The sequence below is a fragment of the Vipera ursinii genome (genome assembly GCF_947247035.1).
Source record: "Vipera ursinii genome assembly, chromosome: 9".
Taxonomy (NCBI): Eukaryota; Metazoa; Chordata; class Lepidosauria; order Squamata; family Viperidae; genus Vipera; species Vipera ursinii.
This window is the reverse complement of record NC_139523.1, coordinates 20,241,145-20,312,097: the sequence shown is the minus strand read 5'-3', so window position 1 is coordinate 20,312,097 and position 70,953 is coordinate 20,241,145. Positions and strand designations below refer to the sequence as shown.

General features: G+C 45.0%; 3 protein-coding genes across 3 annotated transcripts; 2 read left to right on the top strand and 1 right to left on the bottom strand.

Annotated features, from left to right (window-relative positions):
• Positions 1-16,743: 16,743 nt before the first annotated feature.
• LOC310644543 (heat shock cognate 71 kDa protein-like) lies at positions 16,744-31,185 on the bottom strand. The gene is made up of 9 exons (XM_083369645.1): positions 31,097-31,185; positions 25,786-25,995; positions 23,502-23,707; positions 22,554-22,706; positions 21,398-21,953; positions 20,545-20,747; positions 18,621-18,819; positions 18,276-18,508; positions 16,744-17,252 (listed from the first exon to the last, which is right to left on the bottom strand). Exons 2-9 carry the CDS (start codon positions 25,988-25,990, stop codon positions 17,061-17,063), a joined length of 1,947 nt encoding a protein of 648 aa, XP_083225771.1. The 5' UTR covers positions 25,991-25,995; positions 31,097-31,185; the 3' UTR covers positions 16,744-17,060.
• Positions 31,186-34,972: 3,787 nt separating this feature from the next.
• LOC310644327 (interferon-inducible GTPase 5-like) lies at positions 34,973-41,477 on the top strand. Its single transcript, XM_083369200.1, has 2 exons — positions 34,973-35,287; positions 39,829-41,477. Exon 2 carries the CDS (start codon positions 39,842-39,844, stop codon positions 41,060-41,062), a length of 1,221 nt encoding a protein of 406 aa, XP_083225326.1. The 5' UTR covers positions 34,973-35,287; positions 39,829-39,841; the 3' UTR covers positions 41,063-41,477.
• A 7,859-nt stretch (positions 41,478-49,336) lies between these two features.
• LOC310644820 (phospholipase A2 inhibitor and Ly6/PLAUR domain-containing protein-like) lies at positions 49,337-53,804 on the top strand (the record flags this gene model as incomplete). Its single annotated transcript, XM_083370133.1, has 5 exons — positions 49,337-49,406; positions 50,214-50,324; positions 50,829-50,987; positions 52,374-52,514; positions 53,564-53,804. 5 exons carry the CDS (start codon positions 49,337-49,339, stop codon positions 53,773-53,775), a joined length of 693 nt encoding a protein of 230 aa, XP_083226259.1. The 3' UTR covers positions 53,776-53,804.
• Between the last annotated feature and the right edge of the window lie 17,149 nt (positions 53,805-70,953).

Below are 70,953 nucleotides of genomic sequence, written 5' to 3'. Positions count from 1 at the left end.
TGTAGGTGGTTTATATTGGGAAATTAGTTATATAAAAGCAAATGTTTCACGCTTTAGGTACGGGTGATTGCTTACATGTAAAGAGCACGGTAAGGGGAAAGGGAGTTACGGATGGAGCCTGGGTTGCTGTGTACAAGTCATCATTCTGGAATTATTTTTTTGTGCTATCTTATGCCTGGTACCAACACCTGATCTTTTTTGTTCTGGAAAGGCATAAAAGGTGGAAGACATCTTTCCTGGTTGTTGCCTTCATCTCTTTACCAGCCATGAAGAGAGATGGGGTCACCCAACTCTATTTTGATCAAAATAAAAGTTGTTTGCTTTCTTAAACCTCAGCTCAGGAGTTTCTTTGGCTCTTTTAAATTCCCGAGTAACGCTGGGACAATTGTGAGGCTAAGTAGAAAAACTTACACTGTCTTCTGACTGAAATTTGCTGTACAAATAGGGGCATCTGCTGGTCAAGTCAGCTGTAGCAGTATGATCGAAGCTCTGCCTTTTTTGAAAACCAGGCAGAGCTTCGATTGTGCCATCACGGCTACTGTCTTAATTTTTTGGACCGTACCCTGCAGACAACGCTAAGGAGGAATGACACTTACAGACATGTGCCTTTCGGACTGATGTTGTGCAGCTGGCCGAGGAGCCTTTGCAGGTCATGTTCTCTCCAACACAATTGTATTCTCCGTGGCATGTATTACATTGCAGGCAAAAGGCTAGGAAGAAAAGAAGAAAAATTAGTTACTGCCCCTTTAAGACTGTAGTACTTTATTCCCTTAAGAGCTGTGGACTTCAGCTCCTAGAATTCCGCAGCCAGCCATGCTGACTGGAGAATTCTGGAACTTGAAGTCCACAAGTCTTGAGGTTGCCAAAGTTGGACACCCCTGCCTTAAAGTTTTTATAGCCCACCCAACTCACAGGATGTCCACATCCTTCACCGAAGGGAGAGGGAAGTTAGAAGCCTCTGTTATGCACTTATTTAAAACTATAAAGAAAGAATTAACATGGATTGGATAAGAAAGAACACAGTAAATGCTGGGTATATTAGAATCATTCCATATATTTTTAAATTTGTGCCCTGTGAACTGCGAGTCGCTTGACAGGGGGGGGCACATAAATTTAATAAATAAATGAAAAAAGAAATAGATTTTCTATGCCTAAAGGGGCCAGGGACGCGGTGGCTCAGTGGGTTAGGACGCTGAGCTTGTCGATCAGAAGGTCGGCAGTTTGGCGAGTCGAATCCTGAGTGCCGTGTAGCAGAGTGAGCGCCTGTTACTCGTCCCAGCTTCTGCCAACCTAGCAGTTCGAAAGCACGTAAAAATGCAAGTAGAAAAATAGGGACCACTACGGTGGGAAGGTAACAGCGTTCCGTGCTAGTCATGCCGGCCACATGACCACGGAGACGTCCTCGGACAAGCACTGGCTCTTCGGCTTTGAAACGGAGATGAGCACTGGTCCCTAGAGTCGGAAACGACTAGCACGCATGTGCGGGGGAACCTTTACCTTTACGTTTATGCCTAAAGGGACTAGTTTTGCTTGCAGTATAAACCATGCAATGAAAGGATGTTAGAAGACCCAGTTGCTATTAAAAGAACTTTAACCCCCAGTTTCAGGAGCCAGAAATGTGAAGCTGAGTTCATCTTTACTTTTGATCTCTTCCGTATTCATCACCGGATCTAATCATCCTGCCTCTGCAATTACATGGCAGACACTATGGACTGAGGACACTGAGGACTAGAAACTTCTTGTTGAGAAAGGTGCTTTTAAACTGAAAGCCAGGGTTTTAAGAGTTTGGGGGGGGGAGATGGTATGTGGAACCAAGAAAGTCTGGTTTTGTTTGTAATTATTCTGTTTTCTTGTAAATTCCATGAGCTTGAAAGAGGAGGAAGGGAAGAAACTAAGTGATGTTTACATGAGACATCATGTAAACCTTTTGAAGGGTGGAGTTGTGTTGTGTTATTATCTACTTTAGGCAAGGAAACATGTCTCCTCAGCTTCGCTATTAGGCTATTTTATTATTGCCAATTAACCTATCCCTGTTCAGCTAGTCCCGGAAATGTACGAGACTGAATTGCATCTTGCAATAAACTGTTTATTGAATCATTTATTGAATAGCTCACGATCGGCAGGGTGTAAGTAGCTAGCTAAGCTATCAACCAGTTTCTGCAATCTTGGGTTTCTATAATGCATTAGCCCAAACTAATAAAGCCAGGTTACTGCAAGATGTTAGTCTAATCCTTTTATTAAATGCAGAGAGGAGGTGACAAGGAAACCTCATAGAACTTGCTAACTCGCGAGCAGGTAAAACATCGGAAGACTCAGCCTGAAGTGCAACTTAGCCGGGACAGATAGTCCTCAGCTTACGACAGTTGGGCCCCAAATTTCTATTGCTAAGTGAGTTTTGCCCCATTTTACAACCTTCTTTGCCACAGTTGTTAAGTGGATCACGGCAGTTCTTAAGTTAGTAGCATGGTGGTTAAGGGAATCTGGCTTTCCCCATGGACTTTGCTTGACAGGAGATTGCAGAAGACGATCACGTGACCCCGGGACACTGCAACAGTCGTAAGTACATGCCAGTTTCCAAGCGTCCCAATTTTGATCATGTGACCACGGGGATGCTGCAACTGTGGTAAAAGTGAACAAGTCACTTTTCTGTATTTGTTAATTTCCTGATGCTGACCTGAACGTAACTGTCCCCATATGGATTCAGTTTTCCTCTTCAATTGCCAGTGCTGACCACTAGCATGCAAATACAGGAAAACACTTCCATAAACAAAGCACATTTCCATTATAAGTAAGGCATGCGTTCTCATAGTATGTCCCACTGAATTCACTGAGGAGTAATCACAAACTAGGTTGAAACCTGATATACAATTGTGCAGCAATAACCTCTGTTGAACATTGATGTCTGAACAACCAGCAATGTAGCCTATTATTTTGAGTAGCAGCAAAATGTTCTGTCTTTAGTCAAGCTGCAATAAGTATTCTGAGACTCAACCAAATCTAGAAGCTGTTTAACTTTTTAAAAATCAGTTATTGGCTTTTGAAAAAGATTTTTACACATCAAGGTATTTAAACATTACAATTACCCTGAACTAAAACACATTGAAACGGTTTATAAGGGAATATAATAACTGTCTCTTCTCTCAATCACTTTCCAGGTGACTTGTTAATTTTGCAATATAGATGGGAAGAAGCCACTAAATTTATTTATTTATTTACTGTTAAAAGATAAAGATAGGTTTTGTTTATTTTCAGGCTGGACGTGGGTCTGCCCACTGTTAGGCAGGACAAAGTTTAATATTCATGTTAGTACTGTATATTCATATTATTATAACATAATCTGTTTTCTTTCAAACCTGTCAGACTTGTTGCAGATATTCTTGCCTGATTATTACAGTTTGTATGTGCTCAGTAATTGCCTGTTATTGAAACTGGAGGCAAGCAATGCATTGAGGTTTATCGTGCATCCTCTAGGTTTCCATAGATCATGGGTTGGCCATCATCAAGATGCAAAGATCCATTAAACTTGTTGATTTTGCTTTGCACAATAAACTCTTACCAGGTTATATTTTCTGGTAAACTGAATTGGGTTGCAATCTACACTAGGTGTTGTCAACTGAAATGTTCTCCAACAGTGGACTTCAGCCCTCAATATTCTGGAGCCAACTCAGCTACCACTGTGAATTGAAATCTACATATGGAGGTTGGGGGAAAAAAGGCCTATATCCATATCTATGGAGATTCTCACTCATCCAGATCGTGTTTGTCCCAAAGGTGCTTTTTCAAAATGTAATTGGACTTTGTTTTCCTTGAAGATGTTTCGCTTCAGCAGTTCCAAGAAGGATCCATGCTCATTTGCACTATTCAGATGACTCTGAGGGCATAGATAAAGCTCCAAGTGGCCTCAATGACTCTCAGAAAGAGCGCTAACGACCAGATGACTGCGAAGGAATATAAATCCTTCCATTCTCCACCATTTGGTCAGAACTGAAGAAGCTTCTTGGATGAGAAGCAAAACATCTTCAGGGTTGCCTTTTGAAAAAGCACCTTGGGGACCTATACCAACAATCTTACACTGTTGAAGATAGTCCCTTCTAACACTCTGAATGTGTTAGGAAAATAGAGCGGATGGGCAAGTTAGAGACGCTAAGATAATTTCACGTAAAACCCGTTCTAAGGCTCCTACAGCATAGAACAGTTAAACATAATCTAAGGAAGACCTGAAGAGTTTTGATGAAGAGAAAGCTCTCCAGAAGAAAGTGGCGTACCATTTTCGCCCCCCTAAGGCACAAATCCATAACAAAAATAAAGATTCTTCCATAAGGAAAAGAGCTAAAGAATTTCCAGGGAAAGTAGAATAATTCCGATAAGCTGAACAAAAGTAGAGTATTATAAGTTGTGATGCCTCCTTGAATATCAACAAGTACCTCCATAAAAGGAGTCTAAGAGGCACCCATCTTGCTTTACCTTGGCCGACAAGGGTGAGTAGCAATACCATTAACAGGTTCTTAGCCATCCTGAGATGCCGCTAACTTCCCTCTTTGTATCCTGTTCCCGGGATGTGGCCAGCTGTCTGTCGCTGCTTCTCATGTGCTTCTAAATATTCCTGGCTGAACATTCCCTTCTATATGAACCTGCCCAAAACCAAAAACCAGTTTGGGTTTTTATTGGTCTCGGGCTAAGATCCTCCTCTGTCCTAACGGGTGGGAAAAGGCAGTTTCATGAAGGCCGTCTGTCACGTGAGCTGCCATTCCAGAGGATGCTCTGGAGGAGACCCACCCGGTATCAGGATGAGTCACAGCTGGAGCTCCTGAACGCATCCCGAAGGATAAACGGGAAGGTGAGCACATCAGGAATCCAACCCAGCGGGTTGGAATGAGAAGGAGGGGAAGAGAGAGGGAGGGAGAACAATCCGGCAGGGAATGGGAGAAGCAGAAAGAAGAGAAAGGAATGACAAGCAAGGCTGGAAAGAATGCTGCACAAAGTACAGGCAGCCCTTGATTTGTGAACACAACTGAGGTCAGAATTTCCACTGCCAAGGGGGACTTATTAGGCAGGACCAGCTGCTAAAGGAGAGGGAAAAATGTATTCCAGCATGGAGACCCTTGCTATTTTCCATCAATCAGAATATTGCTGGAAGGGACCTTGGAGGTCTTCTAGTCCAACCCCCTGCTCAAGCAGGAGACCCTTATCCCATTCCAGACCAGTGGCTGTCCAGTCTTTTTTTAAAAACCTCCAATTTTTATTTATTTATTTATTTTTAATTCCATTTATATCCCGCCCTTCTCCGAAGACTCAGGGCGGCTTACAAGCTTAGCAAGTAGCCTTCATTCTATGTGTATGCCTGCTTATTAGGGCTTTCACACACACAAACCCCAAGCGGCATTATTACAAAGTCAGCTTAATTGCCCCCAACAATCTGGGTCCTCATTTTACCTACCTGGGAAGGATGGAAGGCTGAGTCAACCTTGAGCCTGGTGGGACGCGAACCTGCACTAATTGCAGGCAGCTGGTGTTACTTAAGGAGGCCTTAGCCCACTGCTCCACCAAGGCTCTAAAATGATGAAGGACCCACAATTTCTTTGTGGCAAGCTGTTCCACTGGTTAATTGTTCTCGCTGTTAGGAAGTTTCTCCTCCTTAATTCCAGGTTGCTTCTCTCCTTGGTTAGTTTCCATCCGTTGTTTCTTGTCTGGCCTTCTGGTGCTTTGGAAAATAAGCTGGCCCCCTCTTCTTTGTGGCATGCCAATTGCCAAGATGCCAGATTTTGATCATGTGACCACGGGAACATTGCAGTGGTTGTAAGTCTGAGGACCGGTCATTTTTTCCCAGTGTTGTTGTAACATTGAATGGTGGCTAAACGAACGGTTGTAAATTAAGGACTACCTGAATGTTTAGGTGGGTCCATTGCAAGCTAGCGACCTTATTCCCATAATAGGCAAAGCTAGCTTAGTTTTAATCTGGGGTTTGGGTTGACTTGGCATCTTATGTAAACACGGGGTTAGTTTCTGCTTCAACGTGTTGAGCAAACCCCGAAAAAGGATAGCAGTGTTGTATGTTGCAATGCAATACTCTTTCCTCTCATCCTTTTCCCAAGTTCTCTGGAACAGCTAATCCTGGACAACATCCCAACAACCTGGCTCTTACATCACCCTAGTTCTTTTTTTTTTTTTTTTTTTATTGAAAAGTTTTATAAAATACAATTTTCCTTTAAAAAAACCCACCTTCCCCCTCCCTCCTCCCCTCCCTACCTCCCCCCTATCTCCCCCCCTCCCCCTCCCCCTCCTCCCTCCCCTACCTCCCCCCCTCCACTTCCCCTCCTCCCCCCTCCCCCCCCCCGACTTCCCAGAGCAAAATACAAGGTATATATCTAAAAGGCAATCATAAACAATCATATACTAACAATTATAAACTCTAAAATCCATCACTCTCTAGCTTGTATATAGTAAACCAATCCTTAATAATACTAAATATATATAAAAAACTAAAATAAAAGAAAACTAGCATCATTCCCATCTATATTCTTCCACAATTCACTATTACCTTAACATATTCTCATTTGCACATTAATAAATAGTTCTTACACAAATTAACCCACATTAACCCACAAAACTTTCTTCCTCTTCCTCTGTAGTAAGTTGTCCATTAATTCCAAATTAAAAAAAAAAATCTATTACCATACATAGCATCCCAAAACTTTTTTTTTTTTAAAAAAAAAAACACAACTACCACTTAACTATAAATATTTTGTGGAAGTTCCATAGATTTCTACTGATCTTATTTTTTTTCCTTTTTTGAGCGTTTTAAGGCAGCACGCGTCACCCTCTGTTCTCTAAGATCATCCAAAAGAGTTGCAGCTTGAACTCCTCCTGTACCCTTCTCGTCTATCTGTGCATCTTCATCCTCTTGATGTTCTCCTTCTCCAGATCCCTCTGCAGCTTCCAGAAGTGTTGATGGGGTTACTTTCAAGACATTATTATAAAAATCATGCGCTTGCTTCACATTACTCAAACAGTACCTTTTGCCATCATACATGAAGCTCAACCCAGCTGGGATCTCCCATCTGAACCTTATATCTCTTTGCTTGAGCTCTTGCACAAGAAATATAAAATCCTTCCTTCTCTTTAAAATCTTTGGAGGAATTTCTTTTAGAACCAAAACTTGTTGACCAGCAATCACAACTTTGGTATCGTAGGCAGCTTGTATAACTTCATCTCTAATTTCCCTTTTTACAAAATAAACCACCACATCTCTAGGCAACTTTCTCTGTTTAGCAATCCACGAATTCACACGAAACACTTTGTCCATACCTTGTTTTAATTCAGATGCTGGATGGTTCAATACTCCCTCAAAAGCCTCAGAAACCAGCTGCTTTAAATCTTCCTTAATATTCTCTTTTAGGCCTCTAATTCTCACAGCAAACTGCATCTGGTAAAATTGAGCCAAGCTCTGTTCACTGTCGATTTTGTCTTTTAAATCTTCAATTTCCAATACTTTTGCTTCTAATAAAGCATTCTTTTGAATCAAATCTTGCACTTGATCATCCAGCACCTCCACACATTTAGCAACTTTTTGCACTGAGGACAAAATGTCTACCTTCATTTCTCTAAGTTTCTGTTCCATCCTTTCTTCCATTCTCTGCTCCAATTTCTCCAATTTCTCCTCCATCTGTAGAAATTTAACACCCATTGACTCCAAAATTAACTGGGTATGTTTTTCAAGATCCTTCGATGTCAATACATCAGGAGAATGCAACGCCTGCAGCAATGATTGTTGTTGCACCGGAGAATTTCCAGCACTCCGAAAAGTTCTAGGGGGAGGTTTAGCCGCCATCTTTTACTTACAATTGTGACGCACTTTCACTTTAAGTTTTAAGCAAAGTCCATCAAGCTTGAGAGTAAAATAAAATCTTCTTCATCTCTTCATCTTTCCCTCTTGTACTGCTCTGCCTGCTCTTTCCCTTTCATAGTCTCTCCTTCAAGCAGGGATGGTCGCAGACGCCTGGCTCTGCTCCATGAAGTCCGGAGCAGAGACGCTAGCCAGCTGGGAGCAGCCCAGGCTACGGGGGAGTTCAATCCTTCAGCCGCCCAAGCTCCAAGCTCAGGCGGCCCCGGAGAACTCAACCCCCACCTGGGGGCTCACCTCCTCCTCTTCTCCCGAGGAGGGGGCTTCAGATTCGCCCGAACAGCTGATCGGCGCTGTTTCGGGCGAAAAAACACCAGCTGAGCCGCGGGCAGCCCGGGAAGGCTCCCTCCGTCGCCGCGGAGCCACCGGAAGTCACCCTAGTTCTTAAACCAGGCTGTGTAGCACTATGAATTCAAACGTTTTAAGGAAAGTGTGTTGAAACACATGGAGTGCTCACAGGGGATCAAACTCTGTCTACCTTTTGTAAGCTGCTTAGAGTTGGTTTCACTGAGAGTCCCTGATCCAAACGGACTCCTAAAACCAAACACAGCCATTTCCAGGATGTTGTTGTAGCACAGCCAGGTTTTGCAATCCGAGAAAAGATGTAGTTGCTTTTAAGGAACTGCAGATCAGTGTGATTATGAGCACCCCTGGGCACACCAAAGCACTTTTTGCCTCTAGCTGGACAGTGCTGCATACCCTGTTGTGTGTTTACTACACATAAAGACTACTTTAAAGGTTTTGTTTGTGCAATTGCTTCTGTGAGCAGGGGTCATCCCTAAATTAGGAGGCACCAGGAAATCTCTGGTGGCTTATATGATGATTCAATTTCCACTTCTTTAATTAATGCCTCTGTTCAGGTGATGGACAGATAAAAAAACCATCTTGGTAGATAGGGTTCCACAAGGACAGATGGGTTAGTGGTCAGTTGCAGAAATAAAGTTTGATATCATCTTAAATCAGACCCGGAGTTTAAAGTTAGAGTGGCTCACATTTGCATCCATTCGAAAGCACGTAAAAAATGCAAGTAGAAAAATAGGGACCACTACGGTGGGAAGGTAACAGCACTCCGTGCGCCTTTGATGTCCAGTCATGCCAGCCACATGACCATGGAGACATCCTCGGACAGGCGCTGGCTCTTCGGCTTCTAAACGGAGATGAACACCGCCCCCTAGAGTCGGAAACGACTAGCACGCATGTGCGGGGGAACCTTTACCTTTACTTTTATCATATCTGAGTTGCAAAAATCCAGGTAAGCAATAGGTGGCAGCAAAGGTCCCTTTGTCCTAAAAGTGCTTTTTCAAGAGGCAACTGGACTTTCTTGTCTTTCTTTGAAGACGTTTCATTTCTCATCCGAGAAGCTTCTTCAGCTCTGAATTCATGTCACGTGTAAAATGGGACAAAACTGTTGCTAAGCAACAGAAAGCTTGACTCAATTATGGTTATACATTGAGGACTGCCTATAATTCAGTGAAGGCAGCCGGTGTTGAACTAAGAACTAAGATCCCTTCCAAGTTCTTGGGAGGTTGTGTGTGTGTGTGGTCCAACCACTGGAACCCGTAGGCAAGTAGACAACCGGTCACCTGGAGTTGGGTGGGCCCTTCTCATTAACACCAGGATGGGAGTTAAGTTACATCTCTCTATCCACTAAAGAGAGATGTTTTCTCGTCCCAAGATGAGTTCAGATTGGGTCCACCCTGTCTTCTTCCTCTTTTTGGAGACAAATAACCCCCTCGTTGAATCCAGCCCCACGAAAAGAACGCGCACACCTTCCACAATTCACCTGAGGACAGACAAGGAACATTCCACAATGGACAAGAAGGATCATAAATGTTTTAGCTATGCACAGGAAATGCTCCTTCCATCTTGCTTGTTCCGTTCCTTGCTATATCGTTAATACAGGTAGTCGCCAGGTTACGACCACAATGGAGCCCGAATATTTACATTGCTAGATGAAACATGTGTTAAGTGAGTTTTGCTCTCTTTTTACGACTTTTCTTGCCACTATTCTTAAGCGAATCCCTGCCGTCGTTAAGTTAGTAACACGGTTGTTAAGCGAATCTGGCTTCCCTATGGACTTTGCTTGGCAGCAGGTCACAAAAGCCGATCAGATGACCCTGGGACACTGCAACCATCGTAAATGTGAACCGGTTGCTGAGCATCTAAATTTTACGTGACCCTGAGGATGCTGCAACGGTTGTAAGTGTGAAAAAATGGCCGTAAGCCACTTTTTCCCCCAGTGTTGTTGTAATTTTGAACAGTCGCTAAATGGATTGTGGTAAGTCGAGGTCTGTGGTGACCCAAATTCAGCACACTCGGCTCTGCTCCAAAGGGCAGCATGTTACGTCCTCTGCAAGTCTACAAGGGCTTTCCTCGCCAAATCGTGGCCATGGAGGAGTTGGCCTTTGCCCAAAGTGGGTATCAGGATGGATGGAGTCAATCTGGAAACAACGCTAAGAGCCACCTGGAATCCCATATTGTCTCTTACGTGTCCAGGAAGGAGAAAAGTCAATGCAGGAAGACGCGTCAATGTAGGTGTCCAGGAAATGGATCAGACCTTTATTTGTTTTTATTAGCCTCCTGCCATTAAATCAAGATGACATCCTAAATACCTAATCATCTTCTGCCAAATACATTGTGCTGAGCATAATGACGGGAAGAAATGCAGCCGGTCAAGCTGGAAGGCTTCTGGTCGTGAACAGTGAGGTCTTCTAGTCCAGCCCCCTGCTCAAGGAGGGGGAAGTTTACACAGGTAGTCCTTGACTTATGACCTCAACTGAGCCCCAAATTTTCTCTTGCTAAGTGAGGCACTGGTTATGTGAACGTTGTCCCCTTTTGCAACCTTTCTTGCCCCCGTTGTTAAGGTGCATCCCTGCAGTTGTTGAATTGGTAACACGGCTGTTAAATGAATCTGCTTTCCCCATTGACTTTGGCTTGTCGGAATGTCACAAAAGCCACGACTCCAGGACGCCGCAGCTGTCAGAGATATGAGTCAGTTGCCAGGGTTCTTGAGTGCATCACTGCAGTTGTCAAGTTAGTAACAAGGCGGTTAAGTGAATCTCACTTCCCCATTGACTGTGCTTGCCAGAAGGTCACAATGTTCAACGTTCGTTACTCCAGCCCAACTGTGGTTTCTTCAACCTATCACGGTTAATCAAATTGACGCAACAGAGTGGAGAATTTATGCCACTGTCTTTTCCTGCCCAGACATCAACCTTATCCTTGCTGAGAGGCAAGCGATATAGACTTAAATTGCTTTTATTTCCAAGTAAAAATGCACAGACATGCTGCTTTCTCTACTGGCCCTTCATTGGGGTGGGGTGGGAGATTCCCCCTTCTGACAGACTTCAGCAACTTCCCAACTTCCCAGAGTGAAAAAAAAAGGCAGCATTTAGTTGTTTGGCAGGCTCCTTTAATTTGACTCCTGTGGGCCTGTAAAGATTCTAGGAAACTCTTTGAATAAAAACCATTAAAAAAAAGAGGACACTATCAGGCCTCTCAGCAAACGATCAACAACAACACTTATTACAAAGAGATATTACACGCAGGGTTCCTGAGGCTGGAATGCCAGGCTATTATTTTATTAAGAAATTACCTGCAAGAGATGATTAAAAGAACACCATTCCAATGAGATATTTTGATTTAGCGGTGCTGATTGGCTGTTTCCACCTCACACCCCTTTGGGAAATATTTGTGGGAACGCTACGTGGGAAGGGAATGTGCTATCTCATCCCTGTAGGCTGGATAAACCAGGTTTTAAGTGCAAAGTAGGATATCAGGAGATGTGGCTGAAAGGGAGACTAATCCTCAGTTTTACCCCTCGAGTACAGCTCCTGACGCCAACTTTCCATTGCAAGAACAGCTCCCTTTAAGGGAGCTTTTTATTTCCTCAATGGAGGCGAGTTCAGGAGCCACGTGCTAATTCAGAGCATGCATTTTTTTAAAAAATCCCATTTATATCCCGCCTTTCTCCGAAGACTCAGGGCGGCTTACAGTCTAAGCACAAATCAATGTGCTTAGCAACAGCCTTCATTCTATGTATATGCCTGCTTATTAGGGCTTTCGCCACCCCCCAAGCGGCATTATTACAAAGTCAGCTTATTGTCCCCAACAATCTGGGTCCTCATTTTACCTACCTCGGAAGGATGGAAGGCTGAGTCAACCTTGAGCCTGGTGGGACTCGAACCCAGTAGCGTAGCGTGGGGGGTGCAGGGGGGCCGGCCGCACCGGGCGCAACATCTGGGGGGGGCGCGCTCGCACTGAGCTGCTCAGGGAGCCCCAAGGGCTGCACAGAGTTGGCTTGGCTCCGCTCTCGAGCTGCTCTTTCTTGCAAAGCGAAATGAGTCCGGCAGGTGAGATGGGCGGCCACATAAACTGAATAAAATAAATAGAAGCGGCCAACTCTCCGCCCAGGCTCAGGCCAACCGCAAGCGCCCCGCAGGCGCCCTGGCAGGTTTGGCCGAGCGAAGACGGACCCGCTGGCCGGCCGGCCTAGCTTCGTGCGCATGCGTGGCTTTATTTAGCGGGGCTCACGTGCGAGCTTGAATGCAGCGGCTCTTGCAGGTCGGAGCCCCGCCCAGCCGCCCTCGAGAGGGACCCGGAAGCATCCTGCATGCGCGCAACTCTTCTTGGAAAGTCTACGCCGCTGCGGGGCGCGTCTTTTCAGCAGTGCCGTGACATCACCGCCCGCCCGCCCCTCTATTTCCGCTTCCGGTTGCCTTGCCCCGGGTGCTGACAACCCACGCTACACCACTGCTCGAACCTGCACTAATTGCAGGCAGCTGGTGTTACTTAAGGAGGGATTAGCCCACTGCTCCACCAAGGCTTTATTTGCCTTCCAGAAGCTGCCTTCCAATCTTTGACTCAATATAGGCTCGATTTACTACTGTTCATTTAGTGACCAGTCAAAGTTATAAGGATATTTAGAAGGCCAGATCCTGAAGCTAAAACTCAAATACTTTGGCCACCTAAAGAGAAGGAAGGACTCACTGGAGAAGAGCCTAATGCTGGGAAAGGTTGAGGGCAAGAGAAGAAGGGGACAACAGAGAATGAGGTGGCTGGATGGAGTCACTGAAGCAGGAGGCGTGAACTTAAATGGACTCCAGAAGATGGTAGAGGACAGGAAGGCCTGGAGGAAGGTTGTCCATGGGGTCGCGATGGGTCGGACACGACTTCGCAGCTAACAGCAAAGTTATAACAGCACTGAAAGAAAAAAAAATGACCATTTTTTTCACTGTTGTGACAGTTGCAGCATCCCCCACGGTCACGTGATCGAAATCCAGGTGCTTGGCAACTGGCTCATATTTATGATGGTCGCAATGTCATGGGATCGATCCCCTTTTGAGACCATCTGACAAGCAAAGTCATTGGGGAAGCCAGATTCGGTCAGATTACTAACTTAACAACTCCAGCAATTCACTTAATGAAGGTGGCCAGAAAGGTTGTAAGACTTAGGCTGAAGTCACTAAAATGTCATGAGGTCTAGTGACCTCATAAGGTTTGAAATAGGTTGGGTGTGGGAACGTGAATTTGCAAAGGTTGCAAAACGGCACTTATTTCAGTGCCGTTGTAACTTTGAGCTTGCAAAGACCTTATCTGAGTAGGTTTCTTGCTTAAGAAGGCATTGCAATATTGCACCTCTAATTTACACATGTTATCTTTTGTTCACAGACTTTGCCTTGTTAGTAAGAGGTCTTTTATTGGCCTTGATTGCATAACGGTTGCCTTCTAGAACCTTTCCCCCCCATAAATTCCAGTTTGTCAATATTCCCCTTAGACTTAATTATCAAGGATGATTTAACTTGATTGCTGAATTGTCTTCTTCTCTGCATTCACCAAACGCGGGCAAACACATTCAGAAGACTCTTGCAGTTTGATAAGGAACTAGACTAACAAATTATCCTACATACTAACATTTTAAAAATATAAATGAAGGTTACTGGATTAAATAGAAGATCCCACCTCTACTCCATTTTACACTCTTCCCCATCTTAGCCTATTCCTAAATTTACTGTTTTCTAGATAGTCCTCAACGTACAATCACAAGTGACCCCAAAATTTCTTGCTAAGCGAGACTGTTGAGTTTTGCCCCATTTTACGACATTTCTTGCCACAGTTGTTAAGTGAATCACTGCAGTTGTTGCGTAACATGGTTGTTAAATGAATCTGCTTCCCCCATTGACTTTGTCAGGTCACAAAAGCCACAACTCCAGGACAATGGAAGGGTCAGAGATATGAGTAAGTTGCCAAATGTCTGAATTATGATCACGTGATCATGAGGATGCTGCAACGGTCGCTAAGTGTGAAAAAATGGCAATAGGTCACTTTTTTCATTCCTGTTGTAATTTTGAATGGCCACTAAATAAAGTGTTGTTAAGGATTTACGTGTACTTATTGTTTTGCTGTTTTAATTTTTTAATAATGCTATTTTGATGACGTCATAAACCTCACAAAGCCACATGGCTACGAGATTGGTAGCGTATAAATTTAATAAATAAATAAAGATAACTATCCAGTGATAATTCAGAACATTATTTCAACACTTCCTCTCTGGTATTCCTCTGACCAGTGGCTCCAGTAAAGCTAGTTTAGTTCCATTTATTAAAATATATTAACCTAGACCAAACGTATCCATTTAAAAATAGTGAAGGATGTTGGGTAGGGGCACGTGTGACGTCAAGAAATCAAGATGGCAGCCAGAATTATGAAATCAAAGACCTGCTCCCAGACAATGCACTTGGAAAAGGGGCGGGGCATAGATCAGCCCGCCAGGCTGGCTCCTGATGCTAGGAATTATAATTTAGCAACATCTGGAAGGCAAACTCCCACCAAACACCAACATCAGCAACCTACTCAAAAGCAAATTCTTGAACTTATCACGTGTTTAAAAAAACAGACATGCGTTTCAGAAAGCTATTTCCAAATGCTCCGTGGTGGCTGCCGCCGTTTCATCTTTATTTATGTAGGAGTTTGTGATGCTATTTTAAACCGCCACCTATGAGAAAGTGATCAGGTTTGGCTGGATGGTTAAGTGCACATAGTCATTTGGTGATGTTGCCAAATATCTTGGCCCATTGTTGGATAACAATGAAGAACTAGGTAAAGGTTCCCCTGCACATGCGTGCTAGTAGTTTCCAACTCTAGGGGCCGGTGCTCATCTCCGTTTCAAAGCCGAAGAGCCAACACTTGTCCGAGGACGTCTCTGTGGTCATGTGGCCGGCATGACTAGACGCCAAAGGCGCACGGAATGCCATTACCTTCCCACCATAGTGGTCCCTATTTTTCTACTTGCATTTTTACGTGGTTTCGAACTGCTAGGTTGGCAGAAGCTGGGATGAGTAACAGGCGCTCACTCTGCTACACGGCACTCGGGATTCGACCCGCCAAACTGCCGACCTTCTGATCGAGAAGCTCAGCGTCCTAACCCACTGAGCCACCACGTCCCTATTAAAGAACTAAGCAGATGTCAAATGACAAGGGATTCCACGGGACACGTTTCATGGAATATAAAGCCCTCTTTAGCAGCTTTCCACAGCAAGGGAAAACTAATGGGTCTATTTTAAGCTCCGTTACCAAGATCTCTGGTAACAACATTGCCAAGGAATTTGCCAAGGGCTGTTTGCAAAACCAACATTGCTTCAGATTTTGCAGTGTTCTGCCCGAGCCAACTTCTCTGGTTTCTCCAGGCCAACACACCCATTGTTAAGAGAAAACTCTTGCACTAAGCCAGACATGTCAAACACAAGGCCCGGGGGCCGGATGTGGCCCGCGAAGTGGTTTCATGTGGCCTGCGAAGCCATCCTGGAAACAGTGAGGGAACGGCCCCCTCTGCCTTGGCCCTGAGACCCTCCTTCTGCCAGAGACCCTCAGATCTGTCCCACTCCTGCCCAGGCCCCCATAGGCACCTTTGATGTGAACGATGTAGAGCTGGCCACGCCCACCCAGGAGGCCATACGCACTCTAGCCACGCCCACCCAGTAGGCCACGCCCACCCAGACCATACCCACCCGGCCCCCTGAGGGCAACCGCAATGCTGATGTGGCCCTCAATGAAATTGAGTTTGACACCCCTGCACTAAGCTGTCACCTTCACTCCTTGGTCTCCTTTTCACTCACTTCATCCTTAGCATGGGTGAACAAGAAGAAAGTGCACCAATTTTGTTTTACACAGCGAGGGCAGAGAAATGAAAAATTATGGACATCCTATCTTGTAAACTGCAGTTTGTGTCAGATCCAATCTGGGTTGGTCACCAGGACCAGAGGCTTAGTCTTCCGAGTTTTGGACTAGCTACCTTCAGGGAATGTCTCTCAGCCCATGAGGAATAAAACCACTGGTCCCAGTGACCGACCCAAATTGGTTCCTGCAACATTATCCTGAGAGACATATATTTGCCTTCATTACTGCGGTTTTTGCTTTTAAAGGGCACCCAAAGGTGCTTTTTCAAGAGGCAGTTGGACTTGGTTTTTTTAAAAAATGTTTCGCTTCTCATCCAAGAAGCTTCTTTAGCTCTGACTGGATGGTGGGGAACGGAAGGGTTTATATATTCCTTGCCCCCAACAATCTGGGCCCTCATTTGATCGACCTTGTAAGGATGTATCAACCTTGAGCCAGTCAGAATCGAACTGCTGGCAGTCGGCAGAATTAGCCTGCAATATCGCATTCTAATCACTGCACCACTTGGGGTGTCGGGCGTTCTCCCTTCTGACTTAAGACAACATTCAACTCTCCAGTGCAATTGTTTCACACCTCCTCCATTTAACGGCCATTAGCGCTCTCTCTCTCTCTCTGTGTACGACACCCGTAATTTTCCAAGGACAGAACAAACCACAGCGCCACAAAAGGGGTAGGTTGACAGAAGTGCAATAATTTATTCACATGAACGTCATTTGGAAATCTCTTTTGGCAGTTGGGAGAAATGTGTGGCTCCGTTAAGGGAGCAAGAAGGCGGGAAGGGGAAGAGAAAGAGAAAAGCAAAATAAGGAAGCTGTGTGAAGGTAGAAAGAGACGGAGGCACGGAGACACAAAGACATCCCGAGCAGGCAGGAGGCCAACAGCTGAAATCAGAACCAAACAATGGTTCTCCTTTGAAAGATGTGTTGCGTTTCTTCTTAAGTCTTCACCCACCCATCCCTCTTGGCAGGGCTTCAGCAGAGGCAGGAGCTTAATCCACCTCCTCAATGGTGGGACCAGAAGACCCGCCTCCAGCTCCTCCAGCTCCAGGGAAGCCCCCGGGCATTCCTCCCGGCATCCCACCGGGCATCCCACCAGCTCCTTGGTATAGCTTGGTGATGATGGGGTTGCAAACATTCTGCAGCTCTTTCTGCTGATGCTCATATTCATCTTTTTCTGCCATCTGGGAAAGGCAAAAATAAAAATAAAAAAAAAATGGGAGGGCCCCAATGAGAACAGCCGAATGCAAGCGAGCAAGCAGAAAATGACTTGTCGTCACTTCTAACAAGAAATCCAGGTGGGGCCTTCAGGGCTCATAAAAAACGGCCAAAGCAGAGTAGGATGCCAACTGCCTTTAGGCTTCGTTTACTTATATTTTGTTTTTATTCTACCTTCAATATTTTTTATAAATAAGGCGGCAAACACACCTACCTCCCTCTTATTTGCTGCACAACAACCCTGTGAGGTGGGCTGGACTGGAGAGGGGGACCTGCCCAGAATCACCCAGCCGGCTTTCATGCTGAAGGCGGGATTAGAATTTACAGTCTCCTTGTGATTGACCCAGAATCACCCAGTTGGCTTTCATGCCTAAGGCGGGACTGTCTCCTTGTGATTGGCCCAAAATCACCCAGCTGCCTTTCATGGCTAAGGTGGACTAAAACTGGCTCAGGAGGAAGTCTGGGAGTTGAAGTCCACAAGTCATAAGAGAGCCAAGGTTGCCTACCCCTGATCTAGACCAATTAAGATACGTGAACTTCAATGTTGGCTGAGGAATTCTGGGAGTTGAGGTCCAAGGTTGAAAAAACATTGATCTGGATGCTATGGAGACAACCCTCCTCCGTTGTCAGGAGACAAATGGTCTTTTAATCAAAAATACCACTGGGTGATTCACATACAATTTTGACCCTAACACCAAGACCCAAGATAATCTGGGGAAAAAAGCCAGTATAAATTTGTGTTTGCAAGCGATCTAGGATCAGTTCATAGAAAAGCCAAATACCTACAGCACCTGTAGGCTGCTCCACTCTGCTAATATTGGCTGGGAACGTGGGCAGTTGCGATTCAGTAACCTGACAAAGTCTCTATAAAAGTCATGATTATAAAGCCTGAGATCCTACAGCTTTGTAAAGAACTGCCATGGATACAACTGAGCGGGAAGGAACAGGATTTAACCAACACCACCAGCCTTCCCTGCCCCTTCACTCACCTGGTTCCTGTCCAGCCAGGAAATGACCTCATTGCATTTATCCAGGATCTTCTGCTTGTCCTCTGGAGACAACTTGTCCTTCAGCTTCTCGTCTTCTGCGGTGCTCTTCATGTTGAAGGCCAGAGACTCTAAGGAGTTCTTTGCAGCTATCTTCTCCCGCTGGACCTCGTCCTCAGCCTTGTACTGTTCTGCTTCTTGGACCATGCGTTCAATCTCCTCTTTGCTAAGACGGCCTAAGGGGGGGGGGGGAGAAAGGAAAAGAGGAGTTAGCACGAGATAAAAATATGATTCGCTGGAAATCAAACCCTTTTCCTGAAGCCAGTACCTTCTGATTGGGCACCTCACCTTTATCATTGGTAATGGTGATCTTGTTCTCCTTGCCCGTGCTCTTGTCAACGGCAGATACGTTGAGGATCCCATTGGCATCGATGTCAAAGGTCACTTCAATTTGGGGAACGCCCCGAGGAGCAGGCGGGATGCCCGTCAGTTCAAACTTGCCCAGCAAATTATTGTCTTTGGTCATGGCACGCTCACCCTCGTACACCTGTCATCACAAAACAAGCAGGGCAGAAAGTCAAGCTTGAGACCCTTATTACCAACCAAGAGTCTGATAAAAGAAAACCCCTCTAGAATCTGGAGTTTGGTTTTAGAGGGTGGCATGAATTTACTGTCAAGAATGAAATTTTGGCAGCCACACGCCTCTTCCGTTTCTTCTTGCCATTAGAGTTGGGGTGGGGTGGAGGTGTTGCTTTAAAAGTTTTGAGATGGAGAAATGAAACGTCGTTGGTTTTTGCTGAATGAGAGCCTGAGCCATTTCCAAGGACACTGAAGCAGGTGCGGAAGAAAAGCAGACGGTTCCCATAACAAAGGGAAACTGTTTACAGTGGCTATGTGGAAAAGGGTGGGGTAGGGGTGGCAGAGGCGGCTTGGACGATGAGACCGTTGTTTAATTCTTTGATCTGGTGTGTCTGGGAACCTCAGAGTGAAATTTGCCTTCGACAGTACTATGCTGTGTATTCAATATACAGTAAGAATTCCAGAACCGGATTGAACCTGTTGATTTATTTGGATTCTTGAGTGGGATGTTGACATTTACCCTTCAACCTAGCACCGATTTTATGGGTTCCTTTACCAAGTTGACAATATAGCTCCCGCTGGAGAAGACTCCAGTGCTGGGAAACGTGGCAAAAAAAAAAAAAAGGACAACTGGCAGGCCAAGTGGATAGATTTAGTTAAGGTAGGGATGAAGGCACTGCTGGAAGAGCTCAAGAACTAACTTGTCATGGAGAGGGGTTAAATGGCTGCTAACAGTCAACAATGATCTGATGGCATGTAATCATCACCACCACCAGATGCCATCTGAAACCCTTTTGGGACTGGTACCAATAAGCAGATGGGGACTGTAGCCAAGAAATTAAAAGACGCTTGCTCCTGGGGAGGAAAGCCATGGCAAATCTAGACAGCACACTAAAAAGCAGAGACATCACCCTGTCAACAAAATTGCGTATGGTCAAGGCTATGGTCTTCCCAGTTGCAATGTATGGCAGTGAAAGCTGGACCATAAGAAAGGCTGAGCGCCAAAGAATTGAAGCCTTTGAGCTCTGGTGCTCGAGAAGACTCCTGCGAGTCCCTTGGACTGCAAGGCGATCAAACCGGTCAGTCTTAGAGATCAACCCTGACTGCTCTTTAGAAGGCCAGATCCTGAAGCTAAAACTCAAATACTTTGGCCACCTAATGAGAAGGAAGGACTCACTGGAGAAGAGCCTAATGCTGGGAAAGGTTGAGGGCAAGAGAAGAAGGGGACGACAGAGGAGGAGGTGGCTGGATGGAGTCACTGTAGGCGTGAGCTTAAATGGACTCCAGAAGATGGTAGAGGACAGGAAGGCCTGGAGGAAAGTTGTCTATAGGGTCGCGATGGGTCGGACATGACTTTGCAGCTAACAACAACCAATAAGCTAGGGGAAAAGATCCACACAAGTGTTTTGTCCCTTCTCCCAAAGCTATGTCACTTTGCACATAGGGAACCAGGCCAAAGGTTGTATAATTTCTTTCTGAAGTTTGGTTTTACAAGGGGATTTCCCTGCTCACCGGAAAACTACCATTCTTTGCATGCTCAAGGGTCATTTTTTTAAAAAGAAAAACAAAACAAAAACTAAACCATCTTCCTTTTCCATCTATGTCTTCTGCGGTCCTTGGCTTCTTAGCAATCAATCCTTACGTTCCTTCTACCATTCCCAGCTCCATCCTGCCACGATGCAACGTTGCTTACCTGAATAAGCACTCCAGGCTGGTTGTCAGAGTAAGTGGTGAAGGTCTGTGTTTGTTTGGTGGGGATGGTGGTGTTTCGCTTGATGAGGGCCGTCATCACCCCACCTGCAGTCTCAATACCCAGGGAAAGAGGGGTGACGTCCAAGAGGAGGAGGTCTTGCACGTTTTCAGACTTGTCCCCACACAAGATGGCAGCCTGGACAGCTGGATAGAGCAAAGCAGGAAAGTTGGTCAAGTTTGGTCAAGATCTAACCCTGTACCCACCCTAGAATAGCCAATTGGATCTTTCTAGGAAGCAACAAATGCACTCTCCCAACGGGGCTTTTTCAAAAGGCAACTGGATTTTCTTTTTCCTTTAAGATGTTTCACCTTCTCATCTCCAAGAAGCTTCTTCAGTTCTGGAGAAGCTCCTTGGATGAGAAGTGAATTACTTTCAGGGAAAAACAAAATCGAGGTTGCCTTTTGGAAAAACACCTTTGGGACAACCATGACCTGGATGACTGAGAACCTCCAGAGATGTTCAACAAATGCACTGGGCTTCCTTTCCATTTACACTAGGGGTGTCCAGCCTTGACAAAATTAAAGACCTGTGGACTTCAACTCCCCAATCAGCTATGCTGGCTGGGCAATTCTGGGAGTTGGAAGTCCACAGGTCTTCAAGTTGCCAAGTTTGGACACACCTCTGGTTTATGCCATACAACAGGTTGACCTATAAACAATAAGGCATGGCTTATTAACCAACCAGGTCTTCGCATATCATGAACAAGGTCATGTCCTAAACTGGACGCAAAAGGTTCCCGCTTCTCTGTTTCTTACTCCATCACAATACGCTGCCCCTTTTTATGACTCCTTACCTGCTCCGTAAGCCACGGCTTCATCCGGATTGATGCTCTTGTTGAGCTCCCTGCCGTTGAAGAAGTCCTGCAAAAGCTTCTGGATCTTGGGAATGCGGGTTGAGCCCCCCACCAGCACTATGTCGTGGACCTGGGCCTTGTCCAACTTGGCATCCCGCAAAGCCTTCTCCACCGGCTCCAGGGTACCCCGGAAGAGGTCAGCATTCAGCTCCTCAAAGCGAGCCCGGGTGATGGAGGTGTAAAAGTCAATGCCCTCATAGAGGGAGTCAATTTCAATGGAAGCCTGGGTGGAGGAGCTGAGGGTGCGCTTGGCCCGCTCGCAAGCTGTGCGCAGCCGCCGGACGGCCCGCTTGTTGTCTGTGATGTCCTTCTTATGCTTGCGCTTGAACTCTGAGACAAAGTGGTTCACCATGCGATTGTCAAAATCCTCACCACCCAGGTGAGTGTCTCCAGCCGTCGATTTCACTTCAAAGATGCCGTCCTCAATCGTCAGAATGGACACGTCAAAGGTGCCACCACCCAGGTCAAAAATGAGGACATTTCGCTCACCACCCACCTGAAAATGAGAGAACCCAGTTAGTTGAACAGGGGAAACTTACTTTGCATGGATATCCATATCCTAGGACAGGGGTAGGCAACCTTGGCTCTTTTATGACTCGTGGACTTCAACTCCCAGAATTCCTGAGCCAACCGTGCTGAGGGGAAAGGGAGAAGTTTCCATGCTGAGTCATGCTGGCTCAGGAATTCTGGGAGTTGAAGTCCATGAGCCATAAAAGAGCCAAGGTTGCCTACCTCTGGCCTAGGCCTAGGCCGCTTTATGACTCGTGGACTTCAACTCCCAGAATTCCTGAGCCAACCGTGCTGAGGGGAAAGGGAGAAGTTTCCATACTGAGCCATGCTGGCTCAGGAATTCTGGGAGTTGAAGTCCACGAGTCATAAAAGAGCCAAGGTTGCCTACCCCTGTCCTAGGACAAAGACCACCAAATACAAAGTGAATATAGGCCAGCTTAAATACCAGAGATTATTCTCCATGTTAGTGTTCTCCTGGTATCGTAGTCTACATCTTCCAATTTAAACTGGACAGGATCTGGTAAGTGCCAATAAACTCATTTCGCCATTAAAAACCCAAACACAGGTAGGAATGTTGCATCCATACCTTTTTATCCAGACCGTACGCAATGGCTGCCGCTGTGGGTTCATTGATGATGCGAAGAACATTCAGGCCAGCAATGGTGCCGGCATCTTTGGTGGCTTGCCGCTGGGAGTCGTTAAAATAAGCTGGGACGGTGATTACTGCATTAGTAATTGTCTGTGACGGAGGGAAGGAAAGATCAGGTCAGTGAAAAGTAATACGGTCCCTTTCCGTGTTACTTCGGAGAAGAAAATGAACGGAAATCTCACTATTAATGCCTTCATCTTGTCAGCGGTTCCTACTTGCAAGCATTAACCTTCCCATTGCAACCTCCTTTCTTTGAGCTAAAAATAAGATCTGAAGTTCAACACGAGGCATCTTTAGCCTCCAAATACCTCTGCTTCTTTCCATCCCTTTCTAGGATAATTCTTGGGACAGAATATCATTGCCCCATGCCAGAGGCCAGTTCTTGTTTTTGAACTGACATTTTATCACGAGGGGCAGAGTACAGTGGTAGTCCTCGACTTACAACCGCAACTGAGCCCCAAATCACCGTTGCTAAGCAAGACAGCTGTTCAGTAAATTTTTTGCCCCATTTTCTTGCCACAGTTGCTAAGTGAATCCTGGATTCCCCAGTGACTGCTTGTCAGAAGATTGAAAAAAAAAAAGAAAAAAAAAGTGATCACGTGATCCCGGGACACTGCAACTGTCGTAGATATGAGCCAGTTGCCCAAGTGTCCAACTTTTGATCACATGGAGACGCTGCAACGGTCTTGGAAGTATGAAAAAAATGGTCTTAAGTCACTTTTTTGCAGTGCCGTTGTAACTTGGAATGGCCACCAGATGAACTGTTGTAAGTCGAGGACTACCTGTATACAGCGTTAATGTCTCCTCTGCTTCGTTTCTCCTGCATGCAAGGTACACACAGGTACACACACACACGTTGGGAAGGCTTCCTTTGTGGTCACTCACCTTGCCCAGGTAAGCCTCTGCAATTTCCTTCATCTTGGTGAGCACCATAGAGGAGATCTCTTCAGCGTAGAAAGACTTCTCATCACCCTTATATTCTACTTGCACTTTGGGTCGCCCCCCGTCGTTGATCACTTGGAAAGGCCAGTGTTTCATGTCGGAGTGCACTATGGGATCGTCGTAACGTCGGCCAATCAGGCGCTTGGCATCTATGAAGGGGGAGGATTCAAAGCACTGAAGGCTTCCCCAGCAAGACACAGCCTCCCCCCCAAAAGGAAAAAAAGTCTTGAACAGGGTGCTTCGAACTTGGCCCTTTTATGACTTGTGGACTTCAACTCCCAGAATTCCTCAGCCAGCCATGTCATAAAAGAGCCAAGTCTGAAGACGCCTGGTCTTGAATGTTATCAGGCCCACGGTCAACCTTTTCTAGCAGGGGGCGGGCAAGTTCCAAATTGGTGTTTTAAGTCTGATTTTTATGGCTAAGCCTTCCCAGATTTATTAAACAGTGAAAAGCAACAAGATACTTGGGACCAAACAGCTCTCTCTTCATCCCAGTGGTGGTGACAATGTGGAAGACATTGTATTTCATGGAGTTAAGTGACGGATTTGATTTCTTCTTAAGCTAAAAAGTTCTGAGCTCTTTCTGAGCTCACCTGCTTGCTGAATAAAAGAAAAGGGGAGAACTAAGCTTTTCTCGCTGTAAAGCTTTTCTTATCAGTGAAAGTCTCAGACTTTCGGTCCCTATCCCAGTCATGTGCCTGCCACATATCCAAAGGTCAGGTCTTGTGACCATAGGGGCAGGGGTAGGCAACCTTGGGTCTTTTATGACTCGTGGACTTCAACTCCCAGAATTCCTGAGCCAGCATGCAAACCTCTCCCTTTCCCCTCAGCATGGCTGGCTCAGGAATTCTGGGAGTTGAAGTCCACCAGTCATAAAGCGGCCTAGGCCAGGCAAGCTTGGCTCTTTTATGACTCGTGGACTTCAACTCCCAGAATTCCTGAGCCAGCATGGCTCAGCATGGAAACCTCTCCCTTTCTCCTCAGCATGGCTGGCTCAGGAATTCTGGGAGTTGAAGTCCACGAGTCATCAAAGAGGCAAGGTTGCCTACCCCTGCCCCTATGGCACGAAGTCCTGGTGCCAGGTTTTAATAAAAACCTTGATACTTGGCCTTTAAAAACTGGGAATGCTGCACAGAATTTAACACTGAGCACTTTGGAAATTAGCTGTCCTTGTGGCCTCTGTGTTGCTGTTTATTAAGGAACTCCTGAGAGTTTATAAGATAATATTTGTAGCTCAGGGTTGAACTGTGGGGGTCCTTGGTGCTCTCGGAGCTGGGTGGTTTTCTTGCAGACATTCCATTGCCCAACTAGGTAACATCATCAGTGCTAAAAGGGGGTGGAGTTTACTCTTTAGCGGCATGTCCTGTCAGCGTTGGTGGGAGTGGATGTTGGTTCCCAACAAGCCTCAGTCAAGGAACCAGTAAGTACACTCCCAGCAATACTGACAGGACAAGCCATTAGCATTTAAAACAGTAGCAAATCCCACTTCCTTTCTAGCACTGATAACGTTACCAAGTTTGGTAAGGAAACGTCTGCAAGAAAACAACCAAGGCCCCCAAGTTTATGAGAGATTCGGGAATCATCTTGTTTTGGTATGTGGTGGCGGCAAAGTGGTGAGAATGCAGTATTGCGGGCAAACTCTACCCACGGCTAGGGGTTCGATCCTGACCTGCTCAAGGCTGACTCAGCCTTCCATTCTTCCGAGGTCGGGAAAATGAGGAGCCAGATTATTATGTGGTGGCGGCAAAGTGGTGAGAATGCAGTATTGCGGGCAAACTCTACCCACGGCTAGGGGTTCGATCCTGACCTGCTCCAAGGCTGACTCAGCCTTCCATTCTTCCGAGGTCGGGAAAATGAGGAGCCAGATTATTGGGGACAATATGCCAAGTCTGTGAACCGCTTAGAGAATGCTGTAAAGCACTACAAAGCAGTATATAAGTGCTATTGCTAGGTATGCTTTTTATGTTATACTTTTAATTCCGTTTGCTTGAGTTAATAATAAAGCTTAAAATCTCTGGGTCCAAAAGAATCAATTTCCCGGACACCCAATCACTGCCTTGACCCTTGACAAAATCACGCCTGGACCCTACCGAGAACTTCTCGTTATTTCTGCAGCCTTTCCCCAACTAAGTGGCCTACAGATGTTTTCGATTTTTCATCTCCCCATAATTCCTTAGACCTCTGGCCTCAATCCCTGGCAGATGCAGGACAAATTTCCCCCTCTTACCGAAGACAGTGTTGGTGGGATTCATGGCCACTTGATTCTTGGCAGCGTCACCAATGAGGCGCTCTGTGTCTGTGAAAGCCACATAGCTGGGTGTGGTGCGGTTGCCCTGGTCGTTGGCGATGATCTCCACCTTGCCATGCTGGAAAACGCCTACGCAGGAGTAGGTGGTCCCCAAATCAATGCCGACAGCTGGACCCTTGGACATGTTGCCTACAAAAAGAGGCACCATCATAGGTTAATACAGAACTCTCAAGAAAGCATCTCTATCTGCAATTGGGAACAAACCACATTGGCCTGACTGTAGTTGGAAGGCTTAATAATACTAATAAAGTGGGAAGGGACCTTGGAGGTCATCTAGTCCAACCCCCTGCTCGGGCAGGAATCTTCAAACTTGGCCCTTTTCTGACTTGTGGACTTCAACTCCCAGAATTCCTCTGCCAGGCACATGTGTCCCCAAGTTATAAAAAGGGCCAAGTTTGAAGACCCCTGCTGTTAGGGCATGCTTTTGACATGCTCTCTGCAAAGCCCTGGTTTTGCAACTGGCTTTCTTGGAAGAAAGAAAAAAAGCTTGAGCATTTGAACGGCGTTTGCTAGATAGAAAATAATCTTCACTTAGCGTCACCTTGGCAAGCCATCTTTTTCTTCTAGAAACAGGAATGGCTAGGGAAACCCCCCCTCTTTATCTCAAGGTTTGCTCTCTGCACCCCCTTTGCTAACTAGCAAGATTTTCCGGATTATCACAAAGATTTGGAGAGAACAGGAAGTGTACATTTATGTAGATTTCCTTTTAAGCAAGACAAAATAATCCTTTTTTTTGTAATTCATTTATATGGGGGAAAAACAGCTCCCATTTAGGTCTAAGAAGCTCTCATTTCAGGATAAACCTCTTATGAATCCATGTTTTGTTATGGTGCCGCAAATGTTTTGCATGCACTAAGTATTTTTAATTGGCTGGGGCCCCCTGCAGGAAATATTCAGAACTGCACAAAAATTGGAAATCCTAAATAACTGGGGGGGAAAAACACCCCAGGAAAGCCACTGAAGCTTTGCATTTTAACCGTGCAAGAGTTTAAAGTAGTCAAAGAATTCTGCACATGCTCGCAATTCGGTGTTTTCCGAATTTGCTGGATTTGGGGGGGGGGGGGGAGGGAGGAAGAGAGAGCTCATTTAAAGAAGTGAATTGTAGACACACACATACCTAGCTGTCTTAAAACTATTCCTGCGTGCCAAGATTTAAAACAGCGAATTAAGAAAATGCTTTTAAAAATGCAATTTAAGAAAAAAAAAAAAGAAAAAGAAAGAAAAAGCAATTGCCAATTTGTTAGGCAGATGCCAGTTGGAAAGCTCAGCCTTGCCTTTCAAAACCCAGCTGTCAAGCTGGAAAATAATAAAAGGAAGACATTTTTAGCAACTGCAATCCCAAGATCTAACTCACAGCTTCCAATGTTTTCTCAGCAGGAAGCAGGTTTTTTAAAAATGCTGCTGGGCTACCCAAGATAAGATATGGGGGGTGGGAGGAAACCTCACAGTGACAGCCCCACCCTGCTCACTCATGCCAGGGACTACACTTAAAAAAAAAAAAAAAAGACTTGCGCCACTGACTTGCGCTGCAGGCTGCCCTCCCCCCCCACCAAACTTGCTTCCAGAATAGGAAAGATTTTTCTAGAACTCCACCAGTGGGCTGGCTTGGAGACTGCAGCTGCAAGCAATCAGCTGTCAACTACACAGCCCCAAACCACACACAAGCCCCAGCAAGATTAGGCAGACAATTCTGCAACTTTAGCTAAAGTACCCCTGCTTTAAAACAAGGGGAAAAAAGATTAATTCTGAAAACTAGACCCAAAGGTGCCTTTTTTTTTTAAAGGCGACTGGATTTTTTCTTTTGAAAAATGTTTGGCTTCTCAATTTTTTTCCCAGTTTTTGGATAAGAAGCAAAAGGTTTCCAAAAGAAAAAAGTCCCACCTGGGTTTTTTTTTGGGGGGGGGGAAGCACCTTTGGGATAACCATGACCTGGATGGTTGAGACTTCTCCATAGAGATTCAACCTCACTAGATTTTCTTGTACTGCTGGCAAGAGACCTGTAGATCTCAGAGGATTGGTAGATCTTTCATAAACAGCCCAAAGCCCCAATAGAAGAAATAAGAAAGGAAAGAAGGAAAAAGAAATAAGCAACAGGGCCAAATTTCCAGACCATTTTAAAGACTTGGGACTTATCTTGGCCCTTTTATGACTTGTGGACTTCAACTCCCAGAATTCCTCAGCCAGCTTGCCGGGCTGAGGAATTCTGGGAGTTGAAGTCCACAAGTCACAAAAGGGCCAAGTTTGAAGACCCCCTGCCCTATTTCATCTGTCAGAGCCATATAAGACTCTCTGGGATTTGTGCGACTAAAAATTGGGGCAAAAATCTCCGAATCCAGGAGAGTGGGAAAAACAAGGTTAATGCTTAGAAAGAACTAAGTCCTAACTATCCCTTGATAAAAGTTAGTTTTAACCACATCAAAGGGTCAGGCTGAACAATCTATTTTCATAAGACCACAGAAATAGAATTGCTGCTCAGGATTTTGTTTTGTTTTTTTAATCCATCAATGCTGCTCAAAATCAACAAATTTGCTTCCAAAATAAAACCTTACAATTAGTTTCTCAAACTATTTATTCTGGTCGGTAGACCATAATCCAGTCTTCACTTCAGCCCAAATCTTGTATTGTGTCCAAAAAAAAAAATAATCCAAAAAATAGGCAGAGGCTTTCTTTTCCATTGATTTATTAACTTTTCCCAGTGGAAAAATTTTTTCTGGCTGAAGTGCGTCATAAAAATAACCTTTTAAGTAATACAGAAGGAATGAAGACAATTGCCTGCTGTTAAGGCAATGAACTTTTTTTTTAAATTACAAGAGAACTTTCCCCCCCCCCCCCATAAATTACAAGAAAAGCCGCAATGGGAGGATAAGCAAGTTATTAAAAAATACCAAAACAAATCCGATTATTATTATTTTTTTTTGAAGACAAATGGCACAATCTAATCCCTCTGCCTATTTACTTACGAATTAAAATAAGTTATTTAAAGCGGCCTCCCAGGCAAGTTTCATTTTATTCCGACCCGGGATTGATCATTCTGAACGAATCCGTATTAATAATATGGGAGTTCCGGGTTTTACTAGGAATGCGATCCACTTCCTAACTCTCTCCATTTGCCCGTGCGCAACGAGACGCTTTTCTGCGCTCAACGCCAGCACGAAACCCTCCCGAAACTGTGATTAGATGGCTCAAAGTCAAAGTGACTTAAAATAAAGAGAAAAAAAATAAGAGAAAGGGATTGTGGTTCTGGTTTTATCCAATGTCTATGGCCAGGGGTAAGCAACCTTGGCTCTTTTATAACTCCTGGACTACAACTCCCAGAATTCCTGAGCCAGCATGGCTGGCTCAGGAATTCTGGGAGTTGAAGTCCAGGAGCCATAAAAGAGCCAAGGTTGCCTACCCCTGGCCTATGGGATACCAGCTTTTGTTTTTTTGGACCAGAGGGGTAGGCAACCTTGGCTCTTTTATGACTCGTGGACTTCAACTCCCAGAACTCCTGAGCCAGCCTGGCTAAGCATGGAAACCTCTCCCTTTCCCCTCAGCATGGCTGGCTCAGGAATTCTGGGAGTTGAAGTCCAGGAGTCATAAAAGAGCCAAGGTTGCCTACCCCTGGTCTATGGGATACCAGCTTTTTTTTTTTTTTTTACCAGAGGCGTAGGCAACCTCGGCTCTTTTATGACTCCTGGACTTCAACTCCCAGAACTCCTGAGCCAGCCTGGCTCAGCCTGGAAACCTCTCCCTTTTCCCTCAGGGTGGCTGGCTCAGGAATTCTGGGAGTTGAAGTCCAGGAGTCATAAAAGAGCCAAGGTTGCCTTCTCCTGGTCTATGGGATACCAGCTTTTTTTTTTTTTTTACCAGAGGCGTAGGCAACCTCGGCTCTTTTATGACTCCTGGACTTCAACTCCCAGAACTCCTGAGCCAGCCTGGCTCAGCCTGGAAACCTCTCCCTTTTCCCTCAGGGTGGCTGGCTCAGGAATTCTGGGAGTTGAAGTCCAGGAGTCATAAAAGAGCCAAGGTTGCCTTCTCCTGGTCTATGGGATACCAGCTTTTTTTTTTTTTTTTTACCAGAGGCGTAGGCAACCTCGGCTCTTTTATGACTCCTGGACTTCAACTCCCAGAATTCCTGAGTCAGCTATGCTGACTCAGGAATTCTGGGAGTTGAAGTCCAGGAGTCATAAGAGAGCCGAGGTTGCCTCCCTCTGGACCAAGACCTTCTCGATGCTTCCTCTGCATTCTTCAACAACAGGATAGCGAAGGGTTAAAGACTGCAAAGCAAAAACCGAACTGCGTGCAAAATGGGGGGGGGAGGAAAACCCACTTTGCAATAAACCGTCTTTTCCCCGAGGCTGCTAGCAAAAAGAACCCCCCCCCCACTTTTTCCGCTGGGCGCAGGGTGGGGGAAAAAGATCTAGGGGGAACTAGCTTATGCCACCCCTCCCCCACGCTTTCCCAAGTCTCTTTTAAGAACCAAAACAGGATGTAGTGGGATTCCGACGTGTCCCGACAGCAAATCGGGCTTGTTTTCAACCAAGGCGATCGTTATCACACGCGTCTTGAGGTCTCTCTCCCGCACCCTTCCCACGTTCGCTCCCCCTCCCCACAACCCTTAGCCCAGCCTAATCGGTAGACTCAACCGTGCCTTCCTTCCCCACCCCACCCCAACACAACAGCCCCTTCGATTCTCAAGACCACGCGAAACACGGGCGCCCCTTCCTAACCTCGTCCTCGCCAGCATTCACACCGACACGCTTCTTCTCCCGCCAACAGAACCAGCCCCGCTTTCTAAAACCGTTACGGCAGATCCCGAGTTACAAAAAAAACGGGCGGGCTTCGTTCACCGCGGACGCCTAACTCTGCAAAAAAATAAATAAAGGGAGCCGCCGCAAAAGCCCGACTTGAACGCAACTTTCGACAACTTTGACTCCAAGGCAGCGGCCGGAACGGCGCGTCGTGCGAACGAGACCGGCGGGCCGGTAGTTAACCCCCACCCACCACCCACCCACCCTTGCGGGTCGCGCGAGGAGGAGGAGGAGGAGGAGGAGGAGGCGAACCAGTCCTCCGCATCGCGCTTGCACGGGCAGGAAAAGCAGCCGAGACCTTGCAAAAAAAAAGTCCATTTAAAAAAAAAAAGCCCCCAACCTAAACAACCCTCCCGCCGAAACAGGGCTCTTGCACGAGTCGTGGGGATGCGACGCCTCTGCAATTCCTCCTCCTAGCAACTTGCGCTCCCAGGTACCTTTTTTTTTTTTTTTGCTCGTTTGCAAAATCGCTTCTCGTGGAATCTCCCAAAGCGCTTCGCGGTGGCTTTGCTTGTCCCTTGATTTATTTAATCCGCCGTTGCAAACCGCCGCCCGCTTTCTTGCACGCGTTTCTTATAACGCCCCGCTTTATAGGCAAGAGTCCCGCTCCCACCCCGCCCCTTCTAGTACATTCGCCCCCTCCTCCTCCTCCTCCTCCTCCCCCCCCCGCTTCCCCCGCCGGGCTCTGACACTTCACAGAAGCTTCTCGACTTGGCTGCTGCTTTCGGCCAATCCGGAGTCGCCTCGGCTCGTCAGTCGGCGAGCCGGGAGGCGGAGCCTGTGTCTTTGTGCGCGCGCGCGCGCGCGTGCGTGCGTGTGGAAATAAATAAATAAATTATCAAATCAAATCAAATAAATAAAAGCGCGCTCACGCGGCCGCTGCTTCCCCCGGGCCGAACGTTCAAGAAAGCTTTGGAAAGCGCGCGCTCCCGCCTTTCCAGTGCACGTGCACGTGAGTGGGTGGCGGGGAGACCCGCTCGTCGTCTCCAAATAAAGCTCCCCGCTGGAAACCTTTCGCCCCCCCCCCCCAATGCCAGCTTCCCCGGGAGCCCCTGAGGTCACTTTCTAATTTTATACGGGTGCGGAAAAAGACGGGGGTGGGTGGGAGAGGGGGTTGCAAAAGGAGGCTATGCTGGCTGAGGAATTCTGGGAGTTGAAGTCCACAAGTTGTCAAGGTTGCAGAGCCCTGGGTTAGGCAGCCTAGCGGCCCTAGAGGCTGTTATTTGAATATAGATCTTTTTAACCTTTATATTTGAATGAAATGTCAATGTTGTTGTTAGCTGCGAAGTCGTGTGCGACCCATCGCGACCCCATGGATAATGTTCCTCCAGGCCTTTCCGTCCTCTTCCATCTTCTGGAGTCCATTTAGGCTCACGCCTACTGCTTCAGTGACTCCATCCAGCCACCTCATTCTCTGTCGTCCCCTTCTTCTCTTGCCCTCAACCTTTCCCAGCATGAGGCTCTTCTCCAGTGAGTCCTTCCTTCTCATTAGGTGGCCAAAGTATTTGAGTTTTAGCTTCAGGATCTGGCCTTCTAAAGAGCAGTCAGGGTTGATCTCCTTCTAGGACTGACCGGTTTGATCGCCTTGCAGTCCAACCATAGTTCAAAGGCCTCCATTCTTTGTCGCTCAGCCTTTCTTATGGTCCAGCTTTCACTGCCATACATTGCAACTGGGAAGACCATAGCCTTGACTATACGCACTTTTGTTGACAGGGTGATGTCTCTGCTTTTTAGTGTGCTGTCTAGATTTGCCATGGCTTTCCTCCTGAGGAGCAAGCGTCTTTTAATTTCTTGGCTATAGTCTCCATCTGCAGTGATCTTGGAGCCCAGGAAAATAAAATCTGTCACTACCTCCATTTCTTCCCCATCTATTTGCCAGGAATTGAGAGGGCCGGAAATGTCAATATATATATGTATACAGCTAATCCATGTACGGTGTGCCCTGCGCTAAATAACCATATTTATTCATGGTTTCAGGGTGGCTTATCGGTTCAGCCGTTATGAATTGTTTCCCTTTGTGCTATTATTACTGTGTATAAGTACAAGTAATCTTTGACTTATGGCCAGAATTGAGAGGACAATTTCTATTAATAAGCAAGCTGGTTATTAAGTGAGACATGCCCAATTTTGTGAATTTTTTTGCCATGTGACCTTGAGGATCCTGCAATGGTCGGAAATGTGAGGACCAGCTGTAGGTCACTTTTTTCAGTGCTATTATGGTTGTTAGTCATCAAAATAACCCTCTTCCCTGAGAAACATTAAAACAAAAAAAAAATATTAAAACCACAAAAAGTTAAATGCAGTAAAGGATAAAGCTTAACCTGTTGAACATTTGTAAAAACTCAATTCTTTCCCCCAAATAATAATAATAATAATAATAATAATAATAATAATAATAATAATAATAATAATAATAATGGATTAAATCCCACTGAGTTTCTCAAAGCATCATTCATGTTTTCTTTCTGCCCCACTGAAATTAATAAGATTTTTTTAAAGCCACGTATTGTTGGTTGAAATGTAATGAATGTTTCTAGTCCTCTTTGAGGTAAAAGATCAAGGTGGAAACACTGGTGGCTAAAGCTTGAAATTCTCTTCTCATTTCAAGATTTTTTTTCATCTTCGGACAAAAATGTCATTTGGTATCCTAGGACGGATCGTATTATAAAGCCACTGACTGTGACTGTAAAAGCCCCTCTGATCTCTTAATTGTTTTAAAAGCCTCCTCCACTAGGGGGCGGTGTGGCGGCTCAGTGGTTAAGACACTGGGCTTGTCGGCTGGATGTTTGAGACCCCGGCGCCACGCGATGGGGTGAGCTCCTGTCCTCGCTCCGATTCCTGCCAACCTAGCGATTCAAAAGCATGGAAATGCGAATAGATAGACAGGTACGTACCACTTCTGTGGGAAGGTCATGCTGTGAGGTCATGCTGGCCACATGGCCATGGTCAGCACTGGCTCAATAGCCTTGAAACGGAGATGAGCACCATTCTGGAAAGTCAGCAATGACCAGTGGAGTAAAATCCCACAGGAACTCCTTTACCTTTTTTTGTGTGTTTTTTTTTTACCTCCACTAAATCGATTCTTCCACAGTGCTGACTTTTGTTCCAAGGATGGAAACATCTAAGGGCCAATCTGCATCATTCATACTGCTAAAAAAAAAAAGAAAAAAAAAAAGGGAGCAGCCGAAATTGGGAGCAGCTGTTCTTTGGAAAAGGCTGGTCATCCGTGGCCCCGATTTGGCACACCAACCGCTCTCCTGTAAAAGGCTCTGAAACTGGCTTCCGGTTTTTCAACAAGCAACATTTTGGACCTTCTGGATTTGAAGGTTTTACACAAATTTTGCTCAGAGGTTTAAACATGGAAAGACCCCCTCCTCCATTGCAACAGAGCATCTGAAAGACACTGCCCGTTTGGAAAATGTGTGCAGCGTCCTCAGTTAACCCCGCTCGACCTTTTCAGCCTGTGGAAGCCGATCTCGGCTGGGAAAACTTTATACCTCTCTGGAGAGACGCCCTCTCTTGTTCTTTCAACAGCGGCAAAAAGCTTTCTCGAATATCAAGAGAGTTGTCATCATTGGGTCCAGGGGAGGGGGGAAGACAGAGCAAGTAAGAGTTCATGTAGTCCTCGCTTAATGACCACAGTTGGGACTGGCGACTCCATCCCTTAAGTGGCACAGTTGCTAAGTAAGAGATCACATCAGCCTGGTAGAATTAAGTCCTCACTTCCGTTGTGCTTAAAATTGAGACACTTTGCGACCCTGGTGTAGGACAGGGGTCCTCAACCTTGGAAACCTTGAAGACCTGTGGACTTCAACTCCCAGAATTCCTCAGCCAGCTTTGCCCAGGTTGAGGACCCCTGATGCAGGAGATGGCCAGACTGAGTCCCAGGAGTCAAACGTGTCATTAGTCTTGAGTCCCTTCACATCCACCAGAGATCTAAGCCCAGTCCACTTGAATTCCATGGACTCTTTTTCTACCAATTTTGTGTGTGTGTGTGTCTCTGTGTGTGTGTCCAGCTCTTAAAAAGCAACAAATGCAGGTAAACATCACAGACTGGGATGACGTTAAAATAAGCAGATTTTTTTTTTGCAAGCAACTTTTTTTTTTTGCAATGTTCTCTCTCTGGTTGCATGGATCCTTTTGGAGCGCATGGCCTTTGCAGTGGGAAGATCAACCCGAATCGAATAAAGCTCCTATTTCGCGGTGTTCCGAACTGGTCTGCAGTTCCCCCCTACCCCCCAAGGACGAAGAAACGGAGCCACTCCGGATTTACCCCAACCTGGATTCCGTTCAGGATGCCGTCCAGCGTTGCTCCTTGGGAGAAACTCGGCAGCCACCTCCCCCTTTCCGCCGCCCGGCCAGCAGCTCCGCCTTCTCCAGGGCCGCTTTCTCTTTCTTTTCCCCTTCATCCGAGCTGAGGGCCGCCCATCTGGAGCTGCCTTTCACGGGGACTCCCTGGCTCGGAAGGGCGTTCGTCTGGCGGCGGGAGATCCCGTTCGATCCAGAAGGAGAAGCGTGGAGCTTTCGGATTCCGGGGACCCCCAAGCTGCGGAGGATCGCGCGCATCTCTTTTAATTCGCGGCTCCTGCAAGAAAGACGCAAAGGCGGCTGCGAGGATCCTTTAAGAGGTGAGTCGGGGGGGGGGGTGTCGGATTTTTTATTTTATTTTATTTTATTTTTATTTTTATTCCATTTATATCCCGCCCTTCTCCGAAGACTCAGGGCGGCTTACAAGCTTAGCATTTTCCCTGCTGGTGCGGTAAATTGGCGACAAGTCAGCAACGGGCAGTCCTCTACATAGGACCGTCCAGCGTTACAAAGCCACTGTGGGGGGGGGAACTTGACTTACGGCCGGTTTGTCACGGTTATGACCCCCCATCCCCACGGCCACGTGATCAAACTTTGGGTGCTTGGCAACCGGCCTGCACTGACCGAGGTTTCCGGTATCCTGGAGTCCTCGGATTGTCATTTGCAACTTTCTTAAGAGAGCTTCGGACAAGCCAAGTTAACGGGGGGAGAAGCCAGATTCGCTTACTGACCGCGTGATGCGCTTAACAACGGGAGCGATTCGCTGCAAAACCATGGCAAAAAGATTGCAAAGCAGCGCGTGTGACTCACCACTGCCAGGCTTAGCGAGGGGATTTCGAGAATAATCTGTAGTTTGTGTGTGTGTGTGTGTGTGTGTGTGTGTGTGTAAAAAAAACGAGTGTAATGTGCTTTTCTGGAGGAGGACAGAGTGGGCTGCATTGGGCGAGTGCAGAGAAAGTGGGTGAGGTTTTTAAAATAGTTTGCAATGTTCTTTGGCCTGGATTGGCTTCTTTGTGGGCTGGCGCTGCCAGGCTTGGATGCTCTTTCAGTGTTAACAAAAAGTAGCACAACCTTCTCTTGTTTTTTTTGGGGGGGGGCATGGGTGTGCCCCGTGAACGGGACGGGTGGATACTATAAACTGAGTAACTGTAGGAGGAAAATGTAGGCGGAAAATCTCAGTGCATTTAAAGAGCTGCTGGAAAAGGAACAAAAGGAGCGGTCACTGGGAGAGAAAGTGGGCAGACATTTGCAGGCCTGGAGGAAAAACAAAGTTTTTTTTATTCAAAGAAGTGAACTTTGGCACAAGCTGTGAGGACATTCTGATCAAGTATGGCCTAGGCCAGGGTTTAGGAAGAGATTTGTGGTATCCGAAGCAGAACATCCAGATTCGGTCACAGCTTTGTTCCATATATAGCAGGGATCTCCAACCCCCGGTCTGTGGACCAGTACTGGGCCGCGGCATGCCAGCAACAGGTCTGCACAAACAAAGAAAGCCCCATCCGTAGGATGCAGGCAGCACCCAAAAGCACGTGCCCTCCGGTCCGCAGAAAAACCTCTCTCCACGGAACCGGTCCCTGGTGCCCAAAAGGTTGGGGACCTCTGATGTATAGCATCAACCTTGCAAACTCTCAAGCTTCCACTTTTTGCTATGTATTCAAAATGGACAATGATTAATATGGTTGTTAGTTCCCAGGGGTTGTCTCTAAAGTTGTGATCGTATCAGTAGATTCTGGTTAGGACAGGTTTTCAGCGTAGCCGAGACCTTCCTAAATACAATTCTCAAGCTTCAAGCTAGGCTGATGAGATTAAAACGTAAGCAATATATTTGCTTCACAGCCTAGCATGTCTTCTCACAGTTCCGTAAAAACAATAAGCTCTTTTTCCCACATCCCCTATTTGGGTCGGGGCCGGATGCTGAGGCCCGTGAAGAACAACCCCAGATGTGAGGTGCAGATTTTGTTTCCTTTTATTGAAGCCAAAATGTCAAGGAACCTCAAACCACGGAAGGTCTATACATTTTTACTAAAGTGAAAGGCGGGATAAGGTGGGCTATTTTAAAAAATAAATCTTCTAATTAAACATTTTAGTAATGATCTAACAATTATTCTCTTGGTCTCTAGCCATTCTGATTCCTAAGCCTTGGCTAATAAATGCTTCAGGAGTTATCTAATACACATTCTATTTGCTCCAGGCCATCTCTGTTCCTAGCTTCTAGCTGAGCTATTTTTGATGTTGTTGTTAGTTGCGAAGTCGTGTCCAACCCACCGCGACCCCATGGGCAACGTTCCTCCAGGCCTTCCTGTCCTCTACCATCTTCTGGAGTCCATTTAGGCTTATGCCTACTGCTTGAGTGACTCCATCCAGCCACCTCCTTCTCTGTCGTCCCCTTCTTCTATTGCCCTCAACCTTTCCCAGCATTAGGCTCTTCTCCAGTGAATCCTTCCTTCTCATTAGGTGGCCAAAGTCTTTGAGCTTCAACTTCAGGATCTGGCCTTCTAAAGAGCAGTCAGGTTGATCTCCTCTAGGACTATACAAGATGCCTAACGTTTCTGTTATTTTTATCAGCTTTCCAACCACCCAGAATTGTTACAAGCTTTACACGTGCAATTCCCTGTGAATAAGCATTCTTAGTTCTTGCCAGACAAATTCCGTAATTATAGGCTTCCCAGCTTCCTTTTCATAATCTTGCTTTGTTTTGGCAGACAGCCCATCAGTAGGTCCATCAGAACTTTGAACAACGAACGGAGATAAAATATTCAGATCATCAGCTTGGCAATTGATCCCAATCTGATCTAGATAAGAAATTCTCTCCTGAAGGGCTTTAACTGATTGCTCGCCTATTATTATCTTTAAAAGGAGATAAGATCTAGTGGGCTATCCTGTCTAGTGGTTAAGGTTTAGTTTTAGGTTTAGGTTTTATTTAATTTATATACCGCCCTTCTCCCTGGGGACTCAGGGCGGTTCACAGGGCATATATAATTACGATACAAAAGTTAAAATAAGATTAAACCAATGCCCAAATAAAAACAATAATACAATAATAAAAACAACTATTTTAAAAACCCATATTCCCCCATCAGGCCAGACCAGCTAATTCGAATAAATGGGTCTTCAGGCCGCGACGGAAGGTTCGGAGGTCTGATGTCATCCGGAGCTCCACCGGCAGTTGATTCCAAAGTGCCGGAGCGCCCACAGAGAAGGCCCTCACCCTGGGGGCCGCCAGTCGGCATTCTCTGACCGGAGGCACCCTGAGGAGGCACTCCCTGTGGGAACGCACAGGGCGGAGGGGAGTTGACGCCGGCAGCAGGTGGTCCCTGAGGTAACCCGGACCCATGCCATGTAAGGACTTGAAGATCATAACCAAGGCACCAGGTTAGAAAGCAGGAGGCTGTGGGTTCAAGTCCCGCCTTAGCCCTGAAAGCCAGCTTGGGTGATCCTGGGCTCTCCGCCCAACCCACTCCGTAGAGTTGTTGTTGTGGGGAAAATAAGAGGAGGAAGGTGTGTTGGCTATGTTTGCCACCTTGAGTAATTTGTAAAAATAACTTGAGATTGTAGAGACTGCTCTTTCAAATCAGCCATGCAATGACTAAAGCTGTCCTGCAGAGGGAGCTATTGCCCAATCCACATTTTATTATTATTTATTTTATTTATTTATTAAATTTTTATACCGCCCTTCTCCCGAAGGACTCAGGGCGGTCACCGGTACAGGGCAATAAATATCAAAATATAAATACAAAAGTTAAAAAACAAGTTAAAAAGGATTAAATAATTATGCCCAATATAATACAATAATAAAACTGTGTTAAAACTAAATCCAACCCCTAACCCATCAGACCAGGCCAGATTGTTCAAATAAATAAGTTTTTAAATGTCTGTCTGTGTGTGTGTGTGTGTATACATACATATATGGGACACGGTGGCTCAGTGGGTTAGGATGCTGAGCTTGTCGATCAGAAGGTAGGCAGTTTGGCGGGTCGAATCCCAAGTGCCGCGTAACTGAGTGAGCGCCTGTTACTTGTCCCAGCTTCTGCCAACCTAGCAGTTCGAAAGCACGTAAAAATGCAAGTAGAAAAATAGGGACCACTCCGGTGGGAAGGTAACAGTGTTCCGTGTGCCTTTGGCATCTAGTCATGCCGGCCACTTGACAAGCGCTGGCTCTTCGGCTTTGAAACGGAGATGAGCACCAGCCCCTAGAGTTGGAAACGACTAGCACGCATGTACGGGGGAACCTTTACCTTTACCTTTACATATATATATATAGATGTTTTCTTAATAATTTTAAAAATACGAATCCTAGGCATATTTACTTAAAGTATAAAATCTTCGAACACCAGAATGGATAAAACAGTAGTTTATTGCTAAAAGATCATAACAAGCAATAAAAAGTAGCTGTTTAAAGTACCGGTAGATTAGGTAGATATACTTTAAACAGTTACTTTTTATTGCTTGTTATGATCTTTTAGCAATAAATGACTGTTTTATCCATCCATATATCCATATCTAAATTATATGTATAAATAAATATAAATATAAATGCAAATAAATAGAAAAGAAAAGCATTGTGGTGGCCTAGTGGTGAAAATGCTCTCCTCCCACTCTGAAGGTTGAGAGTTCAATCCTAGATAGTGGCAGATTTTTCTCTCTTAGGGTGCAAAAATAATAATAATAATAATAAATCTGCTGTCAACACCATGTAGTTGTCACGAAGGGCATCTGATCAGTAAATGCTCAACTCCATCCAGTTGCCTCCATTATACCCTGAACAGGGACTACAGGGTTTTAAAAAGGGAGGTTTTTTTTTTAAAAAAAATAGCTTGTAAAGAAAGAAACTTGATTTCCCTGTTGTCTTCTATTCTTTCAGCTGAGCTTCCACCATGGACATCCGGGAGGAGGACCTAAGAGAGATGGCCTCTGTTATCCAATCCAAAGTTGTTCTGGAGGTGTCTTCTCAAGTCCAGTCACTCCTGGATTCTCTAGAAACCACCACACTAAACATTGCAGTGACGGGTGAAGGTGGGGCTGGCAAGTCCACCTTCATCAATGCCGTGTTGGGGATCGGCAATGGTGACTTCTGTGCGGCCAAAACTGGCGTGGTTGAGACGACTGCTTCACCCACCCCTTATCGTCACCCTCATCTGCCCCGTGTCCAGCTTTGGGACTTGCCAGGCATTGGTACCCCTTCATTCCAAGCCAAAAAATATCTGCAGCTGGTGAGGTTTGAGAGATACGATTTCTTCATCATTTTAGCGTCTGAACGTTTTCGAGAGAACCACGCTGAGCTGGCTCGGGCCGTGGCAAGCATGGGCAAACGTTTCTACTTCGTCCGTTCCAAGATAGACCAGGACCTGAGGGCTTCCCAACAACGAAGACCAAGCTTTTTCCAGGAAGTTCAAGTGCTGCAGCAAATGGAGGCAGACTGTACCCGCCAGCTCCAGAAGGAAGGCCTGGAGAACCCCAAGGTTTTCTTGATCTCCAGCTTCTATTTGCAGAGATTTGATTTCCAGCGCTTGCAGGATACTCTGGCTGAAGAGCTGGAGGGTCACAAGAGGCACACCCTGCTGCTTTCCTTTCCATCCGTCACCGCTGCAGCTGTGCAGAAGAAGAAGAGTGCGCTGCGCCAGCACATCTGGAAGAAGGCGCTGCTGGCATGTGTTATTTCAGCCCTGCCTGGCCATCCGTTCCACCTCAACGTCCCCATGCTCATGAAGACTCTCCAGAAATACCAGCAGCATTTTGGGTTGGATGGTGCTTCTTTGGAGACCTTGGCCATCACGGTCTCAAAACCCTGTTGTGAATTGAAAAATCAAGTGTGTTCAACATTCGCAAGAGACTTTTCAGAGAATGCCGTCCAGGCGGTTTTGAACCAAGCTGCAGTCTGCGGGCAGGTGGCGGCCACAGTGGTGAAGAGCCAGGTGCCCATTTTCAACAACTTGGTAGCAGGGGCCATCTCGTTTGTGGCTGCCTATTATTTGTTGCACACTGCTCTGGATAGCCTTGCAGAAGATGCGCAGAGCGTCTTGGAAAGAGCATATGGCTTGGAGACAGAGGTCCAGGGCTCCATTTGTTATCCTTCACTGGGCTTCGCCCGTGAATGAAGGTGATCAAGAACACCACTCAAAGTTGCTTGGAGATGGACAAGTGTGTGTTTTCTCTCTTGGTGCTTCTTGTTTTCCCCATGTGGTCAAACTGGCCAGGAGAACATAGTCAAGATTGGTGTCCGCCTATCATATGAAGAGAAACCACCCCCCACTCTCCTCCCAAAGCTTATTGAGATAAATCTTCAAATAGTGACACTACATAAACCGGGAAGATTCTTTGCACTTCTTTAGCTGTAGCAGATTTGATTATTGGGAGGAGTTTACTGCTTTTTTGTATCATGGACTGGTTCTCAGAATCTTTTCTATAGTAGCAACCTTTTGAAATTAAAAATGCTCAGAAATCTCTTGTTGTCTCAGTGGGTCATTCAATTATTTTACAGGTACATCGATAGACCAGTTTTTTGATCCTTACCTCCTTATCTGCTTTCAGTATACCTGTAATAAAAACCACCCATGCCGGACTTACTAATCAAGCAAGCCATCTTTTGAGGAAGACATTCACACAATTGCTATTTGCCTGAATGGCTTGAAAGCAAATCGCCGTGAAGCAACTGTGGAGGTTAACAAAGTGTGCACATTTGCAGTCAGGATGTACGCTGTTTGGATGAATGCTCAAGTTTAAAATGCAAATTTTCAAATTTAACGGGTTCAGGAGTTTTTCTAATGTGGGTTGGTGAGGGTGGAAAGGTAACCAGAATTTCTCATTGAGAGCTGAATGCACCTACAAAGCGTGGAAGGGTACGACAATTCAGATGGAAAAATGTTTGCAATCTTGAACAGGTCCCAGACGTGCTTTTTTTCAGGAGGCAACTGGACTTTCTTGTTTTTCTTTGAAGACGTTTCGCTTCTTATTCAAGAAGCTTCTTCGGCTCTGACTGGATGGTGGGGGAAAGGAAGGATTTATACTCCTTGCAGAGAGCTGGTCATTTGCCTTCTTTTAGAGCAGGGGTGTCAAACTCAATTTTATTGAGGGCCACATCAGCATTGCAGTTGCCCTCAAGGGGCCGGGTGGGTATGGCCAGGGTGGGTGTGGCCTACTGGGTGGGCGTGGCTAGAGTGCGTATGGCCTACTGGGTGGGCGTGGCCAGCTCTACATCGTTCGCATCGAGGGTGCCTATGGGGGCCTGGGCAGGAGTGGGACAGATCTGAGGGTCTCTGGCAGAAGGAGGGTCTCTGGGCCAGGGCCAAGGCAGCGGGGGCCGTTCCCTCACTGTTTCCAGGATGGCTTCGCGGGCCGCATGAAACCACTTCGCGGGCCGGATCCGGCCCCCGGGCCTTGTGTTTGACATGTCTGTTTTAGAGAGTCGTTGAGGCCTCTTGGAGGTTTACCTGTGTCCTCGGGGGGCACCTGAGTGGTGCAAAAGGGGGTGGAGCCTTCTTGGCTGCAAGATGTTTTTTTGCCCCAGGTCCCTTCACCGTTGAAGACAGGAGCAAGCTGTTGGGGATGTTGTCTGAATCCCAAACTGAAGCGCAGATGGTTCCTGTAGTCTGCAGTATTTTCTGGAAATCCGTTCATACTCCCGCACCGTTCGAAGGGCGCTCATCCCAAAGTGCATAGCTAACGGCGCGGGAGTATCTAAAAGTATGCAAATGACCAGCGGTCTGCAAGGCTTATAAATCCTTCCCTTCCCCACCATCCAGTCAGAGCTGAAGAAGCTTCTGGGATTGAGAAGCAAAACATCTTCCAAGAAAAACAAAAAAGTCCCTTTGCCTCCTGAAAAAAAAGCACCTTTGGGACAGCCGTGACCTGAGGGCTGACAACGTTGAACATTAAAGATGAGCCTTGGTGGAGCAGTGGGCTAATGCCTCCTTAAGTAACACCAGCTGCCTGCAATTAGTGCAGGTTCGCATCCCACCAGGCTCAAGGTTGACTCAGCCTTCCATCCTTCCGAGGTAGGTAAAATGAGGACCCAGATTGTTGGGGGCAATTAAGCTGACTTTGTAATAATGCCGCTTGGGAGGGGGGGCAAAAGCCCTAATAAGCAGGCATATACATAGAATGAAGGCTATTGCTAAGCACATTGGTTTGTGCTTAAATTGTAAGCCGCCCTGAGTCTTCGGAGAAGGGCGGGATATAAATGGGATTAAAATAAAATAAAAATAAAATATTTCCATCCAGATAATCCTCAATTACAAAATTTCTGTTGCTAAGCAAGGCCATTGTTAAGTGGCTTTCTCCTGCTTGATGATCTTTTTTGCCACGGTTGTTGGGCAAATCACTGCCGTTGTAAAGTGAATCTTGTGGTTGTTAAACGAAGCTGGCTTCCCCCCCCCCCCGCTGACTTTGCTTGTTGGAAGCAGGCTGGGAAAATTACAAATGGGTGATTGCAAGACTCCGGAACGGTGCAACTTGTCTTAAATATAAGCCAGTTGCTAAGCGCTCCCAATTTTGATTTGTGCGTAAGCGGCAATGGTCGTAATTGTGAAAACTGGTCATAAGTCACTTTTTTTTTTAGTGCCGTTGTGTCGCTAAATGAATGGCTGTAAGTTGAGAACTACCTGTATCTCATTTTTAATGCAGTTTCGTTATTAACAAAAAATATAAATGAATGAAATACAAATGAATATTCCAAATCGGCTTCTGGTAAAAAAGAAAAAAAAAAGAAAAAGGATTTTTCTTCTCAGGTTTCACTAGATGGCAGAGCAGATTTTCTATTTGCTCTCCAGTGCAAAACATTGAATTAACCCAAGAAGATTGTGGCACTCACTGATCACCTGACTCAAAGGTTAAAGTTGGATCTTCAAAGCGGTTTAAGATTTTTTTTACTTCTAACAAAAAAGAAACTATTAGAATAGGAGCTGGAAGGGACCTTGGAGGTCTTCTAGTCCAGCCCCTTGCTCAAGCAGGAGGACGTATACCATCTCAGACAGTTGATTGTCCAGTCTCTTCTTAAAAACCTCCAGTGATGGAGCGTCCACGATTTCTGGAGGCAAGCTGTTCCACTGGTTGATTGTCCTCACTGTCAGGAAGTTTCTCCTTAATTCCAGGTTGATTCTCTCTTTGGTCAGCTTCCAACTGTTGTTTCTTGTCCTCCCCTCTGGTGGTTTGGAGAATAATTTGACTCCCCTCTTCTTTGTGGCAGCCCCTCAAATACCGGAATACTGCTATCATGTCCCCACTAGTCCATCTTTCCATACCGGATTCCTGCAGTCGTTCTTTCGGGAGGTACATTAAAAAGGTCTCGAATTATATTTAAATGAGGCCAGTCATCTTATTTGGAGGAACTGCAGTGGAAAACATTTAGTAATTCTGATTTTGGATGAATTCACCCTTGGCGTATAATGGCGGCAGGGTTCCTTCCTTAAGTTTCAACAAATGAGGTGAGAATAAGGTTGACTCAGCCTTCCATCCTTCCGAGGTAGGTAAAATGAGGACCCAGATTGTTGGGGGCAATAAGCTGACTTTGTAATAATGCCGCTTGGGGGGGGGGGGAAAGCCCTAATAAGCTAGAATGAAGGCTATTGCTAAGCACATTGGTTTGTGCTTAAATTGTAAGCCGCCCTGAGTCTTCGGAGAAGGGCGGGATATAAATGGGATTATAAATAAATAAATAAATAAATAAATAAATAAAAAGCTGCACTCATCCAGGGGTTTGAGAAACACTTCTAATAAAGTAAGAAAAATATTTCCTTTACAAGCCACAGGAAGAATACGTTGGAGTTAAGACCTGGAATTGGAGAGGGGGGCGGGGGAACCATATCTGCCCATAGAAGTGCACACGGAGAGCTTGTGAGTGTGGCCCTCAAAGAAAATTGTTACCAAACAGTCAAGTTTAATTAAGAGAGAAGAGAGAAATCATCAAATGCACGACGGGAGGGCCACACCTTTAATGTTTCAAATTGGAAATGAAATCGAATATAATTTCTGGAGTGGGGGTACAGAGGTCTGCAGACGTATGCAAAAAAAGGTCAATATATGAGCTGCAATTATGCAAATCAAGCCCCACTCCTTTTTTTATGTATTGCAGTTCCCATTCTGACCAACACACACAAACACGCACATCTCCAGACAATCCAAGGTCCTGTCGTGTTTGCTGTAAAAAAATGTCTTCATCCCACTTCAGAAAGGAATATAAGTTCCTGCCTTGTTGGTTACACCCTTGTAAGAAAATTCCATTGTCTGTTTTTTTTTAAAAAAATTTTTTTGAAGGAGCCAGCACATTCAAAAGTTGAACAAGGGCCATATTGGTGCAAAGAAGTTGACTTAATAATTAACCAACCAACAGGTGGGGCAGAAACAAATGGCCCCACGCAACTGAAAATTCAAGGAAGAGTCCCAGAAATGAGGGATTGTATTTGGAAGACGTTGCATAAATTGCCATCCAGATGGCCTACTCCGTAAGACCATTAACTTAAAAGACTCACTTTATCTAACTGGACTGGGGGTTCCAGCCATTTCTGGGTGATGATTGTTTATGCATTGACTAGTTCCTTTAATGTTCCAACCTGTAAAATGGGTGTCCATCCTTGGCAACTTTAAGACTTGTGGACTTCAACTCCCAGAATCCCCCAGAAAGCCATGGTCATTAGGTTGAATCCAGCTATCCCTGTTGACTTTGCTTTGTCAGACGTCAGCTGGGAAGACCACAGATGGTGATTATTTTACCATGGGATGTTGCAACTGTCAAAAATACATGCCGGTTGGCCAGCTGGCTGGGGAATTCTGGGAGTTGAAGTCCACATGTGTTAGAGTTAGCAAGGGTGAGAAACACTGCCCTAGATAGTTTTCGCATAACCAAACTGCTTCTTTTTAACAATGTTCCTTTGGATGAAAAGAGATCTTATTCCCTGGGCATGTCCAGAGACTAAAATAAATCACAAGGGACATCTGGATTTTTAGATGAAGATAGTCAACCTGTGATGTAATCCAACACTTGTTTCTCAACAATGGCTATCCAGATTTCCTGGGAAATCCCGGATGGATAATAGCATTTACCCTGTAAGCTGTCTCCATATCCTGAATAGCTGAAGATGTAATTACATGGGTTGGGAAAAAGGAACTCAAACTTACTGATATAGCTAATAGCAAAAATCCTATAAATAAATCAACAGAAGTAATTTATTACTGCCAGGTTTCTGCCCCAGTTGCAGTTTACCTGATTTATAACTGCCTTTTATGTCATCCTTATCAGAGCGAAACTACTTCCCTTATGCAGCATATGATTTCACAATCTTTCTGGGGCAAAGGATGAGATTTATCTACGTTCTGTTGTGGGGGAAGAACTTAGAAATTGGGCTGTCCAAATGACTTAGTGTCTCTTTATCGCGGGAGTTTAAATACATGGCTGTGGAAGCAGTACACACGACAAAAGCAGCCCGTAGGAAGCTCAACAAGCAGGAAGATCTGCACAGATAATGGGCGTTACCTTCTTCAAGATGACCTCATTGCCATCTGGAAGTGGGAAAGAGCAAGTGAAGCCCCAATATCCTTCCTGGTGAAGTCAGCAGAAACTTTCCCACTTCAGAGATCAGGGGGTTGGACTAGATGACCTCCAAGGTCCCTTTCAACTTCTTCTTCTTCTTCTTCTTCTTCTTCTTCTTCTTCTTCTTCTTCTTCTTCTTCTTCTTCTTCTTCTTCTTCTTCTTATTATTATTATTATTATTATTATTATTATTATTATTATTATTATTATTATTATTATTATTATTATTATTATACTTCAAATTGCCCAAATCAAATTGCTGGGTTCACAAGACATGCAGTCCTCAGAGAAATATTATTCTGCTTATACAGGGACCTGGTTTATGCTGGGAAATCTAGGACAGGGGTTTTCAAACTTGGCAACTTTAAGATGTGTGTGGACTTCCAACTCCCAGAATTCCTCAGCCAGCCCTTCAACTTCTGGGAGTTGAAGTCCACAAGTCTTAAAGTTGCCAAGTTTGAAGAACCTTGGTCTAGGAGGAGCCAACATCAGATACAGACTCTGAGACCAGGAATATCCATTACAGGTAGCCCTTGACTTACAATCATTCATTTAGTGACTGAAGGGACCAAAAAAAGTGACTTACGACCGTTTTTCACACTTTTCAACAGTCTTAAAGTTGCCAAGGATGGACACCCGTTTTACAGGTTGCCATAGAAATGTTGGGCTCAATTATGGTTGTAAGTCAAGGACTATCTGTTCAATAACAATGTGGCAATAGATGGGACTAGTCTCAATCCATCAGAGATAAGATTGGAACTTGGAGACTTACATATTTATAGATAAATGGTGAGGGGTGCCATTGTTGGTTTTCTGCTGGATTATGGATGTTTTCTGATATCTGTAATCAAACTAACTTAGCAAGAACTGTATCCTGTTAGTTTTCAAGTTTGAGTAATGGTCTGGGCCAGGGGTAGGCAACCTTGGCTCTTTTATGACTTGTGGACTTCAACTCCCAGAATTCTTGAGCCGGCATGGCTCAGCATGGAAATCTCTCCCTTTCCCCTCAGCATGGCTAGCTCAGGAATTCTGGGAGTTGAAGTCCACGAGTCATAAAGTGGCCTAGGCCTAGGCCAGGGGTAGGCAACCTTGGCTCTTTTATGACTCGTGGACTTCAACTCCCAGAATTCCCTCTCCCTTTCCCCTCAGCATGGCTGGCTCAGGAATTCTGGGAGTTAAAGTCCACGAGTCATAAAAGGTAAAGGTTGCCTACCCCTGGACTGGACGAAACTTTGCCCATCATCTAAGATGATTGTTGGGTTTATAACAGGCTGGATCACAATCCCATTTCAGCCAAGTCCCAAAGGTTGTGTGAACTTAGCCACTGGGATGGCCACGCAGTAATGGATGTTTTTGAGCAAGTCAGGCTAACACAATGTGTTCAGCTGAACCAAGGAAACCTGTCATGACACTTGAGTGTAAGGCAGTGTTTCACAATCTTGGCAACTTTAAGACTTCAACTCCCAGAATTCCCCAGCCAGCGTGCTAGGATAGGAGCAATGGAAGAAGGATGCAGAGATGCTTCCCCCAAACAAACACCCATCCCTCTATTTTTCACATCCCAACCCAAGGATACTTCTATAAAGCAGCAACTATTGTTTTGCAGAATCCAATCCGTGTCGGTCACCACGACCAGAAGTTTAGTTTTTCAAGCTTTTGGATTTGTGCTACAGCCCAACCTCTCTCTTACCAGAATGTGTGAGAGGCTTCAGCACGAGCCCAAAAGATCAGAAGGCTAAACATCTGGTCCCAGTGACCGACCCAGATTGGATCCCACAACATTAATCCCGGGACATGTATATTTTGCCTTCATTTGTGAGAACTATTATTTTGTTTGGAACAGTATTCTAACTGTCGGAAGTGGCAACGTCTAACCACATTTGAATGCTACCAGGAACCAACTCGACACATTATTAGCTGGTTAATAATTTTCATAAACAAATCAATCATCAGGTCTATAAATATGGAAAAGAGAGGGCTTGAGCTTGAATGGATCACCTCTGTTGGATCTCAGGCTCATAGGTAAGTTGCGATGAAGGCCTCTCTTTAAGCATAGCTGGTAGGCATCCACGCTCTTGTGTTATTTCTCTACTCCCCTTGTTTCTATTTTCCGTGCCCAAATTAGTGTTATTGCAAAAGCTGCCAAATTGTTTTGCTGGTGGACTTCTGAGTGATTAGAGATGGATTTCAAACTTTACCTGTGGGATTTCAAGCCTCAACTGGTCAAGGGCTAAATAAATGACAGTGTAAAGTGTATTCAGCTGGATTGCATACTTTAGCCTAATAATGGAAAACATAATACTTTTCCTTAAAGAGGCTGATAATATTTGCCTTAGAAATCAGCAGAGAGAGACTTGGAGAAAGAACGGACACAGAACTTAATTAAAATATGTGGAACTTCCCCACCCTTCTCTATTGAAAGTTCCTGAGTCTCAGTTCTCACAATTGGACTTTAAACCTGGAAGTTCACTTTGACATTTTACGCTAACCAGAAATTATTCAGCTGCCCAGCGTTACTGTGTGACCATGGGCAGATAATAAATTTTACAAATAAATAACCCATCAATCATACCCAAAGGTGCTGGTTTTTTTCAGGAGGCAGCTGGACTTGCTTGTCTTCCTTTTGAAGACATTTCGCTCCTCATCCGAGAAGCTTCTTCAGCTCTGACTAGATGGTGGCGAGTGGAGCTGAAGAAGCTTCTGGGATGAGAAGCGAAACGTCTTCAAAAGGAAGTCCAGTTGCCTCCTGAAAAAACAGCACCTTTGAGAATCTCCATCAGACGCTAACAATTTCACTTGTCTTCTCTTTGGCCAACCAACTTTTATTCTCCAAGAGGTTTTTGAAACGATGCGGCACATTTTAGATGCCAGATTGCTTAAGTTATCGTTCCTCTTGCAAAGCCAGGCCATAGAGCTGCGTAAGAGGAAGGCCTGATTTGAAGCAAATTGATGAAATATTTGTTTCTTCATGCAACAGAAAGCATCGCCGTTAGAGTTGCTCCTGTGTTCTTCCCCCCAAGGAAGCATGAAGGGAGATTTGATCCTCCTTATTTCTATTGTCCTCCCTTGCATCCACGGTGAGTCCTTTCAAGCCTGAATTTCTGGGTTTGTGTTAGGTGCGTGAATTCCCGGGCAGAAATGGATTATAGGCATCAAGTAAATGCAGCCCTCAACTTACCCCACTCGTTTACTGATCATTCAAAGTTACCAAGGCACTGAAAAACGTGACTTACATACATCCAACCCTTGCACCTACGACTGTCCCAGCATCCCTTACAATCGCAGGATCAAATTTTGGGTGCTTGGCAACCGACACGTTATTTTTGACAGTCGCCGCATCCCAGGGTAAAGTGTTCACCATTTGTGACCTTCCCAGCTGACTTCCCACAAGCAGTCCATGGGGGGGGGTGAGTACTTGGGTTTACTTAATGACCATGTGATTCACTTAGCAGTGGAAACTGTCGCCCTAATGGTGGTTGTAAGTTGAGCTTTACCTGTAGTCCTCCTTTGTTCCTTGCTGTAGAACCAGCAGCTTATATGTAGGTAAACACCAAAAGAGGAAGAGGAAGAGAAAAATCAGTGTTGAAGTTATCAGAGCTGCCCTCCGGGTGGACACATTTCCAATTTCGGTGGTCCAAAGATGAAGGCCTGGTTAGGTCTACAGCAGAGCAGTGTTCATTTCCCTCCCCCCCCCAGTAACTCACACTTTCTCTCTCTCTCCCTAGGAATGGTAAATTTAACCTGTGTTTCATGTTCTCTTGGAAGCACCGAATGCAAAGATAATTGCACAGATCTGGGAGTTGCGTGTGTAACTTTGGCAGAAGTCAATACCCTGGGTAAGAGTGCTGGGTCTCATCAGATGCCACGCATAGAGCCAGCTTGGTGTAATGGTTAAGGTGCTGGCCTAGAAATCAGGAGACAGTGAGTTCTAGTCCCTCCTTAGGCATGGAAGCCAGCTGGGGAACTTTGGGCCAATCAACAGGAGACTGTGAGTTCTAATCCCGCCTTAGGCGTGGAAGTTGGTTGGGTGACTGTGGTCCAATCACCAGCAGATGGTGAGTTCTAAACCTGCCTTAGGCATCACAGTCAGCTAGGGGACTTTGGGCCAATCACCCTCTTTTAGCCCACCTCACAGGATTGTTGTGGGGAAAATAGGAGGAGGAAGGAATATGTACTGTATGTTTATCGCCCTGAGTTACTTATAAGGTTATAAAATCAGGATAAAACTCAAGTAAATAAAGAATACTTGGTAGAATCTAAGGAATCTGGAGTTGCTATTTTACCAGAGGCAGTGGAATAGATCTATTCTTCTCTACTTGCTTTTCGTTCATTCTTCCCAGGTGGAAATGTTAGTCCCAGTGGATTGTACAAAGGATGCATTGACCAAAAGCTTTGTAGACCTTCGGCCTTCACCTTGACCACGGCTGCTGGGCGCCACATCCAAAGCAATATGGCATGTTGTTCAACAGATATGTGCAATGAGGGGTTAAGTCTAAGTGGTGGGTATTTCCTGGGTTTGGGAACTGTTCCTTTTTTTAAAAAAAAAATTGAATTATTTTATTTAAAAGAGGAAACTACAATATAAGAATTCTATTCCTTCCTTTGGATAATCCTATTTAAAATATAAATTGGCAAGGAGGGAAACAAGACAGAGCTTCTCAGGAGACAGAAAGCAATTTTAGAAAGCCGCTCAATTAATGCTCCGAACAGACCAAAAGTCACGCAATCACTGACTTTCCATATGGAAAAAAATAAACAACAGGAACAATAAAGATTTCTATTTCTATGCCACACACCTCCCAAGTAAATAAAAAATTAGTGGCTCATCTGCTCATTTCCGACTAAGTATTTACCTCTGACTTAGGGAAAGAGGATTCTCGAAGAAAGTGATTATTGCATGCTCGTTCCTGGATGTTTCTAGATTCTTGTCATTACATCTTTAAATCTGAGGTACAGTATAGGATCTATTCCTAAGGACAGAGAGGACAATGAGGAACAGAGGGGGTATTATCTTCTGAATCCACAACGCAACACTTTTGTGTCCAAGTTCTAAGGAGGACAACTCGGCAATGGCTCTTGACCCAGAGGCTAATGCATATCTGTTAGAAATTCTGCTTATGGATCAATGTGTAAACTGGGATTAAAAATATATATATAGGATAAATTTAGAATGGAACTAGCCAAACCCCACTCAAAGACAGCCTATTTAGAGTTGGATGGATTAAAAAGAAATCTTCCAAGTCAATGGAAAACTGTTTAAAATACAGTAAGTCTAAGGGGGAAAGGGACACGGTGGCTCAGTGGGTTAGGACACTGAGCTTGTCGATCAGAAGGTCGGCAGTTTGGCGGGTCGAATCCCGAGTGCCGCGTAACAGAGTGAGCGCCTGTTACTCGTCCCAGCTTCTGCCAACCTAGTTCGAAAGCACATAAAAATGCAAGTAGACAAATAGGGACCACTACGGTGGGAAGGTAACAGCCTTCCATGCGCCTTTGGTGTCTAGTCATGCCGGCCACATGACCATGGAGACGTCCTCGGACAAGCGTTGGCTCTTCGGCTTTGAAACGGAGATGAGCACCGTCCCCTAGAGTTGGAAATGACTAGCATGCATGTGTGGGGGAACCTTTACCTTTTCCTTTTTAAGGGGGAAAAGATATTTTAATAGCCAACAGTTGACTTAGTGGTACAGGATGCTTATCCAACAAAGTGTTTAAGGGTCATAATGGTGCATGTATCAAAGAATTCAGGATAGTACTGTGGCTGTCAGAACTATCAAAATCAGAAGTGTGGTGTGATCATGGCAGCAATCCTGTGTTTTTGACACTGTACTCTCCCTTGATATATCTTCTCATTTGGATGCTAAGATGAACTCTATCTTGGTTTACAGTTCCCCCAGTTGGTACATTGGAAAACGGGGTGTCTTGTCCGGCCTGTGAAAGCTACAATCAGAAAGAGTGTGAAATAAAAAATCACATTGCCTGCATCGGAACTGAAGAGAAATGCATTACTCTGACAGGAGAATCTATTGGTATTTCTTCAATTATTTCATCATTCATCCACCCTGTCCCCCCAATATACTGGCTACAGTCACACCATGATCCTATAGCTGGCTGAGGAATTTTGGAAGTTGAGGTGCACAAAGTCTTAAAATTGCCAAGATTGGACAGCCCTGCCTTAAAGAATTGGAATGCAAAACAGAGTCAATTTATATGTGCTGTTCCTTAGTTCACCATGGTGAAAGAATCCTGACCTGCCCATGGGAAGGGGGTATCAAGTTCCAGTTTAGAATAGAATAGAGCTGGAAGGGATCTTGGAGGTCTTCTAGTCCAGCCCCCTGCTCAAGCAGGAGAACCCATACCATCTCAGACAAGTGACTATCTAGCCTTTTCTTAAAAATCTCCAGTGATGGAGCACCCATGATTTCTGGAGGCAAGCTGTTTTACTGGTTAATTGTCCTCACTGTCAGGAAGTTTCTCCTTAATTCCAGATTGATTCTCTCTTTGATCAGTTTCCAACCATTGTTTCTTGTCCTGCCCTCTGGTGCTTTGGTGAATAACATGACCCCCTCTGCTTTGTGGCAGCCCCTCAAATACTGGAATACTGCCATCATGTTGCCCCTATTTCTTCCTTTTCTTTAGATTGGCCAAACCCAAGTCCTGCAGCTGTTATTTGTATGTTTTAGTCTCCAGGCCTTCGATCATCTTAGTTGCTCTTCTCTGGGGACAGAATAAGTTTCAGAAAAGATTACTCAATCCTGAAAAAGACGAAAGCCTGAGGGAAAAAACCCCCACCTCAAAATAACTCTTGTCTTGATTTTGTTTGGTATGAGAAGGGGTGAACCCTTTGGGGCCTTCAAAATTAGCCTTTGAGGAAGATGAGGTCAAGAAAAAGGCACTCCTGGGAATGCTATTGATAGTTGGAGGGTGAAATAAGAGACTCTATTTAGGAAGTTCAGTGTTGTTTGATTTGCACATGCAAGACAGTACTAAAGAGTTGAACTCTCATGCCACAATTCCCCATGCCAAAGTGATTCCCGTGTTTGCACAAATGTAGCTCAGCCTATTTCTCTCTCTGCAGCTTTTAAGAATCAATCCTTCGCCATCAAGGGCTGTGCAACTAAGAATGCTTGCAGCTTGCAACAGAATGACCTGGTGCCATTTGGAGGGAAGATCTATAAATTGAGTGTGAAAGCAGCTTGCACCGACAGGGGAGTGTGGGGTGTTATTTCTTCCTCAAGCACCATTTTTTCAGCCCTTGCCGGAGTCCTCTTTGTTCAGAACCTCTCGTGAAGTCATCTGGTTCCTCCTCTGTGCTTGATGAAAAGGCCACCATCTCGGTTGTCTCCGGAATGACAAATAAAATTTTCAAGTTCTTTTCATCCACGAGGTCTAGTAATCTTTCAAACAAAGTGGGAGAAGGACTGAAGGCATTTATTTACAATAATACTTGGTCTCTATAATTCTCCAGTCTCTCTGGCGCTTCATCCTCACTCCCTCTCTTTTATTTTCTTTTTCTTACAAATACATTTTCTAATTCTCCCTATCCCTTGTTGGTTTAGCAGAGTGTCCTCTCGATTGTTGGAATTTACCATATTCTATAAAACTTTGGGAAAAATACACAGGATTTCTGGCCAGGATTCTCAAATCATCTTAATATGATTATTCTCCAGTCCTTGAGGATTACCTGTACGTGACTGGAGAATAATCAATCAGTTAGCAACCTTCAAATTTGTGATGGACCTACCTTGGTTAAAATCTTTAGAAAGATTTTCTAGGTGAGACGGGCAGCATGCAAATCAAATAAGTAAGTATTTTTAAATTGAGGGTTCCTCTTCAGAAGTTACTGGATGGGTTTCCCTAACACGCTGAGCTAGATATAGGGTGGGATTAATATGTTATACAAACATCAAAACCTAATTTGATCAGGAGACACCTTTCATCCTGGGTTTATTTCAGTCAGTTGTGTCATATGAGCACCAAACCTCAGTCCACAAAGGAGCAATTTCCAATGCTACCCAGTCAATTTTCCAAGAAATAAAAAAAGTTAGGAAACCCTGTGGAACATAATTTGAGGAGGCTACTAAGATGCTAACCATCTCCTCTTACGATGGTGATTTCTGGAGAAGACGGAATTAAATTGGGTGGAAAGAAATAGAACAAAACAGAACAGTATAGAACAGAACAGAACAGAATAGAATAGAATAGAATAGAATAGAATAGAATAGAATAGAATAGAATAGAATAGAATAGAATAGAATAGAATAGAATAGAATAGAATAGAATAGAATAGAATAGAATTTGGGAATGGAATGGAACAGAATAGAATAGAATACAACAGAACAGAACAGAACAGAACAGAACAGAACAGAACAGAACAGAACAGAACAGAACAGAACAGAATAGAATAGAATAGAATAGAATAGAATAGAATAGAATAGAATAGAATAGAATAGAATAGAATAGTTTAGTTACTGGCCAAGTGTGATTGGACACACAAGGAAATTGCCTCCAGTATATAACTCTGGAAACAAACAACAAACAAGTAACATAATCATAAGATACCAATAGGAGAAGGTAATAGAAAAGATGAGAAGGATAATAATATAGCCATACTACATGGGCAAATATCCTTAGACATAAAACAGTGCTGTGGGAATTAGGTATTCATCAGAGTGATCGCACGAGGAAAAAAAACTATCTTTGTGTCTAGTTGTTTTGGCATGCAATGCCCTATAGTGGCATCCTGAGGGGAGGAGCTGAAACAGTTTATGTCCAGCTTATGGACCATTAGTAAAGTTAACCTCTCTTACTCAGTGATCAAAAAAGCAATCATTGCACTTTCTGGAAATTACCCAGTGACAAAATATGCCAGGAATATGTAAGAGTTCCTTAATCAAAAACTACATTTGAGGAAGCATCTGTGACACCCATCATTTCCTTTTGGGGGTTTGAGGTTTATCAGTGGAGAATGCTCAAATCTGCTCACTTCTCAATTTTTGAGCATTCCTACTTTGACCTCATATAAAGCCACCAGGTAGATTTCTAAAGGAATTAATGGTAGGCTTTCACCCATATCTCCCCCTTTCCGATTCTTCTAAGGGCAAATGTTGTTTCATAACTCCCCTCAAATGACATCTTACCTACACAAATTACACAATTGAGTTCCATTTGGCACCCGTGCATCAGAGCCAAGTTGCTTATGGAATAAGGTAGGATGGCCATTTGGGGTATCAGGAAGGAAATCTGAGACCTAACTCTCTGGAATCAATCAACTGCCCAAACTGCCAAAATATCTCGCTTTAAAGTTGAGGAGCTAGAATCAAAGATGAGTGACACAGGAATCCCAAGCTGGTGTCAAATGGGTGCAACTTGATTCTGGAACTGGCTTTATGACCACAGAGGTAACTGTCAATGAAGAGTGGACCCAGCACTGTAACCTACCCTGTGGTTGGTGGAAGAAGCCACTGATGTCATAATTGTGTTAGCCAATAATATTTTCCCCCACTTCTAATAGATTGTGTTATTTACCTTAATCTAAGGAAGACAGTGAGATAAGAATTAAGAGAAATATCTTTCAGCTCTCAAATGTAAACTAGCTCCTGGAGAACATTAAACTGACAGCAATGCAATGGGTATATAACTTTGGATCAGCAATGGCCTGCATGATTCCATATCTGATGCCCAAATTATTGAGAAAAGCCTGTGTAACTGACATCCCTGATCCTACTGTGTTGGCTTCGGAGTAAGTCCCAAAGAATTCAGTTGGTCTCACTTTCAGGTAAGCAGGCTTAATCCTAAATATTCTGAATTACCTGGAACTCAGGAAGATTTCCTTCTGATTCAACCATTTGAGTTTCTCTGGTCAAAACAAATATCACGTTTTTTTTTCTTTTTTGGGGTGGCAGGGTGGGGTTAAGTAGGAATATGGGGAGAGCTCAGAAGGTAAATGGATACTTGTTTTGAATGAATCAGAATATCCTTCAGTATGATAAGCAGAGTGAGCGCCTGTTACGCGTCCCAGCTTCTGACAACCTAGCAGTTCGAAAGCACGTAAAAATGCAAGTAGAAAAATAGGGACCACTCCGGTGGGAAGGTAACAGCGTTCTGTGCGCCTTTGGCGTCTAGTCATGCCGGCCACATGACCACGGAGACGTCCTCGGACAAGCGCCGGCTCTTCGGCTTTGAACCGGAGATGAGCACCGCCCCCTAGAGTCGGAAACGACTAGCACGCATGTGAGGGGGGAACCTTTACCTTACCTTTTACCTCAGTATGATAATGGTCAGCAAGTTCAGGCAAGTTCTTCCCCGCCCTTTTTTCTTTTTTGTCTCTCTTTTCTTTTCTCTTTCTACTTTTTTACTTATTGATTAAGAAATATAAAAGCATGAGAGGGCTTATATGGAAAAAATAGAATTAAATCCACCAATGTAAATATAGTTAACTGTTGAAAAAATTGTCACTAGTAAGAATACTTAGAATTTTGGGGGGGGGGAGAAATAAGCTGAAATAAACACGGTAACAGGATTTACGATAAGGCAACTAAAATGACAAATAGGATTATTGAAACTATATACTTCATTGTTGTTAATTAAAATAATGAGAATTGTCTTAATCTAATGTTTTGCAAAGAAAGATACTTTGGGGAAAGGGGAAATCAAATGAAATTAACATATGGAATATAGATCATAGAAATTAATTGTTAAGGATTGTCTTATAAATGTTACCCAGACAACATACTGTTTACAAATTACTGAATGATTTATGTTATGTTAATTTTTTAAAATAAAATATATATACAAAAAAAGAAGTTCAGGCTGAGTTTTAGCAAGTGATGGATTTTACAAGTGGGACTTTGAATCTGCCCTTTCCCCTGGCCCATTCTTATATCCTTTCCAACCCAGAAAGCTTCCTTGGCTAGAAGAATCCAGATGTTGATGCAGTTGCCACCTCAACTCCAGCCTTCCATTCTCTCTGGTTCTAAAGAGAATGGATACATTGATGACTTATTACTTCTTTGACTTTCTGCTGGCTCTTGGTAAGTTATCAAGGACTGATTTAGACACAGGAGATACTTAAGAGTTGTTTGGATTATTTTTGTCTCTTCAAGTGACCTCCCGTTTAGACTACTGCAACGCTCTCTACATGGGGCTGCCCTTGAGGACCACTCGGAGGCTTCAGCTGGTGCAGAATGCAGCCGCGCGGGTTGTGATGGGGGTTTCCCGATACTCCCATGTAACACCTCTACTCCGCGAGCTGCATTGGCTTCCGGTTGCCCTCCGGGTGAGATTCAAGGTGCTGGTGATGACCTATCAAGCCCTGAATGGCTTGGGTCCAGGATATCTGAGGGAACACCTGCTGCCGGCATCAAGTTCCCTTCGTCCAGTGCGCTCCCACAGGGAGGGTCTTCTCAGGGTGCCGCCGGTAAAAGATTGCCGGCGGGTAACACCCAGGGGGGGCCTTCTCTGTGGGTGCGCCTGCCCTCTGGAACCAGCTGCCCGTGGAGCTGAGGACTGCCCCCGACCTCCGTTCATTCCGCCGGGACCTGAAGACCTGGCTCTTTGAGCTCTCTGACCCAGGCTGAGAATTTTAACTTTAATTTTAATTGGTTTTTTTTTTTACTTTTTCAGAGACTGTTGTAATTTTTTAAAAATCGTTTTTAACTTTTGTATTTCTTGTTTTAATTACCCTGTAAACCGCCCTGAGTCCTTCGGGAAAGGGCAGTATACAAATCTAAATAAATAAATAAATAAATAAATAAATAAATAAATAAATAAATAAATAAATAAATAAATAAATAAATAAAGTCCTTAGCTTCTTGAGCTCTTATCTGGAGTTTTCTGCATATCTTGTCTTTTATTTCTTTATTTATTTCTCAGACATCCTAAAGGGAAGATGTTAGGACGTGGACATTCATCTGGGATTTCAGACACCAGTTAGTGATACGATTCCATTGGGATAGGTTTAATATTTTAGTTAGTGTAATTTGAGCGGCTAAGTGACAAGTACTCTGCTGATCATACACGTCATAGTACAGCCCAAATAGCTGAAGCAAATCTTAAGCAGTAAGTCTTTCTCTTAAGCTTTATGTTATGAAGACATACTCTAGGCACCACAAGATGGAAAGAGTGTATGGTAGAGAAGATGGAGGGCATTTTTAAACACTGTTTAGGGACACAATGCACTTATTTTATTATTTATTATTTATTATTAATTTGATTTATATACTGCCCTTCTCCCGAAGGACTCAGGGCGGTGAAGGACTCAGTATATCACAAGGACTCACTATATCACAATTATAGTGTTTTGTCATCTAGTTCATCAGTGTCTAGTTTGATGACCTTGGGTTCTGATAAATGGAAGGATTGAGAACCATATGTATACATATTAGGATCTTCATTGTTGATCCTACAGACTCTGTCCTATAAAAACCTATCACCAGAAGGCACTCAAAGTTATAAAACAGGGTGTCTCTTCTCCTTCTCCCACAAATTTCTGGCTTGTTTTAGGCTGAGGTAGAGTGTTCGCTTTCAAGAATATATATATTTTTTCCAATTCTATAGCACACAAAGAGCAGAGGGATGAGTTTTTCCCTTTGTTTTTTTTGCTGCTGATAAACATGCTTGCTTCACTGCCATTTCATGTGAAGAATGATCTATGATAAAGAAGCAGTTAGGTGACATTTGTGCTCTCAAGCAAGAACAAAGAAGACAGTGGCACATGGCTTTGCTGATCTTCTCTTCCAGGGCTTGGCTTACAGTGTGAACGATGCAGCAGCAAAACCAGTTCCTGCACCGGGGCCCCATATAATTGTCCAAAATCTGAAAAGGCCTGCCTGATCCTTACCGTGGAGAACATTGTTGGTGGGTGTCTTTGCCTTTTGAGGGGTGGAGGGGATTGGATTCTTCCAGCTTAGCACTACGGTTGCCTGGTTATTAAATGGTTATGTTAGAGAAGAGGGATATGTGTACACACACACACACACACACAGGGTAGAAGGCCTTGAAATCATATTGGCTAGAGATTACGGATCCTGTAATCCAGGGGTGTCAAACTCAATTTCATTGAGGGCCGCATCAGCATTGTGGTTGCCCTCAGGGGGCCGGGTGGGCGTGGCCAGGGTGGGCATGGCCAACTGGGTGGGCGTGGCCAGCTCTACATCCTTCGCATCAAGGGTGCCTATGGGGGGCCTGGGCAGGAGTGGGACAGATGTGGGGGTCTCTGGTAGAAGGAGGGTCTCTGGGCCAGGGCCATGGCAGCGGGGGCCGTTCCCTCACTGTTTCCAGGATGGCTTCGCGGGCCGCATGAAACCACTTAGCGGGCCGGATCCGGCCCCCGGGCCTTGTGTTTGACATGTCTGCTGTAATCCAACAGATATATATATATATATATTCCAAACCTCTATCCTGTATCCTCCAAATCTGTTGGATTACAGAATCCTTAATCTCTAGCCAACATGCTCAAACACATCTGGAAACAGTGGCATTCAACTGCACACCTGCAAACCAGTAGTGGTGGGAGTCAGCCAGTTTGCACCACTTCGGCAGAACCGGTAGCTAATTTTTTGTTGCCCAGCACCAGATTGGACTTCCGGAAGCGGCATCCACACAGAGAACCGGTTGTTCACATATTTGAATCCCACCACTGCCGCAAACCAATAACAGCCTGTTTGAGTTCAAGGCCTTCTGCCTTGTATGGTGGAACCACTGCAACCCAAATCTGTAAAATAATATGAGAACCTATGGTTGCTCCCATCGAAGGCTGGAGTTGGTGGACACTTGTGGTTCTTCAATAAATCTTTATCGTTCCTTCCACCATCCTAGATTCTAGGATAGATACAGTAGTCTCCAATCCCTCCAATCTTGTGTAGAGAGTAAGAAAGGTGACTTCAGGAATGGAATTTGCATGTCTCCGTCAAGGTCCTCTTCCTTACTCTCTACTTCTTGATGTTACCAAGACCCATCTCCAATCTTCCCCTTCTGACGTTACTTTCTCCACCTCTGACCCTTGTCTTGTGTTTTTTTCCTCTTGTAACCCCAGAGAACGATCAATGGTTCTCCACCTATAAAGGCTGCGTGCCAACCAAGAACTGTCCATCTCTTTCCACGAGTTTCACGTTTCCTTCGAAGCACGAGCGAAGGACGGCCAAGTGTTGCTACCATGATTTCTGCAACAAGGGAGCTGTGAAACGTAAGTGAGCAACTTCCCCCCCCCAAAAAAACCTTCTTAATTCTTATTGATAGATGTTACTCATTACGAAGGACCCCCAAAATTATGAGTGAGTCCTGCTCGGATGGGACCGAGACATTCTTTAGAACTTCTCTCCACTACTCTTTCTTGTTCTCTCAAAGCAGAACAGGGTTTAAGGGGAAATCTGCGTGTGTCTCCTTTGCATGTGGACAGATAGTCTTTGACTGGGTCCCCGTTCGAAGTTACAACAGCACTGAGAAAAGCGACTTATGACCCTTTCTCGTGACCATTGCAACATCCCATGGTCATGTGATCAAAATTCAGATTTGCAATAGTGGCGATTATCTGCAGCTCGGGTGTAAAAGCTTGTGGGTTGGTTTCCAAATGTTTTGTTACTAGGCTAGATAACATCTTCAGCGGAATTTAGGGGATGTCAGTGTTCTACTGTCTATCAGGGCTTCAGGTGTGGCTGTGTCAAGTGAGAGTCTTGTAATGGGTCTTGTGATGGGTCAGGTAGGAGTTATCAGTGGGAGACTTGTGATGAGTCTTCAGATGGGGAGGTTACATCAGGTCAAGGTCATTGGGAGGTGAACTGCTGGTTGAGGGGGACTCACGTGGGTTGGTTGAAGGTCATTTCTGCCTCTGGTTAGCTGTGTGGTGTGGTGGTTCTGACAGATGAAACTCTTCAAAGAACTTTGAAGCATTGTTTACCTTAAAGAATCTTTATTTGAGTAGCTTAGCATTGGCACTAACATAATCGAAGCCAAAAACTGGGTTCCCATCTCCTGAGCAGAAGAATATCAAAGCACAGTTCCCTCCTCCAATTGACAGTCATAAATCACATTCTCCAATTGGTTTGAAATGCGGGCTCCCCCTCAGCTCTCCAGCCCGCCATTTCTTATCATCTCTTATTTTCAATAACCTTGGTTCTCACGCTAGGTTCAGTATGGTTATGTCTAGCTAAACTCTCATGCACATTCCCCCCCCAGTATCATCTAACTCTAACTCTTAAGAGTAAAACAAAAGAAGAAAGTGCTTGCATCTCCATCTGTTGTCAAAGCAAAAACATGTGATGTTAGGTCCGTTTGATTTGGATTCTGAAGGGGGCGTTGGCTGGTTGTAGGTCACTGTGTCTGTTGATGGAATTCCTTGTGGAGTGCCAGGCTTCGATGAACTCACAAGCATGGCAGGTGGTGGTGTGGCTGGTGATTTTTGTGTGGCTCCAATCAAACTGGTGCTGTGTACATGAAAGGTCCATTCCTTAACAAGCTGCCGTTTTTCAGGCTCCCCACTCTTCAGATGACTTGCAAAGGGAAGCACAAAGGAAGACTTCCCATTGAATTCTTTCCAACTGGGAAGGTGAACAGACATGGAGGTTTTGAGTGGTGGAAAGATGTCGAAGTATCTAGTGAGGAGTCCTTGGTACTCTCTGAATTTGGTTCTTTTCCTGCAGATGTTTCATTACCCCAACTAGGTAAAAGCATCAGAGGAAACTGGGGTATGTAGAATTGTGCAATGGTAGCTGAAAACAATTTTGATTCTGGGCATTAAGTTGATTCATTTCTTGCTTAGAGTAGTGTTTTTCCACCTTGGCAACTCTGAGACATAGGGACACGGTGGCTCAGTGGGTTAGGATGCTGAGCTTGTCGATCAGATGGTCGGCAGTTTGGTGGGTCGAATCCCGAGTGCCGCATAACAGAGTGAGCACCTGTTACTTGTCCCAGCTTCTGCCAACCTAGCAGTTCAAAAGCACGTAAAAATGCAAGTAGAAAAATAGGGACCACTATGGTGGGAAGGTAACAGCGTTCCATGCACCTTTGGCGTCTAGTCATGCCGGCCACATGACCATGGAGACATCCTCGGACAAGCGCTGGCTCTTCGGCTTTGAACCGGAGATGAGCACCAGCCCCTAGAGTTGGAAACGACTAGCACACATGTGCAGGGGAACCTTAACTTTGAGACGTATGGACGTCATTGTGCTGGTTGAGGAATTCTGGGAGCTGAAGTCCAGACATCTTAAAGTTACTAAGGTCAAGAAATGCTGGTTTAGAAGGAGGAGGAATATCCAAGAGGCAGTGGAATTTTTAGTTGCACAAGGCTATTATACAGTTGCATATATCTGACTTAAATAGAATGAGATCTGGGAGGCGCAGATTAATGGGGGGGGTCTGATTTAATTCAGGGCTGCATGGTACAGCCCATTCAGATCAAATAACGAATCTCCTTGAAGTTGCTGACATGACCCTCCAACCGTTAAGTTACTCTTACCTACCTATGTGATGGCTTCTCCCAGTGGAAGACGCAAAGAAAACACAGAATGGACTGAAATGCCCAGGATGCTTTTCAATGAATCTGGAATGCCAAGCCACAGAGATGTTGAACTGCCATGACCAGGAGCAGAAATGTGTTTACATGAGTGTCACTATGCAACACGGTAAGTGCTTCCGATGTGAAGAACTAGAAAGAGGAGCCATTTTGGGTCATATCTTCCATGAAGCCGAATATTTTGGGAACGGGTCAAGAGATCTTTGTAATATTTTTGTACCTTGAAAGGGAAGATATCCATTCATTTTCACTACAGATAACCCTCGACTTACAACAATTCACTTAGTGTCCTTTTGAAGTTATGATGTCACTGGAAACAATTACTTATGACCGTTTTTCACACTTACGACTGTTGCGACATCCCCAGGGCCACACGATCAAAATTCAGACACTTGGCAACTAATTCATATTTAGGATGGTTGCAGCGTCCCGGGGAGGGAGGGCAATGTGATCCCCTTTTGCGCCCTTCTGACAAGCAAAGTCAACGGGGAAGCCAGATTCACTTAACAACGATGTTGCTAACTTAACAACCGCAGTGATTCACTTAAGAACCGTGGTGTGAAAGGTCATAAAATGGGACAAAACTCACTTAACAGACATCTCACTTTGCAACATAAATTTTGAGCTCAGCTGTGACCGTAAGTCGGGGGGACTGCTTGTACCCTCTTTAGACACTTGATTTGGAAGCATATGCAAGAGACTTAAGGACACTTTGTTGTTTTCTGATTCTGAAGTTAAGAAGAGACTTTTACTTCTGCTTCTACTGGCTTTTCTAGCCGGAATGATATATCCCTAAACTGTATGCCTCTTATTCCACTGATCAAGGAATCTGAGGTCCTGAAATGTGAGAAAGCAATGGCCCACATGATTGGGACAAATTGCCAAGGCAGGCTGCTAAAAATCATTCTCACCCAACTTGGAAGCTAGATACAATAACTATAAGGTGTAGAAAGGAATAATGTAGAAAAAAAACCTGTAGTGAGTCTATCACAGGGGTCCCCAAAACCCGGTCTGTGGACCAGCACCGGGCCGTGGCATGCCAGCAACCGGTCCGTACAAACAAGAAAAGCCCCATCCGTGGGATGCAGGCAGCACACAAAACCACACAAACTCTGGTCCATGGAAAAACCTCTCTCCACGGAACCGGTCCCTGGTGCCCAAAAGGTTGGGGACCTCTGTGCTAAATCACAAAAGCATGTCTTTGGGACTCTGCTAAGGCATGGGATTACAGAAGAGAGTAACAAGAGTTGGAAGGTGCCTTAGAGGTCTTTTAGTCCAATCCCTTGCTCAAGCAGGAGATCCTAGATCAGTGGTCCCCAACCCTGGATCTGTGGACCAGTACAGGGCCGTGGCATGCCAGCGACCGGTCTGCACAAACAAGCAAAGCTCCATCCGCAAGATGCAGGCAGCACACAAAAGAACTTTTTCGAAGCAGTCCCCGCCTGCCTTAAATTATGCGTCTCAGGCGATTAAGGCTAGTCAAAGTTGGCTGTGTTGTGAGAAGAGCCCCTTGTCGAAACACACTAGCTTTAGTAACAGCCCCTTTCTATTTTGATAGATTTGCTTCCCTTGAAGGAAGTTGCAGGGCATTACTATGATAGACACGACAGGAGGCCACGTGGGCCAAAGGGCTTCTAGAACAGTCCAGCTTTTAGGCTTCTACACATCACACAGAACTTCCTGCATTACAAAGGACACAGAACAATACCTGGGGGACAGCACTGCTGCCAAAAATACCCTTGAGGATAGCAAGGCAGCGTCCAAGTATGACATCATCGCTAATGTTCACCAGGGTTCCTGTTGCTTTACCTGCCACCAAGGCCAGAAGGATCGGGGCTGTTTAGGGAAACGAGAGAATATGGGGCATTAACAGAGAGTAAGCCCAAGAGATGTTAACACCATCCACCTCGTGAACATCTGCAAATAGCCTAGAACACGGGTCCCCAATCCCTGGTCCGTGGCATTCCAGAAACTGGACCGTGCAAACAAGCGAAGGCCCATCCGTGGGATGCAGGCAGCACACAAAACCACGCCCTCTCCGGTCCATGGAAAAACCTCTCTCCACGGAACCGGTCCTTGGTGCCCAAAAGGTTAGGGACCTCTAGTTTACAGCAGAGGTCCCCAACCCCTGGTCCGTGGACTGGCACCAGGCCACGGCGTGCCAGCAACCAGTCTGTGCAAACAAGTGAAGCCCCATCCGCGGGATGCAGGCAGCACAGAAAACCACGCCCCTTCCGGTTCACGGAAAAACTTCTCTCCACGGAACCGGTCCCTGGTGCCCAAAAGGTTGGGGACTTCTGGTCTACCAGGTATCAGTGCAGATGTTCATGGTCCAGGCCGCTCTCCTTGACTGTAACAGAGTCCAGATCTCCCAGAAGTGACATTTCCCCTTAATTCCTGCAGATAATGAGATTTACGTGTTTGCCAAACGTGGCTGTGGAACCAAGCAAGCTTGCAGGAATAAAGAGCGCACCTTTGGCATCCCTGGGTTGTATGCAGAAATTTGGAAGAATGTTACCTGTTCTCATGCTGCCAAGTGATTGATTTCATGAGCAGGGGGCTAGTCCCTCAGATCCTCAGAAGCCGGGCAAGTAGAGCTTAATTGGACCGAGTTCTAATTACCTCGAACAATGAGCTCATTTCTTTTTTTATGGCTGAATAAAATCTCGTTGTGCTTCTTTACAACAATGCTGCTGAATTATTGAATGCTTCCTTCGGGGCGTGTTTGTGTGTGTGTGTGTGTGTGTTTCATATGCTGCCTTTTGGAACTAATGTCTAGTGACTTTTTGCAAATTGGAAATGTGCAATACTTTTAGGGTGAAGTGCTGTACACTCCTGCGGGGCTAATGACATTCTTTCCTGTTCTCCAAAGTTCAGACTTGCTTATCTAAAATTTAATTCCTTGCCTTTCCAATGATAATCTAACACACGCAATGCAGAAGGGGAAAAAATGAGATGGGGCAAATAATTACACTGAGATGAGTCAATTAGATACACTTACAAGCAGTACGTAATGCATTGTCTTCATATTTGGGGAAGTGATGTTAGTTGATGGTTGCTCTTGTTTCTCCTCCCACAGCAATAGCAACAGCACTTAGACTCATATATATCGTTTCACAGGGCTTTGCAGCCCTCTGTTAAGCGGTTTACAGAGTCAGCCTATGGCCCCCAACAATCTGGGTCCTCATTTGATTGACCTCAGAAGAATGGAAGGCTGAGTCAACCTTGAGCCAGTCAGGATCGAACTGATGGCAGTCGGCAGAGTTAGCCTGCAATACTGCATTCTAGCCACTGTGCCGCCACAGCTCCTATCAGGGAGCTGTGGGGAAGGGAGAAGACCTCTGCCCAGACCACGAGTGAGGAAAGCCTTGTTGAAATACTTGGTATTTTTCCTCTGCCCGTTGATCTGAAAAGCTGCAGTCTTAACTCTCTGCATGTCGTTCTGGTCCCTGAGCTCAAAACAAGAGTTTCAGTCCATGACGGATGCTTTCTGCGACTTGGGAGACCAGGAACTGTGCTGGCCTCCCATCCTCATTGTCTTCTTGTCCCTCCTACTCTCTCCTGCCAAGAAGCTATAAGTTCTCATCAGCTATCAAAGCCTACTGTAGTCACCTTTCATCCAGGAACCAGCTCAGCTCTGAGCTTCTCACATGATCTTCTGTGTTCAAGGACCATGCCGGTGTCCTCAATCATCTTCTACTTCTTCTCCATCCTGATCTCTGCAGGTAAGCCCTTTGGGTTTTAATTAAAAACGCCACCAGATCAGAACCCAAGTTCTCAAACCAGAGCATTGAATACCGAGGAGTTATCTGACGCAGCTTGTAGCTCTTGTACTGATTTTTGCATCCAGGTTGTCAAGCGCTCTCTCTGCTAGGGGTTTATTTTCACTTTTTAATGCAGTGCAGGGTTTGTGCAGTTCTGAAAGAGCGGAATGCGAATAAAGCGATGGGCTCATTGAAATGGGATGCTTAACTCTGCCATTTCCCTGGAGTTTGGATCATGATCATTGGCTTCCCTACCAGCAGAGTTGTTTTTTTACTGCTGGGTCTTCTCCCACTGCCCATAAAAATATGGGCTGCCATCTTGACTTTTTTTGAGCGTAGCCTGGGATTGTTCCTGACTCCAATGGTGGATTCAACTCTTAATATTTACCTGTGGGTTTATCCCTTTCAGGGCTTTGTTTGAAGTGTGAACACTGCAGCAGCAACAGCGGTTTCTGTACTGGCACGCCGCACATTTGCCGCCCGTTCGAAAACACCTGCCTGATTCTGACCACGGAGACAAGAATTGGTGAATGACCCTTCTGGCTGAATCCTGAGCTGACCAGTTATCCACTCAGGACGGGAAGCTTAGAGGGAGGGTTCAGTTACATGAGCGGGGCTGGTAGTTGAACAGCGTTTGTTTTGTTACCCCCTGAAATAAGTTGAGAAAAGTGGCAGGAATTGAGCTGAATTTAATTGAATTGAAAATAGATGTTTTCTGCAGTGCTTTTTTTGTAAAAGAAAAAGGTGCCGGAAGTCACACATGTCATACAACCCGCCTTGCCTACCCTACAAGGTTCCATCCCAAAAAGGTGCCGGAACTCCGTTCTGAGCGTTCTATGAGAAAAAAAGCCCTGGTTTTCTGGCATAATTTGGGTACAGGTATGTCCTTGCCTACAGATGCACTCGAATATTGAATATTGCGAGGAGCCGTCATCTGGCATAGGAACAATGAACTCATTTATCCTGGGATGAAGCAAATTTGAGGAAGTAGATTAGAGTCAAGGGCCAGTTAGGAAGGCAGACAGGGCTCTGCTTACGAACAAGCGATGTTCTAAAAGGCTCTTTGTAAGTCCATTTCGTCTGCAAGTCCCATCAAGTGTACCTATGTGATGTGCTACAAACTAATCTTCCTCCAGCCTCCAGGATATTCTTGGCTGGAGTTGCAAGCAGGGTTTGTTCATATCGGCACAAGTTTGCAACTCAAATGTTCATGAATGGAGTAATGTCTGCAACCACCGTTTGGATCCCAGTGGTGCATTTGGAAGTTTGAGAATATATTCTGGGTTTGTGTGTGTGTGTGTGTGTGTGTGTGTGTGTGTGTGTTGACCCCTGGAGACTGTCTGGACAAATTTTTGCAGTATTCTTGGCAAGTTTTTTTTTGTTTTGGAAGTGGCTTGTCATTGCCTTCTTCTTGGGGCTGAGAGAAAGTGTCCAGCCCAAGATCACCCAGCTGGTTTTGTACCTTTGGTGAAACTAGAACTCACTGTCTCCCAGTTTCTAGCCCACTACACTCAAACTGATTCGGTATTATGGGCACATACATCACAAATGGCTGCTATGGCCTATTATGAAACACTGATTTAGCAGTGGCAAAACTCTGACGAGGTTGCTCCTCGCCGCTCCACTCAGTTAACCCTCTTCATGACGTTGAAGTTAACTGGAGCTAATTCTGGCTCTTTCTTTTCCCCTTTCAAATGAAGCCCCTTTCAATCCTTGATTGGCTTTTCCTTTTGCAAGAATTTGACTTTGTTAGCCCCTATCTTGATTCCAACTCTTTTCCCTCCACAGGCAATGACGTGTGGCTCGCCACTTACAAAGGCTGCAGCAAAATCAAGCATTGTGTCCCGTCACCTATGAGCTTTACCCTCCCTTCCAGACGCAAGCGGAGTGCCGCAAAGTGTTGTCGCAAGGATCTTTGCAACAGTGGAACCGTGACATGTAAGCACTCATTCCCCCTTAGAGTAGCAGACTCTTCCAAGTCTGACGATGCTTCCCCATTTCCCTGCTTCTCCATTCCAGAGAACTGGGAAGGGTCAATTCTGTGACACTTTCTCTACTTCCACTCCTGGTTTAGATTCATATGTCTCTTGTCAGAGTGTTGTTTTAGCTGTGGTTCTTTCTTCTATCTTTCAAGGTTATTCTCACAGCCCATTATAGGTAGTGCTCACTTAATATCTGCCCGGTTTAGCGACTGCTTCAAATTACGTCTGCACTGAAAAAGTAACTTTACGGCTTATGCCCATCACAGCATCCCTACGGTCATGTGATCAAGCTTCAGTGCTTCACAACTGGTGGGCATTTAGGATAAGCAGACTCCATGGAGAAGCTGGCCGTGAAACCATATGTTGTGGGTCACCTGATGTCTCGTTTCATGATCACTTAAGCACCGTGGAGGAAGGGAGGCCGTATGTCCATCGTGGTCACATGATGTCTTGCTTAAGAACCATGTTTACTTAATGACAGAGTTGCCAATCCCAATTGTGGTCCTTAAGTGAGGATTAACTGTATAAAATGTGCCTTCTGAAAGCTCTGAGACAAACTCTAATAAATCTTCTTGAGATCTAATCGGAGAGTGGATCCTTGCTTTTCCCTTGGAATTCCGAGAAGTCATAGCAAAGGTCTAAGATGGGGATGTTCCGAGGGACTCAGAAGATGGGATGGCAATGTGATAACTTCTGCTTTGTTTTCCCAATTCCCCAAGTGCCCAAACTCGGGATCCGCCCAAATGGAATGAAATGTCCTGGATGCATCTCACAGGATCCCACTTGCAAACCCACTGAGCTGATCCATTGCAATGGCTGGGAAGAGTACTGTGTCCATTATGATGTGACGGTAGAACAAGGTAAGATCCGAGGAAGAGTATTGCCACCTGGGGTGGTGATAGGATAAGGAGAAAGTGTGTGGACCAGGATGAGCCTTGATGATGCAGGTATTTCCAGTACATGAGCCTTGGTGGAGCAGTGGGCTAATGCCTCCTTAAGTAACACCAGCTGCCTGCAATTAGTGCAGGTTCGCATCCCACCAGGCTCAAGGTTGACTCAGCCTTCCATCCTTCCGAGGTAGGTAAAATGAGGAGCCAGATTGTTGGGGGCAATTAAGCTGACTTTGTAATAATGCCACTTGGGGGGCGCGAAAGCCCTAATAAGCAGGTATATACATAGAATGAAGGCTATTGCTAAGCACATTGGTTTGTGCTTAAATTGTAAGCCGCCCTGAGTCTTCGGAGAAGGGCGGGATATAAATGGGATTAAAATAAAAATAAAATTTAATGACAAAATTGAGGGAGAAGGTTGATGTGCAAGGCTTCCCTTTGTGACCTCTGAGCTGCCTTTTGACCACAAGATAAATTTTTAGATAAATACACAGAGATTGTAACATACTCAAGCATATGAAAAGTTGTAAATATGTAAATTTCTTCCTTGCATCCTGACAGAGGGTAAAGTACAGAGAAACATGTTGTTCCAGTTGCCATAGCACATTTGTTTTAAGAGTATGAAACACCTCACTGCAAATCCTCCTGGATGCCAGGAAATAACAATAAATCTGCTTCAAAGCCCTGCCCCTAACGCTGATTCCACAATGTCCCTTGCTTTATGTACAATGGACTTTGTTTTCATCTTTCTTACTTCCTTCAGAGGGAAGATTCTACAGTCACGCAGAACGGGGCTGTGGGACCAAGAACGCTTGTCTGAACGAGGCACGTGTTTATGGGGTGCCCGGGCTATACAAGGAGATTATAAAGAAGTCCGAATGCACGCCTGCTCCCAAAATTATCGGCAAATATGCCTGACTTCAGGAAAACACCGAGCAAGGTGGAAGCTATGATAAAACACCTTTGTTCTGAGTTGTCAGGTTTTCTATCAAAGGGGATAAAATCTTTTTATTGAGTGAAGAAAAATCACATTTAATAAAACAAGTTTTAAAAATGTAAAAGTCTTGCTCGTTGCATACTCAGTCTTGACATGTCCCCATTTCTCTGCTAATAATCGATCTACATTCATCAGGATTCACTATGAAATATATTTTCCGACAAGGAGAATTTCTTATTTTTATGTTGCAGTAATGTCTTCAAATGCGCATGTCTTCATTTTCTTGATGAAGAAAGAAAATAAATTTGCTCGGTATTTGAAACTGAATACATATTTAGACATTACTTTCACATAATACCTGGAACCCAGTTTCTGAACAGGGGCT

Excerpts from the sequence above, each read along its gene's own strand:
- LOC310644543 (XM_083369645.1), bottom strand. The coding sequence starts at position 25,990 with ATGTCCAAGGGTCCAGCTGTCGGCATTGATTTGGGGACCACCTACTCC. Across the intron at positions 21,954-22,553 it reads CGTACGGTCTGGATAAAAAG|GTGGGTGGTGAGCGAAATGT; the intron begins GTATGGATGCAA and ends TCTCATTTTCAG. Across the intron at positions 18,509-18,620 it reads CACCATTACCAATGATAAAG|GCCGTCTTAGCAAAGAGGAG; the intron begins GTGAGGTGCCCA and ends CCCCCCCCTTAG.
- LOC310644327 (XM_083369200.1), top strand. The coding sequence starts at position 39,842 with ATGGACATCCGGGAGGAGGACCTAAGAGAGATGGCCTCTGTTATCCAA.